The sequence below is a fragment of the Mastigoproctus giganteus genome, chromosome 10 (genome assembly GCF_048544385.1).
Source record: "Mastigoproctus giganteus isolate SK-2022 chromosome 10, ASM4854438v1, whole genome shotgun sequence".
Classification (NCBI taxonomy): domain Eukaryota; kingdom Metazoa; phylum Arthropoda; class Arachnida; order Uropygi; family Thelyphonidae; genus Mastigoproctus; species Mastigoproctus giganteus.
Window position 1 is genome coordinate 76091065 of NC_143584.1, and position 61381 is coordinate 76152445.

General features: G+C 37.3%; 1 protein-coding gene across 1 annotated transcript; it reads right to left on the reverse strand.

Moving 5' to 3' along the window:
• Positions 1-8846: 8846 nt before the first annotated feature.
• On the reverse strand, positions 8847-45280 carry LOC150079096 (gamma-soluble NSF attachment protein-like). Its single transcript, XM_090382949.1, has 3 exons — positions 45188-45280; positions 16788-16855; positions 8847-8962 (listed from the first exon to the last, which is right to left on the reverse strand). The coding sequence occupies exons 1-3, from the start codon at positions 45244-45246 to the stop codon at positions 8847-8849; spliced, it is 243 nt and encodes an 80-aa protein (XP_090239075.1). The 5' UTR covers positions 45247-45280.
• Between the last annotated feature and the right edge of the window lie 16101 nt (positions 45281-61381).

The following is a 61381-nucleotide window of genomic DNA, read 5'->3' on the forward strand; positions in this document are numbered from 1 at the left end:
AAAATTGGAGTGAGGCAGGGTTGCACATTCTTAAAATATTCCTTGGCCAAATGCATGAATGCAAATTACTGAAAAAGTTTAGTGTAGGAGATGCAAAGTAAAAAGTAAATCATGATATTGTGCTGTTAAATAGTTGCCTGCAAGATATTTTAAATTATCTGAATAAAACTGAAAATGTTTATAGAGAAACTGGCATCAAAATTAGTTAGTTAAAAAAAAAAAATTATGGATGTTGGGAGAGACAAGGAAAATTTAGATGGCAGAAATAACCAAAAACTGGAAGTTAGTAAATTTGAATATTTAGGCACAGTTTTTAAAAAACAGAATCTTTTGCTCATATTTTAAAATTCATTTGTTGCCTCTATCGTTCTCCCAACTCTCTGTAACTTAATTTTTTTTTGTCTTTCTTTGATACTCTACTTTCTTCCAACTAACAGTGCAATAATTTTCCTTAGTGATTTTCATATTCACAACTCTAATTTGCAAATTTCATTTACTGTTAATGATTGCTCTTTCCTTCTATTACATTATACCTCTTTATTTCTATCCCCATTCTTTCATATCCCATTCCTATTAAAATACTATGTGAACCAGTAAACAAAAATTAGAAAAAGGTTTATGAAAAAAGGAAACATTAAGCCACATTACAAATACAGGAAATTCCTGCTGCTGGCTAAACTTGGTGAGGTGCAATCCTGCACCTCTGTACGAAGACAAACCAAAAATAAAATGAAACAAACTGGAATGAAATAAATAAGACAAAACAAAGCAACACTTGCCTCCAGTGGCATGTACTACAAATCCCAGCTGAAGAGACATACATCCACACCCACCAAAGAATGAGCACCATTTTTGTAAATAAATAAATAATAATAAAAAAAATTTTAAAAATCAAAAATAACTGGGAACAAACAAGAAAATGCCCCTTTGAAGAGGCATTGCTTGAAGAGGAGTATCAATATCTGTGAACCTCCAAAAAGAATCATATTTCAGTTACTATCCAGCAATATACTACTTTATGTCCCTAGTATTTCATGGCCATTGCCCTCTATAGGTTAAATAAGCAAACATAACAAACCAAAATGCAAATATGCAAATGAATATTTGGTTTTTTATTTATCATCAGTACAGTCTAGGGTGAAGTAAAGGTGTGAAATTTTCTTTGTTGTTGTTGTTATTTGGTTTTTAGGAGCATTAGCATCTACGGCCATATTGCTCTGGGGATATGCAGTGGTCATTCCCTGACCTTTCCACATCCTCTGTATTTGGTGGTCATGGGCCCAATCTAATCAAGAAGTGTGTGCTACGCACTGCTGCTCACTAGATCAGGGGTCACCAAACTTTTTTCACGACGGGCCAGATAACCGAGAGATTGACGAGCCATATAATCATTTTGGGCCATATAATCATTTTGTTCAATATGTACAATTCAGTAAATACAACAAAAATGAAGACAACGAATATATTTATTTACCAATACACGAAATATGCAAAAATAAAGAATATATAGAAAAATAAAGATAACAAATATATTTATTTATCAAAAACTTATCAAGGAAGGCAACATTAGGAATAAGATAAGCAGAAAAGATTAATGTGATTTATGGAACTGGCATTTAGCTTTTAAAATATCATCAATGTTTGCTTTTGAATTGCTACACCCAACCAAGAGAATTGCCTTTAAATTTTCATCACTCAGCCTTGTTCGATATGTGGACTTTACATATTTCAGTTTTGAAAATGCTTGCTCACAGACATAAGTTGTACTGAACACTAATGCCATACTAGAGGCAAATTTCTTTAATTATGAAAACTCATTATCAGATAAGCGGCGATAAAATTCTACAAGATTTTCTTCTCTGTTTCTCTTTCAAAAGGTGATTTGCTTGTAAATCAATGATCTCTAACTGTAGGTCGACTGGCACGTCATCAACGTTACAATGAAACGGATTTTGAAACAAAAGAATATCACTCTCAATTCTGTCGAGATCTGAAAACCTTTGTCTGAAAAACCTTGGCAACGGCGCTGCTCACCATTGCCAGGTATAAGCCCCACTCACAAGCTGTCATTAAAACAGTAGTATTTTGTTGATTCACTATTTATTATATTTCCACATAAATAATTACAATATATTTTAGAAATTTTGATCATTTGTAGCACGGGGTGGGGCAGATGAACAGACTACGTGGGCTGGATCTGGCCCGTGGGCCATAGTTTAGTGACCCCTGAACTAGATCATAAAAAATAGATTTTAACAAATAATTACATTAAAATCAAATGATTAATGTAAACCAAATGACAGAATACATTAAAACAATGAAGAAACAAGTTGTCTTCATGGAATTCAAATAAAATAGAATAGCAGTTGGGACAAGTGTGTTAGTTGTCTGATGGCACCGGGGGTTTCCCCCATCTCCGCACTGTATTCTTTGTAAGTGACACAGAACTCTGTGGAGGCCAGAGATTTAAAGAGGGTATGGAGAATGGTCTGTTGTGTAGTGTTATGTTCTGTTGTTTCTCTGACCATTTAGCCATTGGGCCCCTATTGGGACCCACCGTTGCCCACACTTTGCCACGAGGAGGCAGGTCAGGCACACAGTAGATTATTTAAGTACTCTGGCAGGTCCCGCCACCTATTTTCAGAGGATTTCAGTGGCAAGACCTTAAAAAAAAAAAAAAAAAAAAAAAAAAAAAAAAAAAGATTGGGAGAAACAGGTAGAAGAATAGGGACGACAGAGTAGGCATCCCCAAAGAGGTCAGTGGGGACAAGCCCCAACACGCAAAGTATGGGGGAGGCGACAGAGACCTGTCTCCTCTCCTCCCTACATGGAAATGGGGTTTTAAAGGGAACCGGGTTAGAGTACCCAGTTCAGTTCGCTAAATGGTGTGTTGGCAGCAAAGCTGCAGTATGTCTTCATCGGTGATGGTTGTCAGGTCTATGTCTTGTTGAATCTGGTAGGAAGGTCAAACTGCCCATCCAACTCTAGGGGCAGGACATGTTAACTGACAGTGGGGAACCCACAAGGCGGAGGAGGGGGCACATTTATTTCATTCATAATCATCCGCATTCTCATTGTACTTGCATTCTATTTTTATACTTTTTTTTTATATATATAATTTATATATATATATATTTTTTTTTTTTTTTTTTTTTTCTGTTAGATTGTATATATATATATATTTTTTTTTACTCACTCATTCATCTTTCTCACACACTGGGGGGGGGGGATGCAATGGTGTGTAATGTAATTTAAATACTGATGCTTAATAATTAAGCTAAATAAGAAAGAATATAACAGATTAAAACTAGGGTTAGTGTGAACTTAACTTTAACATTTATGTTCTTTTTCTCACACATTTACACTCTCATTTGTTCGACTCTTGCTTTCTGCACTGCACTCTCTAGGCACCTAACCTTACTATTATTCTTCAGTTGTGGTGCACGCCTAGCTGCAAGTTTTTTGCAGGCCAGGGGAGAATGCAGTCATAGTGTTGTTAGTATATATAAAGTAGTGTAATTTATTATTAACTTTGTATTCTTTCAGCCAATTACAATTGCTCTTCCACTTATTCCCATTCACCATAACACCCATTCACTTTCTTTCTCTCATGCTGGGTCTGTCTTTTTTCACCAAAACTGACATTTAGCATTAGCAAAGGCACATGATGCAAGGAAGCAAGCTTATATAGCATCAGCCAAAAAAAAAAACGCTTATTTCACCCATCCACTCGCCCCAAATGTTTCTCAACTTCTGCCTTGAATCTATTTAAGCCATTCTACAACAACAGATGGAAGTTTGTTCCAGCAATCAACCATCCGCTGGCTAAAGGCAAACTTCCGCACATCTGTCCTACAACCGTCTTTCCTCAATTTGAATTTAAGCCCTCTCAGGCGATTATTCTGAGCAAGAATACCATCAGCATTGAGCATGCTCAAACCATTCAAGGCTTTATACACCTCAATCAGATCACCTCACAGGTGCCTAGTCTCCAGACACTGTAATTTGCAAAACTTAAGCCTTTCTATGTAAGAGAAACTCTTTGTTCCATTCATTAATCTTGTTGCCCTTCTCTGTACTCGTTCCAACAGCTCTACATCCTTCTTAAAATTAGGCCTCCAGACCTGTATACAGTACTCAAGGTGTGGCCTGAACATTGTCTTATATAAGGGGATAATCACCTCCTTATCCCTGCTAGAAAAATTCCTGTAAATCATTGACAAGACACCATGAGCTACTCTTGCAGCCCGTCTGCACTTCTCAGAGAACTTCATATCTGCCTGCACAATTACCCCCGGGTCCTTTTCATTCTCTACTACTGTCAGTGTAGTACCACAGAGTTGATACGTTATTCTGGGATTACTACTTCCGATATGTGGTACTTTACATTTGTCAATGTAAACTTCATTTGCCACCTCTCAGCCCATCGGCTTAACTTTTCTAGATCCTGTTGCTGCAGTGTACTGTCAGTGTCATTAACAACCCTGCCAACCTTCGTATCATCTGCAAACTTGGACATTAAGCCTGATATACCATCATCAATATCATTTATAAATACAGAAAACAACAATGGACCCAACACTGAACCCTGAGGGACTCCACTAATAACATTAGTCCATGAAGAGCAGTGTCCATTGATTACCACTCTGTCTTCTCCCACTCAACCATCCCTTTATCCATAGCAGCAATTTGGCTCCGATGCCACACTGCTCCAATTTGTGCAGCAGTCTTCTATGTGCAACAGTATCAAAGGCTTTTCTAAGATCCAAAAATATGATATCAAAGTTATTCTTTGCATCCAGTTCCTTTGTGACTACATCATAGTATTCAACCAAATTAGTCAGACAAGATCCCCCTTAACAAACCCATGCTGTGTCACAGCTATAACTGAAGTCTTGTCTAGATGATCCTGCAATGCTTCTTTAACCAGTGCCTCCATTAATTTCCCTGGACAGAAGTTAAACTAACAGGTCTGTAATTACCTGTGTCTCTCTTTGATCCTCCTTTGTGGATTCGGATCACATTTGCACATCTCCAGTCCATGGGTACCTCCCCTCTGTCCAGGGAAGCTCTCATAATTACGGCTAAGAGTTTGCTTAATTCCTTTGCCGTCTCCTTTAAATATAACTGGATAGATTTCATCCACCCCAGGTGCCTTTCTTGTGTTTATCTTCAATTTCTCCTCCACTTTACTCTCATTTATTACAAGATTATCTAGCTTACTGCCAGAGTTGAATACACCTCTGGCGTTCCCCTCCCTGAATAACTCTTCATGTGTGAATGTCGGTGAAAAATATTCATTTAGTTTGTTAGCTACCTAAGCAGGATCATCAACAGTTGAACCACTGATATCAAGCAGACCAATCTGATTCATCCTCTTCCTTCTAGAGTTTACATAAGTAAAGAACTCTTTGCTGTTTTTCTTTGCATCCTTTGCCAAAGATTTCTCGTAATCTGCCTTCGCCTGCCTAACCTCCTTTGTAACCTGGTTACAGACCAGCTTATATCTATCATAGGCTTCTGGTTACAAAGGAACTGGATGCAAAAAATAATTTTGATATCATATATTTGGATTTCAGGAAAGCTTGTGACACTGTTGCACATGGAAGACTATTGTACAAATTGGAGCAGAATGGTATTAAGGGTAAGTTGCTACAATGGATAAAAGGATGGTTAAGTGGGAGAAGACAGAGGGTGGTAATTAATGGGTGCTGCTCTTCATGGACTAATGTTATTAGTGGAGTCCCACAGGGTTCGGTGTTGGGTCCTCTGTTGTTTTGTATATTTATCAATGATATTGATGAAGGTATATCAGGCTTAGTGTCGAAGTTTGCAGATGATACGAAGTTTGCAGATGATACAAAGGTTGGCAGGGTTGTTAATGACAGTAATGGCAGTGTGCTACTGCAACGGGATCTAGATAATTTGGGCAGATGGGCTAAGGAGTGGCAACTGAAGTTTAACCTTGACAAATGCAAAGTACTGCATATGGGTAGAAGTAACCCAAGAGAAATGTACCAACTGTGTGGTACTACACTTAAGGTGGTAGAAAATGAAAAAGACCTGGGAGTAATTGTGCAGTCAGATATGAAGTTTTCTGAACAATGCAGACAGGCTGCCAGGGCAGGTCACGGGGTTTTGTCAATGATATATAGGAATTTTGCTAGCAGGGAAAAGGTGATTGTCCCTCTGTATAAGGCAATGGTCAGGAAATGCCTTGAGTACTGCGTACAGGTCTGGAGCCTCATTTTAGGAAGGATGTAGATTTGCTTGAGCGTGTACAGAGAAGGGCAACAAGATTGGTGAGGGGAATGAAGGGATCCTCTTACAAAGAGAGGCTTAAGTTCTGCAAATTGCAGTGGCTGGAGACTAGGCACCTGCGTAGGTTGAGCACGCTGAATTCTGATGGGATCCTTCCATTTGTTCAGATTACGAACCTAAGGGAGCATAAATTGAAATTAAGAAAAGACAGATGTAGAATAGATGTGTGGAAATTTGCCTTTAGCCAGCAGGCGGTTAATTGCTGGAACAAACTTGCATCTGTCGTTGTGGAAGTTGATAGGTTAAATAAATTTAATTAAGAACTGGATAGGCATTAGGAGGGAATGGTGTGATTTTTTTTTTGGCTGATGCTGCATAAGCTCATACACTTGCTTTCTTGCATCACATGCCACTACTACTACTACATGTTAATTTATATGTATCCCATGCATTTTTTCTTCTCTGTCACATGTCTAATTAGTTCATCTGACAACCATTTAGGCCTAAATCTTGAATAATATTTCTTTGTTTGCATGAAAAGCCTAGTAGCTTCCAAGATTAATTCTTTGAATGCTTCCCATTTTGAATTTGCTGTTGGTAACATCATCAGTTGGTTCCACCGTATAGAATTTAAATACCATCTGACCTCCACAGTCACCTTTACAAAAGCAAAAACCCTTCCCTTTACCTCTGATGGTAGTTACCTCTTTGAGTAAATCCCACTTCAGCACATTGTGATCACTGCCACCTAGTGGTTCCTTTATCTGCAGATTCTTAATGCATGAAGAATCACTACTGATAACCAGATCAAGAGTATTACTCTCTCTAGTTGACTCCGAAACATGCTGATGTAGAAAACAATCATCCAATAAATCCACAAGAGCCTTGCTAGTGTGTGAGTGACCAACCCACAAATTCCAGTCAATATCTGGGAAATTAAAATCCCCCCATTATATGACTCTCTGATTTACTGGCCCACTATTTCCCTGTACAGTTTCTTATTATACTCATCAGAGTCAGTAGGCCTATAACACACTCCTACTCTCAATTTTGATTTCCCAGTGCTTATGTCACATCAAACTGGCTTGACACTGCACTGTACAGCGATGTCGACTGGCTGCACTTCCTTGAATTTTATGTGTTTCTTAACTAATAGCATAACCCCTCCTCCCTTCCTATACACATTGTACTCTCCAAATTCCAGTTCTGCATTCCTTATATATGTGTGACACCATGTCTCTGATATCCCAACAATATCTGCCTTTGATGTTTTGACTTATAGTTGGCTTATACAAAAGAAAAAAAGAATAATAAAAGTGACAAACTTAAATTTATACAAACAAATATTTTCCTTTGCAATTAATTGTAAATTTCCTTTACAGTTAACAATAAATTATATATCATGTTTTGGAAAGCAAAAGTGAATTTAGTATAATTAAGTTCCGGTTAAATTTGCGTTTTCCTTGTATACATATAGCAGTTTTTGTTTTGTACAGAGTTTTGTTGAAAACTAAGAATTAAAGTAATTTCTTTCCTAAAATCTGCATCTATAAAGATGTAGGTTTTATCACTGATAGCATAAGCACATCAGTAAATATCGAAGATATCATATAAGCTGGGAACCTTAAATGTTCTTTAATCTGTATATTGATAGGAAATCAATATCAGCCAATGAACAGTGTCTTTTATAAAGTTTTTAAAATACTGTTGTCTACAGTTTTAGATAAAAGAGGATCTTGTGAACCAAAGATTTTAATAACTAAACAGGTCACTGCACATCTATTTTTGCACCTCTAAATATCCAAAGAATGGAATCGCCAGCGAAACAGTCTAACCTAATCCCCATCACACTTGTATGAGCTTAACTAAAAATAAAAATTACCAGCCATCAGAACCCACAAAGGCTCTGCAGAAGTTGAAATTAGTTGCGGAGAAAGCAGGGTGCTCTTTGGTGGATAGCCTCATACTGAGAATTTGATGACAGTATGAATCTCATAGCCATTAGAGGCAATCAGATTCCATAATCAATTCTGCTAAAAGTAACTAGCATAACTGTTATTACAAGTCTAAAGATTGCCCTTTTTTTATGTTTATCAGTAAAGATGAAAATTAAAAGAAGACAAAATGCCACCCATATGAAAAAAGACTGAAAATGTGCGCAATAGAAATTGATGACTAGGTACCTATGAGGCGATCGGAATTAAGAGAGGAGAGGTATAGATTGAACTGTAGGAAATTTTGTTTTAGCTTTGTTTTAAAAAGCAATTAATTATCAGAATAAGCTACCTCTGTGAATAGTTGAGGCTGACAGTTTGGGAAAATATAAAGGTCAGTGGATTGGGACTTACATGATGGAGCACAGTTCTATATTATTTTTTGGCTGTGCAGCAAAAAGCCTGAGATTCTTTACACTAGATGGCCAACAGTAAATTGCATGTTTGTATAAATTTTTGTAACTCCAAGCATGAAAGAAAAAAAAAAAAAAGTTCATCTTTGTCTCTGAAAATGTTATCTTAATTTTTACCACCATCATATCTTATTAATAACAGCAAATTAAAAAATATGTTACTCTTGAAAACCAATTTTTAGATATAAACAAATAATAAAATAGGATACGAATGATTCTTGCCATAACAATCAGCAGCCTTGAGAAAACAGTCTTTGCACTGGTCTAGTATCTTTGCTGTTCGAAAACATGTGGCTACAAAAGGAATACAGTTTAACTGTTTATATTAAAAAAAAAATTACAAAAACTCTAAAAATGTTTGATTTTCGCTTCATTTTTATTTAACTTAATATAATGATTCCATAATATAATCATCAATGAAATAAACATCACATGGTTATTTATGCAACATAATTGTACATATTCATAATAACTAAGGCAATTATTTTGCATGAAGCAATGGGAATGCGCTTAAGATTCACTATTGAACGGTCAGTGCTTTTGCACCATGTTTTGTTCGTAGTGACCTGTTCAAGTCGATAATTGGCATCGTTTTAATTCTATCTCATATTGTGAATCAACCTTCACAACTATTTGGCAATGTATCGCACTGCTTTGAATAAGTAACACTTCACCAGTGGAGAAGACCAATTCTTGGCGGATACCACCACCCAGACAGCTGACACCGTTTCGAAGCTTGTCGGCTTACTCATCGGTGGGCGAGCAAGTACGCTTCGACCAAGCTTCGAAACGGTACCGTCTGTCTGGGCAGTGGTATCCGCCAAGAATGCATAACATTGGTCTTCTCCACTGGTGAAGCGTTACTTATTCAAAGCAGTGCAATACCTCGGCAACTCGTTGTGAAGGTTGATTCGCAATATGAGATAGAATTAAAACAATGCCAAATATTGACTTGAATGGTTCACCACGAACAAAACATGGTGTAAAAGCACCGACCATTCAATAATGTTTACAATAACAAACTTTTATGAATTTGTAAGCATGTGGTGATCTATACTAAAAAATCGTTAAATTTGACTTTCACAATGATGAAGATTAAGCAATTATAAGTAGGAAGAAAAAAGATTTTCCAGAAAAAGAAAAAAAAAGATTTTTTTATTTTAAGTCCAACACCACACTAGAAATTAAATTTCATTAGCAAAATACATATTTTAATATAAAATACAGCCAAAGGACTGTTTAACAGTATAGTATGCTTTCAAACATTAACTTACCTAGGATTTCTCTTTGGACTGTCTGTTACATATCAAATGATTGTGATTACTTCATGAGAGATACCGTTACAGACTTTGAACCTCTTCAGAAATGTCATGTCAAAGTCCAAAACAACAGCACTGCTGTTCAGATTGATTTCGGTTGTCCAGAGCATGTCCAAGGTTAAATATTCTCTGAAACTTGGCATTGCAAGGGGAAATTATTAAAATGTCAAGGATAGATAGCTTGGGATAATTTTTTTATATTTCATATATCCCTGTGGACTAGTCAGTTCCCTAACCAAAGGCCACTGTACATTAATTCCTTTTTCATTCAAAATAGCATCTAGTAGATTCTGACAGTGAAACTGACAGAACTGATGATGCAAAACATCTATTTCTTTAACTTTAATTATCCCAAGATGTACTGGAAACTTGTACATAAAAAATATTTCAAATTTAAAAATGATTCACTGCCAATTAAGTGCTACTTTGGCATTTAAAGCATTTTTCAACAGGAACTTGTGCACCATTAACCCCAGGAGCTCACATCTGGTGAGTATGGGCTTGCAAAACACAGGGTCCTGAGCTGGATATCATCATTCTTCTCTTTCCTGGTGTCCTCTCTCTCTCTCTCTCTCTCTCTCTCTCTCTCAGGGTAACTCAGAAAAATTTTTTTTTTGGCTGGTGCAGTATAAGCCTCAGACTTCCTTGCACCATATGGTTAATAATAATAATAACAGTCACATGTAGCATTAGCATTAGTAGAGGCATATGATGCAAGAAAGCAAGCTTATTCAGCATCAGCCAAAAAAAAAAAAAACCCTCTCCCATTTCACCCCTCCGTTCGTTCGAAATACCTGTCCAGTTGAGCTTTAAATTTGTTTAGGCTATCAACTTCAACAAGTGATGGAAGTCGGTTCCACCAACCAACCACCCGCTGGCCAAAGGCAAATTTCCGCACATCTATCCGACATCCGTCCTTCCTCAATTTGAATTTATGCCCTCTGAGGTGATTATTCTGAGAAAGATGAAGAATCCCATTGGCATTGAGCATGCTCAAACCATTCAAAGCCTTATACACCTCTATCAGATCACCTCGCCGGTGCCTAGTCTCCAGACTCTGTAATTTGCAAAACTTAAGCCTTTCTTCGTAAGAGCAACCCTTTGTTCCATTTACTAATCTTGTTGCCCTTCTCTGTACCCGTTCCAGCAGCTCTACATCCTTCTTGAAATGAGGCCTCCAGACCTGTATACAGTACTCAAGATGTGGCCTAACCATTGCCTTATACAAGCGAATAATCACCTCCTTATCCCTGCTAGAAAAATTCCTGTATATCATTGACAAGACACCATGAGCTACTCTTGCAGCTCGTCTGCACTGCTCAGAGAACTTCATATCTGCCTGCACAATTACCCCCAGGTCCTTTTCATTCTCCACCACTGTCAGTGTAGTACCGCAGAGTTGATACATTGCTCTGGGGTTACTGTTACCCATATGTAGTACTTTACATTTGTCAATGTTAAACTTCATTTGCCACCTCTCAGCCCATCTGTTCAACCTTTCCAGATCCTGTTGCAGCAGCATAGCGTCAGTAGTGTCCTTAACGACCCTGCCAACCTTTGTATCATCTGCAAACTTAGACATTAAACTTGATATCCCATCATCAATATCATTCATAAACACCGAAAACAACAATGGACCCAACACTGAACCTTGAGGAACTCCACTAGCAAGGAACTCCACTATGTAGCAACAAGTACTTCCTAAAGGAAAATATGAATAAGTGAAAATATCCTTCTGGTTTAGTGTGCTAAGGTAATCAACTTCCAAAATGGAAGTGGAAAATTTAAAAACTGTTGGTATATAAATTTGCCCATAACATTCTTCAAATATCTAGGAGTAATTACCTCAGTACATGGATGTGAGCTACAGTGGATTGAAGAGCTATGTCTGGATTATTTTCACACATCTAAAAGAAACAAGAAACCACAATTGACAATCTTTACTCTTTGCTTTTGGTGCCATCCTGCACAATGCTGAAACTTCCACTGAAGCATATGGATATTACTCTGAAAACAAATTTAAAGCCAAACCAGGCTAGGCAGAAAATGCTCCAGTAGCACCCACTGTACAAATTTCCATTACAAAATCACGTGACTTGCATAACACTCAAAAACTGCCAAAACAGTTCATTCTAAACAAGTAGAACTGCTGTAATTGTAAATATATTCAACTGAATCCCATAACATATACTGATGAACTTATATGTTTATCAGTATATGTTATCAAAACTTCTTTTAGATCTGTATCAAACCATTCAATAACAAACATATCTGCAAGGTCTTCAAAAGAAGTTTTTTAATTTCATAGTCTGTAATGCTGTCAATATAATTCTGCAATGTTTCTGCTCTATATTTTTTTTTCTATTTTTTTTGCCAGATGGGGAGGTGTTATTCCACACTATTCTTTGTGACAGCAGTATAATTCATAAATAGTAATCAGCAGAACATTTTAACTGAGCTACTAGAAAGCAACAAAATGTTTAGAAAGCTGAAATAAAATAAAAAGATGTTTATTTTATTAAGACAGGAGAACAAGGTTGAGAGATGCTGAATCTAATGCTTAAAAATTTTATTCTCTTTCTACTTAAAAACAGAGAGAGAGAAAAAAACTGTGGAAATAGGGCAAATAAACAAATGAAGACAGAAGTAGAAATGTAGTAATACTAGTAGTAGTAATGGCAAATGATGCAAGAGAGCAAGCTGATGCTGTATAAGCTTGCTTTATAAAAAAAAAAAGGGGTGGGGGAACAGTTCACCCATTTGTACCCTCCAAGAATTTGTCTAGTTCTCCCTTTAGTTTATTCAACCTATCCACTTCCACAACAACAGATGGAAGCCTGTTCCAACAATCAACTGGCTGAAGGCAAACTTCCGCATATCTATCCAGCAACCATCCTTCCTCAATTTGAATTTATGTGCGTAGTCTCAGCAAGTGGAAGAATGCCATTAATATTCAGCTTAGTCAATCCATTCAAGGCTTTAAACACCTCAAGCAGACATCCTTCAGCTGCCTAGTCTTGAGAAGCTGCAATCTGCAGAACTGAAGCCTTTCTAGGTAAGAGCACCATTTTATTTCCTTCACCAGTCTGGTTGCCCATCTCTGCACCCATTCCAGCAGATTTACATCCTTTTATACAAAAGGGATAATTACTTCCTTATCCCTGCTAACAAAGTTTCTGTATATCATTGACAAAACCCTGTGGGATGCTGCGCCCATACCGCCATCTATAGTACTTTATGTATTTGTCTATATAAGCTGGTTAAACTTACATTGTGTCAGTGGTGTGGCTCTGCTTTGGAGTGCTAGTCTGTTCTATATTTTTATTTTTCGTTACATAAGGACCACCGTTATTCAAATCCTCTGCATTGGCGATTCGATCAGGGGATAGGATGGTGGATTGATCCTTCCATCGGTTTGCTGTTGCACCGATTTGTCTAACGATTGAAATGCAGCGATTCCCTGACCATTATTGGCCTTGTGGTCCTCTGTCGATATGGGGCATAATGATCAGTCTATTCTTGTTGATTTGGTTTTATTTTATTGTACAGGAAGGCCTCGCATAACGCGAGTTCGATTAACGCAAATTTCAGTTAACGCTATTTGAAAAATTATACCACTTTTCACTTTACACAATGCAAATTTCCAGTTAACGCGATTTTTTTTTTTTTATGCGATAGTTGAAAAAGATTTGAATCGCGCGTTAAGCTTACCGCGAGTAGTACGGTCAATAAACAAACGTTTGCCTGCTGCCCGACTCGGTGTGTTCCATCGGAAGAAGACGTGTTACTTGTTTGTCTCCTGCTAATAAAGTCAATGCACACTTGCATAAAAATTCAAATTTTTAAATGAGCCAGATGAAAATGTTACTGCGAAGGAGATAACGGTAAAAGAATTAGATGAAATATTTCGTATCGCATAGAACCGCAAACAAAAGGTTTGATGTTCTCTGCGATATTTATTTCGCCAGGCCCAGAGAAGATTGTTGTCGACTATCGGAAATTGACTGATGAAAAGAGAAAGTCAACAATGTTCAAATATTTCCGCAACAGTCATTTCTTCATTGTGTATTTTATGTTAGAGGTTCCCAAACTTTCTCGGTTTACGGCGCTCTTGGTGTCTCAGTAATTTTTTCAAGATGCACTCAGACCAAAAGAAATACCTAACAGTTCCGCTTAGTAGTTAGGTCCAAACAACTTAATAAGAAATGTTGAAACTGTGAACTACCTCGAGCTAGTAGTTCGCACGGTGTCCGACAGATGTCGAGTATTGCTGTGTTTCCCTCGAAAATTTAAAATATTTCGCAGCGTGCAGTTTTGGGAACCGCTGTTTTATGCAATAAACATTTAATTCCATAATTATTTTCATTATCTTTTACATTGTATACAGTTAAAAAGTTATTTAAAAGGTATTTTTAAAATTCTTTATGGCCATTCCAGAAGGTCAAGGATCAATTATAATTTTTCCTATTGGTTATTATATTTGATTAACGCATTTCCGTTTTGCGCGATGCGCTCGCGGGACAAGTTGATCGAGGCCCTCCTGTAGTTAATATAGTCTCTATTTGTGATATTTCACGCAATTTGGAACTGGCACCTTACAAGGGGGGGGCTCCGTTAAAGTAAATTTTTATGTAATTGGCACTAAAATTAAATGGATTTTTATGATTCTTAATTGGATTTTCTAAATTGTTTGGAAAGTTTCTGTTACCTTTTCTTCTCCCTGTTGATTTAATTATTATGTTTAATTTATTATTTTTGCTCAACAGTTTTGCCGTGCTACTGGCATCAGTTTTGATTTTATATTTAATATTAGTTATATATATATATACAGTGCTTTTTTTTTTGGACGGCACGCAATGGTACGGCGTAACGGCACCTTTATTAACAGTGATGTGTGACATTTGGATGCAATGCACTTCGAAATTTGTAATATTTTGTAAATTTTTTTCACACATTTACCTACTATTCAAATAAGCTTAAAATTATTTAACTAAATTTGCATCTTTTACTGTCCATTGTTAAGATATTTACTATATATAAAACTGTATAACCATTTTTATAATTCTAAATTACGCAGTCGGACCTCTGTTTGACGAAGTCCTTTTATAGTGAATTATTTTGAATTCCCCTTGGAAGTTACATTTAAAATAGTTTCCGCTGAGTGAAGAAAATTTTCATATAGCGAATGGACTAGGAGAGAATTAACTCGGTACGCACTGTTTGCATTTCTGGCCTTCAGGCAATTAGTGCTGCTGTGCCAATTAAGAGAGCTAATGGGATTACCATTCTACAATTTAGTGGTACCTGGTAAAACCTATCTGACCCATATACGGAGAAGTCGCGCTGGTCAAGAGTGAGCTTTTTGTTTGTTTGGATTTTTTTTTTTGGCGCATTAGCAACTAAGGCTATAATGCGCCAAGACTAGGTAGTATTTAAAAATTTAACCTCTCGGTGACCTAATTAGTTAGGCCACCGAAGAGTGAGCAGATCAAGGTGTGTTCCCAATGGGCTCTGGCCCACCTTCTACTGCAGTGGTGTCCAACATTTTCCCGTACAAGAGCCATATTCAAAAAATTTCAAAGTTAGATTTCTTTAGTGTGTTACATTTTCCATACTTGTTGCATGTAAAAGTAAAATTGAAAATATTCGAAACTTTTATTAAGTACAATACACAATTACATTTACTCAACAAAACATTTAATGAGAAAATTTTTTTGTTAATTAACAAAATTGAAAATGCTGTTTTAGTTCAATTTCTTCGTGGACCGTAGGTTGGACACCTCTGTGAATCAACTGTAAGCGCCCCGTTCGAGAATTAGAAAAGTGATTTTCTTTTACCCCGACAAATAATCATCTGTTATTTCGCAGAAGTGTTATTTTCCCTATCTCTGTTTACACGGTCACAGTACCTGAATAACACCGTCATTTTGGACAGTTTCAAAAAAAAAATAAAAGAAAAAAATTCAAATTTAAGAACTAGTCACAATACCGATGACGAAAGAAGGAAAACTAGGACAACAAAGGTGTTAATCCTTCTAAAAATTAATTGTTGGCATTTGGTGAAAATGAAGTTAGAAAATTGTCAATTAGATTACAGTTAAATGCAATTCGGGATACCTAATTGATAAGGTTTCGGAAGAATTGAAGCATTTGATGAATGCTCTGAGTAAGATACCAATTTCATCGAGTGAATGTGAACGAGGATTTTCACAAATGAATCTGATCGCCAGCCCAACCAGTGCTTCGTTGATGACAAAAACAGTTTCTTCACTACTGTTTCTTAAAACTGTGGACCCACTGCTGACCCGCTTTGATCCAGCAAAACATGACAATTCATGGCTGCTTTGGAATCATTCAGCAACCGACACACAAAGAGGAAGAAAAGAAGTCGGCATAGGGTGCCCGATGAGAACTTAATGAAAATTTGGAATATTCTACAAAAACTTTATTTTGAAATTATTTTTACTTATGTTATTATTTTTTACTTATTTTACTCACATTTTACTTATTTTTTTATATACTTGAATAATAAATTTATGCTTAATAAACTGGGTTAATATACTTAATTTGCTGTTCTTATTCTAAAAAGATTACTACTAAAGTAACAACATCGGGAAAAAATATTTTTAGAGTACTTTTCATGTGTGTGTGTGTGTGTGTGTGTGTGTGTGTGTGTGTGTGTGTGTGTGTGTGTGTGTCCCTAATGAAACAACCAGGGTGGAAAAAACTGTCATCAGAAGTTCCTTATAAAAAATACTTATGGTTTATAATAGAACAAACATTTTAAATTGGATAAGTACCTGCTTTTGAATACTCTGTAGCAGCTCCATCATAATCTGGCCTCCATTTAAGAAATGATGTCTTTAAACTAAAAAAAAAAAAAAAAAAAATGAAAAAAGGTATTATAGTATATCTAAAACTTACACATTGTATAATTTAAATAAACAAAAATTCTTGATAATAACACACGGTTTTATAATATTCATTAAAAAAATTGAAAGTTGAACATGACATAAGAATAGACAACAAAAAATCTCCTTAAAAAATATATGGCCAAATCAGAAAAAAGGAAAGCATAGTTACAGCAAAAATAAAACCAAAAAAATCTGAATATTAGTATTAGTGGCAAATGATACAAGAAAGCAAGCTTATAAAGCATCGGCAAAAACCAAAAAACAAAAAAAAAACACACACATGCACACTTCACTCATCCATACCCTCTAAGAATTTGAATAGTTGTTCCTTGAATTTATTCAAATCACCATCTTCCATGACAGGTAGAAATTTGTTCCAACACTCAACCACCTGCTAATTGAAGGCAAGCTTCCACTCATCTATCCTGTAACCATCCTTCCTCAACTTGAATTCATGCCCCATCATGTGTGCAGTCTCAGAAAGAGAAGAAAACCAACATTTAGCTTACTCAATCCATTCAAGGCCTCAATCAGATCATCCCACAGGTGCCTAGTCTGCAAGTGCTGAAATTTGCAAAACCGAAGCATTTGTTGGTAAGAGCATCCTTTTGTTCTTTTCATCAATCCGTTTGCCCTTTTCTTCACCTGTTCCAGCAGATCTAGATCTTTCCTAAAGTGAGGCCTTCAAAACTGTATATATACAGTACTCAAGGTGCAGCCTAACCATGGTCTTGTACAATGGGATAATCACCTCCTTATCCCTGCTAGCAAAGTTTCTGTATATCATTAACAAAACTCCATGAGATGTCCTGACAACTCATCTACACTAATCAGAAAATTTCATATCTGGCTGCATGATTACCCCCAGGTCATTTTCCACTTCCCTGAGTATAGTACCATACAGTCGGTATGTTAATCTGGGATCACTTCTATCAATATACAGTACCTTGCATTTGTCAATGTTAAACTTCAACTGCCATTCTCAGCACACTGGCCTACTTTTTTTAGATCTTGTTGCAGTAGCTCAACCTGATTACTGTCATTAATCATACTGCCAAATATTGCATCATCTGCAAACTTAGACATTAAGCCTGATATACCTCCATTAATAAATATTGAAAACAACAATGGGCCAAGCACCGACCATGGGGGGGGGGAATCCACTAATAACATTAGTCCAAGAAGAGAAGTGTCCATTGATAATAACTGTCTTCTTCCACTCAACAGTCCCTTTATCCACAGCAGTAATTTGCCCTTTAATGTCAACTTCCACTTACAGTCTGCCAAGCTTCACTTACTTTTTCTGACAGAATCACAATTATAGTCTGATTCAACCATTGCTCATCTTGGTCTTAATTATTTGCTGTATGATTCCATTCACTTCAAAGTTGGTACTTCTATAAATGTCTGCTCTGATATTCCGTGTCAAAGACAGTAATTTGGAATCTCCTCTTTTCAATCTTCTCTGGCTTAAAATCTTGCTACCACATTCTTGTCAAATCCATCTGTTGCCACTATCGCTCTTCCAACTACATTAATCACTCGGAACACTTTTGTTTCCTTTCTTTGAAACTTTATTTTCTCCAGTCCAACTTGGCTCCGTAGCCAGGTGGGAAGGAGCAGCAGTGCGTAGCACACGCTTCTTGATTAGACCGGGGTTCGAGCCCGTCACCACCAAATACGGAGGATGCGGAAAGGTCAGGGAATGACCACCGCATATCCCCGGAGCAATATGGCCTTAGTTGCTAATGCTCCTAGAAAAAAAAAAAAAAAAAACCAGTCCAACTTTCCTAACAGTGAGGTAATTATTTTTGGTGATTTTAATGTTAATACCTCTATCTGGCTTCGTTTTCTAATCACACAGACCCAACTGGGGTCTGTGTGAATTTTGCAATTAATAATGACCTCGCACAAATTGTTCATTTACTTTCCAGAATAACAAACAATCCTAACCACACAGCTAACACTACTTATCTTTTTCTCATGAAGAACCTTTCCAAGTACATGGTCGGGTGAGTGATCGTCTAAGCACCTCAGATCACAACTTGGTGATGGTCTCTTCTCCAATGGAGGCTTTCTCTCATGACCATTCCCAACCCCATGCTGTTTGACATTACAAGAAAGAAAAATGGGATGATCTGTGTGATTTCTATTTTTTGTTTCCTTGGTTGGATTATTGTTTGTTTCACTGGCACTATCAATGTTCGCTCAGATCATGTCAGAAATTATTCTTGGAGGGATGAAATCCTTTATTCCTTACTCCACCTTAAAATCTGATCCTTAATCTAAACCTTGGTTTTCCAATAAATGTGCTAAGGCTGTTCAAGATAAGAATGTTGCATATCAAAATTGGCTTGTATCCAAATCTCCAAGTTTATTTTCTGCCTGCCCACATCAAAACTTGTAGCAATTATTAAACAGTCCAAACTAGATTTCAAACAGGCTAAGAGCAGAAAACTTGCTTCTTATCCAAATGGTAGTCAAGCATTCTGGTCTCTAGCCAAACCTTTTTTTATTCACAACTTTTGCCCATCCCTGTTCCCACCTCTGTCAAGACTAGATGGTTCTACTGCCACTTCAGCCAAAGATAAAGCTGACCTGCTAGAATCCTACTTTTCTTCTAACTATTGTTTAGTTGGAGTGTACTGGGAATGGTAGGAGGTGGTAAACCACCTCCTACCATTCCCAGTACACTCCATTCAATGCCTCCTATGGTCTTCCGTCAAAAGGATGTCAGAAGAATTTGGAATAGTCTTGATGACAAGGAAGTGCCAGGTCCTGATGGAATTTCTTCACTTGTTTTCAAAACCTGTGTTCCTGATCTTACCTATTGTGTTGCCTTTGTATGTCCTGCTTGTATATTTGCTCATATCCAGCCAGTTCCTAAAAAAGGTGAGAAATCCCTTCTATCCAAATTTTTGTCCCACTGCACTTACACTCTTTCTAAAGTAACGGAGAACTCTAATTAACCACAAATTCCTAAACTATCTCGAAACCTTTCATCCGGCCAATGATCGCCAATATGGATTTCATCGTGTCGATCCACTGGTGATATACTAGCTTATGTTTTCCATCTATGTGAAAATTCAAAGGAAATGTCTGGTGAAACTCAAGCAGTTGCTCTTCACATCTCAAAGGCTTTTGATCATAGTTGGCATAAAGGTCTTCTAAACAAGCTTCCATCTTATGGTTTGCCAACTATTTTTTGTAATTGGGTATCCAGTTTTCTCTTTGACCACTCACTGCAGCAATGGTAGCTAGATCTCTGTATTCTAACTTCTCCACTAATGCTGGTGTTTCCCAAGGTTCAGTTCTTTCTTCCACTCTTTTCCTCTTGTATATGAATAACCTGCTACCACTGACTGGAAATTGTATCTAGTTTTTCTGATGATAGCACATTGCATTCCACCTTCCAGTTTGAGAAACTCCTTGCACAAACAGCAATTTTTTTTTTCTTTTTCTTTTGCCTGATGCTGTATAAGCTTGCTTTTTTGCAACATTTGCCACTACTAATGCTAACTTCTTGAATATCCCCTACCAATTCCTTAAATTGTTGACCTTCAGGTAATCCTCCAATGGGGCAAGGATACTTAGTTAATTTCAATCCTTCTAAAAACTCAGTCCTGCTTTTATCTTGCCAAAATGATTCTTCTGCTCCTACGTTTATATTCAATGACATCAATGACACTCAAGATTTCTAGGCAAGGTCACATATCTCTATTATGGATTACCCTGATTTCTAATCTCTCTCTCTCTCTCTCTCTCTCTCTTGGCAGACCATATCACAAATATTGCTTCTTCTGCATCGCAAAAACTGGGTTGTCTTTTTTTTCTGTGTTACTTTTCTTCTAAACAGCTACTCACTCTGTACAAATTTCAAATTCGCCAAGCATGGAATATTGTTCCCACAACTGGGGCAGTGTCCCCATAACCTCTCTCAGGCTTCTAGATGCTGTTCAAAAGAGGGCAGTCAGGTTAATTAATAACCTATCTCTTACAAGATATGTCCACTCTGCCTCACAGATGCTCTGTTTCTGTTGCCTGCCTTTTCTTTATATGCTTCCATTGGAAATCTTCTTGTGAATTGGCTTCTGTAATTCCCCCTCTTCCTTCTAAAGCAGTCCGAACATGTGCTGCAACCAGTGAACATCCTTCTACTGTCCAACTTTTATTCTCGACATCCTGCCCTTCAAATTACCTTCAACCTAAACACAGTACCAATACTTTTAATACATGGGTTTTCAGTCAAAAAAAAAAAAAAAAAAAAAAACCCCTCTGGCCCAAGGAAAATTTCCACACATTCATCCTTCGTCAATTTGAATTTATGCCCCTTCATGTGCATAGTCTGAGCAAGAAGAATTCCATCAGCACCTCCTATTGGCCTCCATAGCCGAGTGTTCAGGAGTACAGTAGCACATGCTTTTTGTGTAGACAGGGATTCAAGCCCCTGACTGCTAAATATGGTCAATCTGCCAACCAGCAGTGGACCAGCAAGGGAGATTATCGTCCATTTCCCTCAACATGAATTGTTGAGGAGGCTTCCATCCCGCAATGGATTAATAATGGCTGCAGTTCACCTTTTTTTTTTTTTTTTTTTTCATCACTGTTAGCAAAATTCTTGTATATCATACGCAAAATCCTAGGAGCTGTCCTGGCAGCCTGTCTGCACTGGTCTGAGAACTTCATATGTGACTGCACAATAACCCCCCCCCCCCAAGATTTTTTTCACTTTCCACTACCCCGAGTGTAGTACCATACATTTGATATGTAAATCTGTGATTACTGCTACCCATAAGCAGTATCTTGCATTTGTCAATATTAAACTTTAACTGTCATTTCTTGCCCATCTGGCTAATTTTTTTTTTATCTTGTTGCAGTGGCTCACCTTCATTACTTTCATACCACTCTTTGCAAACATATATATTAAGCCTAATATACTTTCATCAATATCATTAATAAACATGGAAAACAACAATAGGCCCAGCACCAAACACTGGGGTAATCCACTAATAACAGCAGTCCACAAAGAGCAGTTTCCATTAATAACCACTCTGCCTTCTTCCAATCAACAACCCTTTCATCCAGAGGAGTAACTTGCGCTTAATGCCACCCCTCCAATTCCTACACTAAGCTTTTATGTGCAGCAATATCAAAAGCTTACCCGAAACACAAGTATAGGGTATCAAAACTATTTTCTGCATCCAGTTCGTTTGTTACTGCATCACAGTATCTAATCAGACTGATCTGACAAGATCACTGCTTAACAAATCCATTCTGTGACCACAGTATAATTGCATTCCTGTCTAGATACTACTGCATTACTTCTTTAACCAGAGACCCCATTATTTTCCCTGGAATAGAAGTTAACCTAACAGGTTTTTAATTACTCATGTCACCTTTTGTGAATCGAGGATACATTTACACATCTCCAATCCATAGGGACCTCCTCTGAATCCAAAGATGCTCTTATAATTATGGCTAAGGGTTTCCTTACCTCCCTTAATATAGTTGGATAGAACCCACTCATCCCAGGCACATTTTTTATGTGTTAAACTTCAACAATTTCTCTTCCACTTTCCTCTCAGTTATCACAATTATTTCACTCCCTGTAAGATTCTGATGAACTTTTCCCACCCTAAAAATTCCTCATTCATGAATGTAGATGCAAAATACCTAATCGGTTTGTCAGCAACCTGAGCAGGACCATCAACATTAAAAATATTAACATCGAGTGAACCAATGTGAATCAACCACTTCCTTCAACTGTTTATATAAACAAGTCTTTGCTGCATTTCTTAGTATTCTTTGCCAGAGATGTCTTGTAATCTGCCTTAGCTTGCTTATCCTCCTTTGTGACTTGATTACAGGTTTCAACCTGTAATCAAATCACAAAGTTACAATTTAGCTTATTTAAAGTACATTTAGTTACAATATGGCACATTGACACTGGATGTGGTAAACAACTTTTTTGCTAGTGATGCTCCTGGCAGTTGTTATTATAATGTTATTTGTAATATGTTAATTCATTGATGTGTTCTCCATATTTAGCATTAAATCATAAATTTAATGTTAAAAATGGATTTAATGCCAAATACCGATTACAGATGCATGTTTACAGATGCCGTGCAGGTGCACACACATTCAGGTGTGTGTACGTGCATGGCAGTTAGTTGTTGTGTAATTGTCATGTAACTTAAATGAGTTAGGTTATGCAGCCAGTTGGGAGGGATTCTGGATAACTGCCTTTTCCGAGGGTGCTGAAGATTTACCTCGTCGGAAAAGAAAGCTAGTCATGAGAAGTGGTCCAATTGATAAACCCTTTATCCTGAATTTTTAGCCCTGATAAGGGCTGGTGAATAAGTAGAGAAATTAAAAAGGATAATGATCTGACTTCCTTTAAAAAATCTCAAAGGAGAATTCCCATGAAGGAGTCTGCACCATTCTTCACCCATATAACCTGACCATAAGCGCAGTCAAGGGCTGTGCTGCATTTTCAGCAATTTTAATTTTGTGGTTCCCCACTTTCGTTCCATGGCTGGCCTATGGAAATCTATGAGGAGATCAATGGAATTCAAACTGTGATTCACAGTTTTGTGACTGTACTGTCCCCAGGAAGGAATAGTCGTGTAAGGCTGCCATTCATCTGGCCAGATTTCTGTTCTTGGGGCTATATGTTGTTGCATCAAGTCTGCTGACGAGGCTAGTGAGAGTCAGAAGTGTTCAAAGCCGCTAAGTGGATTTTCTTATTTATTGATTTGAAATTATTGTTTTTCTAAAACTTTTGATTTAAATTTAGTTGTATAGCATTATTTTATGAATTTCTGATTAATCTGGTGTATTTATTCTTTACTTGGCCTTGTAATTGCATAAAAGTATCAGTAAGGGTATCAAATCCACGTGTTACAAGTTGCAGCTCCACTGAACGAGTTTTTTAGCCATATTTAGCCGCTTTATTGACCAATTGTTACATCAAATTATTTTCTATAAGTAGCTTATAGACCTAATTAGGATCCCTAGTTTATTATGAATTGAGACAGCGAGATTTGGAAGTTAATTATTACTTAAGTGTCCGTACATTTACTGTTCGTAACTTGTCGCCATTGTTATATGACACAACGTTATATCCCGAACTAGATAGCGTAAGCTTAGTATAGTACAGTATATAATATAATATTGTCAATTAATCAGTAAAATCTATTAATTTTGTTAAACTTTGTTGTCAATTAAACTGTACTTTTTAAACTAAATACATATAACGACTTAGATTACAAACGTAACATAATTAATTAATACATAACTTGATACGGAAGTTATATAAACGGAACTAGTAGATAATACTCGATACTGAAAAATATATACTGTATAGCGTTATAACTGTGTTGGAATACAAGTTTAGGGGTTTTAATTTTGTACTGAAATTGAAATTAAATCAAAATCATGACTCAGACCAGAGCAGCAAAGCAAAAGGCTCAAGCTAATGGGAGTGCTGTGGCTCAGTGGAGAACTGAGGGGGGCAGTTGCCCTCTGAATCACAGCCTTTTAAAATGCACTGCTTGCATGATGTTTGTGGAGCAATCAGGTACGGGACATGATATTGCCATTGGGGATGTCTTTGTGTGTGCACGATGCAAGAAGTGTAACGAAATCAGGCAACAACTCAGCATTGTTATGGGCCTATATGAGAGCTTGAAGGACAGGGTGGATGCCCTCGAAGGATCAAAACTGAGGGGCCCATCAAGCTCTCAGCTGGCCACATCAACACCAGAGCTTGCACTTTGTCATCACGCAACACAGCGGCAACCCCCAAGGCAGAATGTGCTGGTCCCAAACGAACTAGTAGTTGTTGGTGAACTAGTAGTTGACAGGGAAACGGGAAACATGCTTTGTAAAAAGGATAGGTGGAACAGGACCAGGGTATGTCTGCCAGGGGCAAAGGTTGATGACATTGTAGAGCGGATATCATCTTTTAAGGGCACAAAAGGTGATATAGTTGTACACATTGGCACTAATCATATTAAGAGTAGGAGACCGGCAGAATTACTTAACAAGTACAGGTTACTGTTGAAAAAAAGCTGTGAGTTAGGGTTGAATTTTAAAGTGTCTGCAATTCTGTCCAGACATGATAGGAGGGAGTATATGATGAGAGCCTTGTCGATTAATTCGGCCCTGGAAAGATTGTGAAAGGCTCAAGGGGTAGAATTTTTTTCAGCCTGGTCTGTACTTGTTAACAGGAGAGATTGCTTCTACAGGGATGGGATACACTTAAATAGAAAAGATGCAAGAATATTTGCTGATGCTACCGAGGCAGTGTTAGGTGGGTCGGAAAACTGCTAGCTTGGGGGGGGGGATACAAGGAATAATAGATTAACAGTAGCCACTGGTAGAGGTGAAAGTGATTCTTGCACTGCTTCTATTGGAATGAGCAGCAGCCTGGAAAACAGAATGCAGGATATTTCAGAGACTGGTGGGAGTCATTGTGGTACAAGTAAACACATGGGTTGTGTTAGGGTAGTTAAGAATAGGAACAGGTGCATGTATACTTGCACTTACACCAATGCTGGAAGATTGGTAAATAAATTTGATGAATTTGAGGTACAGTAAACCCCCGCTATTCGCGGGGGTTACGTTCCTGAGAAATGTCGCGAATACTGAGTTATGGCTCCCATAGTAATAAAGGGATTCCGTTCCAAATTATGAAATATATAAGAAAAACTAGTCTAAAATTTTGTCTATGTACGTACCTTCGTAATATGACTATGTATATAGACAGTACTAGTGAAATACAAGCATATGGCATCGAAATGAAAATAAGAAACAATTTAACATTAAATGTAATATTTATTAGAAATTTCAAACAAATCTTTCAAACCAGTGCCTTTGCTAGCAAAAAAAACTTATCCCGCCAGTGCTATCACCAGTTTCGCTAAACTGTTTTGCCTTTTCACGAATGATGAGTGAATTTAACGGAATTTTATTTTGAGTTCGGTCTTCTATCCACAGATTTAAAGCTTTTTCCATCTTTTCTAATTTAACATCACGAGTTACAGAGCAAATTTTTGAATCAATTAGCGCGTTTTCACGGACACTACGGCGCATTTTTTCTTCCGATTTTTTGATTGACTGTACCGTTGACTCATTGATTTTATAATGTTTTGCCACTGAGGAGACACTTTCACCATTAGAAATTTTATCTAATAACTCAATTTTATTCGCTAATGTCATCACCTTCTTTGATATTTTCACATTTCTCTTGTTATTTTATTCGTAGCCATGTTTTTGTAGGGGTTAGAAAGAACTTGTCCACAATAAAGTTACTTTCTTCCGTTAACACACTCGAAAAAGTCTGTTTTACACTGCAAAGCGGTAGATTTATCATTTTTGTAAGCATATCAATTTATAAATTGATAAAATTTATTCAATTTATAAGCATATAAATTAAAAGCAAACGACGAAACCTTCCATGACAAGCGCATAACACATACTGAACAAGGATTAGCGAGAAACATCCACGCTCGCGATTTTGTCACCCCTCTCCCCCCACCCACTGAGCGCTGTTTTGACCGGGAAAGATGATTTTAGCCACGCCCATGTTTTTTTTTATGGCGGAAAATATTCACGGCGCTTTAAAATTCACATTTTTTTAAGTTTCATTTTATATTAAATTGGCGATCGCGAAACCGCGAATACAGATACCGCGAATAGCGGGGGCTTACTGTATTGCTCAAAACATCAAAGGCAGATATTGTTGGGATATCAGAGACGTGGTGTCACACAGATATAAGAAATGCAGAACTGGAATTTGGGGAGTACAATGTGTACAGGCAGGATTTGGAAGGGAGGAGGGGTTATGCTATTAGTTAAGAAACAAAATCCAAGCAAGTGAAGCCAGTTGACATCGCTGGACAGTGAGTGTCGAGTCAGTTTGGTGTGACATAAGCATTGGGAGATCAAAATTGAGAGTTGGAGTGTGCTATAGGCCTAATGACTCTGATGAGTATAATAAGAAACTGTACAGGGAAATAGAGTGGACCAGTAAATCAGAGAGATAATGGGGGATTTTAATTTCCCAGATATTGACTGGAATTTGTGGGTTGGTCACTCACACACTAGCAAGGCTTTTGTGGATTTATTGGATGACTGTTTTCTACATCAGCATGTTCGGGAGGCAAATAGAGGGAGTAATACTCTTGATCTGATTATCAGTAGTGATTCTTCATGCATTAAGAAACTGCAGATAAAGGAACCATTAGGTGACAGTGATCACAGTGTGCTGAAGTGGAATTTACTCAAAGAGGTAACTACCATCAGGGAAAAAGGGAAGGATTTTTGCTTTCATAAAGGCGACTACACTCAGTCCTCGTATAGCACGATAGTTGTGTTCCTAGAAACCCTCGTGCAATATAAACAACAGGCCCTATCGGAAAAATAGGGTTAGGTGCCGACCACCCAAGATTGAACACACATTTGTAACGAAAACATTACCAAACACAATAAATAATCATAATAAAATACTTTTGTATTTTATTACAACTATTACGTAATAAAATATTGCTAATGCTTTTGCTTCTATTTAAGCAAACTTGTTTTTTGTTTGATTTTCTACCGAAACAGATGACAGCTATTCCATCTCTTCCAATTCTTTGTGTCTAATGGATTTTAATTACACTTTGAGTTGTTCCTGCTATTAAAGTTGTTTTTGTTTTCTCTGCATTTTGTGTAATTCTCGCTGTTGGCTCATTTAGGTCTGTAGCACGTGCAATATCACATGGTCCTTCATATTGCTCAAAGCATTTCACAATTTCATATTTTTTCTCTATCAACAGAGGCGGACTGGCCATAAGCCTTACCGGGGAAACCCCGGTGGGCCGGAGGCTGGTGTGATTTTGGCCATAAATTTTCCCGGGTAAGAATTTTTGACCCAGTCCGCCTCTGTTTATCGATATCGCTTTTCCTTTTCTCTTTGAATCTGCAGTGTCTTCACCAGGACGCTTCCTTTTCACAGCTTTTAAGTATTTTACTCATTTTTAGGGGATAAAGCACAATTACAAAATGAGGAGGCACGCTTGATGCATATAAACAAAGCTGCGCGTGCGTGTAGCAACTGAATAAACAACACCATAAAGGCAGAGATACACTATTAACACCTCACATTTTACTAAAGCACATTTCTAGGAGTTACTACCATAAAACAATAAAAACAATTTCTAGTTGCATTTCTGCTAGTGGAATCTGTTATAAACTGGTAGTAAAAAAATTACAGAGTCTGGAGACTAGGCACCGGCGAGGTGATCTGATAGAGGTGTATAAGGCTTTGAATGGTTTGAGCATGCTCAATGCCAATGGGATTCTTCCTCTGGCACAGAATAATCACCTGAGAGGGCATAAATTCAGATTGAGGAAAGACAGATGTAGGATAGATGTGCGGAAATTTGCCTTTAGCCAGTGGGTAGTTGGTTGATGGAACAGACTTCCACCCCTTGTTGTGGAAGTTGATAGCCTAAATAAATTTTTTAAGGCACAGCTGGACAGGTATTTCGAACGGAGGGGTGAAATGGAAGTGTGTGGGTTTTTTTTTTTTTTTTTTTTTTGGCTGATGCTGCATAAGCTTGCTTTCTTGAATCATATGCCTCTACTAATGCTAATGCATCAGTGGGTGAAGGGAGCCATGATGCTCTGGATGGAGACTGTAGCCAGTCCTTGGGTATTTGGAATAATTTGGTACTGCAATAGAATGCCAAATGTTCTAAGTTGCTGTGGAGAACTGAGAACATTTGGCATTCTATTGCAGTACTAAATTATTCCAAATATCCAAGGACCGATTACAGTCTTTCCATAGTTTCGGTGAGTAGGTCCCACCTTTTTGCCACCCATCATATGACCGCGGTTATATTTGCGGCATCCTCGTATATAACATTCGTCAATTTGAACAATTTCACCATGTCCTACCATCATGCCAGGCTATTTTAAGCTGCAAAGCAAAACGTCACATAGTTATACCAATCGACCAATGTGATGTTATTGGATCCTAGAAGGTCATGTAACACATCCTTAGTCATAGTAAGAATCATCTTTTTGGACTAACCAAATTATATTCTATATGGTAGTCTTCATTGTGGCCAGTCTAGCCTATCAAAATTACACATCTAACTTTAGGATTAGCATTAGTAGAGGCATACGATGCAAGAAAGCAAGCTTATGCAGCATCAGCCAAAAAAATCCCCCCCCCCATTCAATCTAAATGCCTGTCCAGCTCAGCCTTAAATTTATTTAGGCTATTAGATTCCACAACAAAAGATGGAAGCCTGTTCCACCAATCAACTACCCACTGGCTAAAGGCAAATTTCCGCACATCTATTCTACAACTTTCTTTCCTCAATTTGAAACTGTGCCCCCTCAGGTCCTTAGTTTGAGCAAGAGGAAGAATTTCATCAGCATTCAGCTTGCTCAACCCATTCAAGGCCTTATACACCTCAATCAGAATACCTCGGAGGTGCCTACTCTCCAGGCACTGCAATTTGCAGAACTTAAGCCTTTCTTGGTAAGAGCACCCCTTTGTTACCCTCACCAATCTTGTTGCCCTTCTTTGTACTTGTTCTAGCAACTCTACATCCTTCGTAAAATGAGACCTCCAGACTTGTACACAGTACTCTAGGTGTGGCCTGACTAATGCCGTGTATAACGGGATAATCACCCCACTGTTCCTGCTAGCAAAATTCCTATATATTAACAAGACTCCATGACCTGCCCTGGCAGCCCGTTTGCACTGCTCAGCGAACTTCATATTTGACTGCACAATTATCCCCAGGTCTTTTTCACTTTCCATTTCCCTGAGTGTAGTACCACACAGTTGGTAAGTTTCTCTTCAGTTATTGCAACTCATATACAGTACTTTGAATTTGTCAATGTTAAACTTTTCCCAACTTATCTAGATCCAGTTGGAGTAGCATACTGTCTTTACTGTCGTTAACAACCCTCCCAACCTTTGTATCATCTGCAAACTTGGACATTAAACCTGATATACCATCATCAATATCATTGATAAATACTAAAAACAACAATGGGCCCAACACCGAACCCCTGGGGAACTCCACTAATAACATTTGTGCACAAAGAGCAGTGTCCATTGATTACCACTCTCTGTAGTCTCCCACTCAACCATCGCTTTATTCATTGTAGCAACTTACCCTTAATGCCAAACCTCTCCCATTTGTACAGCAGTTGTCCATGTGCAACACTATCAAAAGCTTTCCTGAAATCCAAGTATAAGATATCAAAATTATTTTTGGCATTCAGTTCCTTTGTGACCACATCGTAGTATCCAATCAAATTGGTCAGACAAGACCCCTCCCCTTTAACAAACCCATGCTGTGTCTTAACTATTACTGCAGTCTTGTCTAGATGATCCTGCAATGCTTCTTTAACCAGTGATTACATTATTTTCCCCGGAACACAAGTTAAACTAACAGGTCTGTAATTACTTGTGTCATCTTTTGTATGCAAAGTTACAATTTGGCTTATTTAAAGTACATTTAGTTACAGTATAGCATGTTGACACTGGATGTGGTAGACAACTTTTTTGCTAGTGATGCTCCTGGCAGTTGATGTGTTATTATAATGTTATTTGTAATATGTTAATTCATTGATGTGTTCTCGTTTGTGAATTGGTGATACATTTGCACACCTCCAGTCCATGGGGACCTCCCCTGAGTCCAAGGAAGCTCTCATAATTAACAACCCTAAGGCTAAGGGTTTGCTTACTTCCTTTGCTGCCTGCTTTAACTTAAATGAGATCCTGTTCCCTTTTTAATGCTGTAATTCTTTTTTTACAGCATTAAAAAGGGTTGATGCAATGGAGCAATGAATAACTGAGCATTTCCTTCCTATGTCCGATACATTCATTGTCCTCAAGTGTCCATTTAAATTTAAAGAAAAATCATAAGCCATACTGATATTAGAAAAAATGGCGACCAACCCTCCCTGCTGGTAAAAGTGGAAGTCACAATACTTTGAAGAACAAATCTTACTGATTCCCAGCATATTCATATCTCTACTAAAAGACATGCAGAACAAGAAATCTAAATCAAAGATGAAATAATCAACGAGCACAAATATAAATAAGACCATAATAGACAATCATTGATTAAGTTATTACAACTCTATTAATTAACATAATTAAAAAGAACATCTAGTTCTTTTTAATTATGTTAATATTATAATAAAGTACGAGTTTAACACAACAGAAATCTTGTTGATTACATTAGTACCAACTCTAATTATGTTTACTTACGATTATCAATTCTCAAGTAAAAAAACACAAACAGCAAATCTCGTTGATTACATTACTAAAACAACTCTCGTTCTTGTTGATTATATTAGCATTAGTTGAGGCATAGGATGCAAAAAAGCAAGCTTATACAGCATCAGCCAAAAAATAAATAAAATAAAATAACCTTCCCATTTTGCCATCTGGTTACTCCAAATGTTTGTCTTGTTCAGTCTTAAATTTATTTAAGCTATCAACTTCCACAACAACAGATGGAAGTCTGTTCCAGCAATCAACTACCCGCTGGCTAAAGGCAAATTTTCGCACATCTATTCTACAACCGTCTTCCTCAATTTGAACTATGCCCCCCCCCCAGGTTCTTACTCTGAGCAAGCGGAGGTATCCTGTCAGCATTTAGCCTGCTCAAACCATTCAAGGCCTTATACACCTCAATCAGATCACCTCGCAAGTGCCTAGGCTCCAGATGCTGCAACTTGCAGAACTTAAGCCTTTCTTTGTAAGTGCACACCCCTTTGTTCCTCTCGCCAATCTTGTTTCCCTTCTCTGTACTCGTTCTAGCAACTCTACATCCTTCCTAAAATGAGTCCTCCAGATCTATACACAGTATTCAAGGTGTGGCCTGACCATTACCTTATACAAAGGGATAATCACCTCCTTGTCTCTGCTAGCAAAATTCCTATACATCATTGACAAAACTCCATGACTTGCTCTGGCAGCCCGTCTGCACTGCTCAGAGAACTTCATAACTAATTGCACAATTACCTCCCTGAGTGTAGTACCACACAGTTGGTATGTTTCCCTTGGGTTACTGCTACCCATATGTAGTGCTTTGCATTTGTCAATGTTAAACTTCAGTTGCCACTTCTCAGCCCATCTGCCTAACTTTTCTAGATCCTGCTGCAGTAGCATACTGTCTTTAGTGTCATTAACAACCCAGCCAACCTTTTTATCATCTGCAAACTTGGACTTTAAGCCTGATATACCTTCATCGATATCACTGATAAATACACAAAACAACAGTGAGCCTAGCACCGAAGCCTGGGATACTCCACTAGTAACATTAATCCACGCAGAGCAGTGTCCATTTATTATCACTCTCTGCCATCTCCCACTCAACCATCTCTTTATCCATTGCAGCGACTTGCCCTTAATGCCATACCACTCCAATTTGTACAGCAGTCTTCTATGTGCAACAGTATCAAAAGCTTTCCTGAAATCCAAGTATATGTTATCAAAATTATTTTTTGCATCCAGTTCCTTTGCGATCATATCGTAGTATCGAATCACATTGGTCAGACAAGACTTCTCCTTTACAAACCCATGCTGTGTCTGAACTATTACTGCAGTCTTGTCTAGGTAATCCTGTATCACTTCTTTAGCCAGTGACTCCATTATTTTCCCTCGAACAGAAGTTGAACTAACAGGCATATAATTATTTGTGTCACCCTTTGAACCCTCTTTGTGAACTAGGAATACATTTGCACATCTCCAGTCCATGGGGACTGGAGATGTGCAATATAATAAAGTAATAAAATATAATAAAGTATGAGTCTAACACAACACACATCTTGTTAATTACATTAGTACAACTCTCATTAATTATGTTTATTTACGATTATCAATTCTCAAGTAAAAAAAAACACAAACAGCAAATCTCATTGATTGCATTACTAAAACTACTCTTGTTCTTGTTAATTACATTAACCTATGATTCTCCAATGAAAAACATGGAATGAAACAACAACCACCACATCAACCACCAGGGAGCCATGTGTCAGAGGAGTTGTCTGCTACATCTAGCATCGATATGCTATACTGTAACTATATTTTTGATGAAATGTACTAACGAAAGTTCAAATTACCAAGAGTATCTCCTTTCGGAAAAAAGCAAGTTCTCTTTAGAATATTTTAATTTATTGTCTGAATAAAGTCTTTTCTTTTCTTTCTGAAACCATTTCATGTTTTGGGTGAGTAAACAAGCAGTTTTTTCATAATTTTATTGCAGTTGTATACAATGCAAAGTTTCCATTAAGTTAATCCATTGATTTCCAAACATTTTTGACACGCTGTGCACTGAAAATAAGTTGACACTCAAAATTCTTTTATTAATTAATTTACAGTTTACATTATCTTTAAGTTAGCTGTAAATGCAATGGTATACAAATTCATTTGCTTTGTGCCAAAAACAAAAAATTTAAGAGAAAGGGAAAATGTGATACAAGCACAAGGCTAACCAAGCCATCTGAAATCAACTATGTAATTAGCTTTCACAGGAAGAGAATATGTGCAGAGCATGCCAGCCATTTAATATGAAGCATGCTAAAAAATAAATGTCAAATTATTTATAAATTACTCAATATACAGTGAAACAAAATCAGAATGGAAAGAATACTGATATGATGCAACATTTGGGGAAGATCTGGGTTGGTTAGCAGAGTGAGTTTTTCTAAGCAATTTATAGTAGGGGGCTGGGGTTGACTAATTCTAAGCATGAGTTAGAAAGTGTTACTTCTATGAGTACTTATTTCTATTTAAATTAAACAGTAAAAAAACATTCTCTATACACAGTTTCAAAGCCATTGTACTAAGCAATAATATTCTTTAATTGTTAAAACATTTTACATAAATCTTATGGTTACCTCAGTTTTCATATACTATTTGTATTAAATTATTTTACATATTATTTTAATTTTTTTTAAGAATAAACAAGGAGTTACCTTTTATTCCGTCGGAAGGAATTCTTCTTGATCAACTCTCCTTTTTGTGAACTATAAAATAATAAAACAAATTGTTGTTAATTTAATCTAAAAATAATTTAAAACTCATAATGTGTTCCATACCATCAGTCCACGAGTAATCCAACAATCCCAGGATCGGTGTGGCACACCCCAACCCGACCCCAGGAATATCAAACCCCCGTGTAACCTCTAATTACTGGAAAACATTTTGTCAAAATTGCGAATCTAAATAGAAGTAAAATATTCTTAAGAGAGATAAAATTTGCGATTAAAATCCACTGCAATTTCCTCCCCTTAAGTGGACTAAAACTTTTATAAATTCCTGTACATACTAATCCCGTCAAGTTTTAATTCCACCCTGTGATCACAACGCTTGTCAAAAAGGGGAGGAAATGGAAGTGGATTTTAATCATAAATTCTATCACTCTTAAGAATATTTTACTTCTATTTAGATTCATGATTTTGACAAAATGTTTTCCAGTACTAGAGGTTACATGGGGGTTTGATATTCTGGGGTCGGGTTGGGGTGTGCCACGCCAATCCTGGGGGTGTTGGATTACTTGTAAACTGATAGTATGGAACACATTATTAGTTTTAAATTATTTTTAGATTAATTTAATGACAATCTGTTTATTTTATAATTCACAAAGAGATTGATCAAGAAGAATTCCTTCTGACGGAATAAAAGGTACCTCCTTGTTTATTCTTAAATACTGATATAACAGAAAAATATTGAGCACATGTATGCTCTCACTTATTTAATATTATTTTAAGGAACACATCCTCTTATTACACCATCACACAAAAGGAAAATTTGTTCATAATTTATGAACTTTTGCTTTAAAACTACTTTTTAACTTAGCATTTGTAAATCAGAAATTTATTTAATTTTGTGAGCAGGTCAATAAAGTTAATTTTATTTAATAGATTTATTTTTGATATATATGTAAATTAAATACATTTAATTTAGATTTATATCAAATTATAAAATGACTTTTCTTTCCTATTCTGGTACAATTCTGGTACATACTAGAAATACTTAAAACCCAGTTTCAGAAATAAATATTCAGTGGTAAGATCTGAAAGTAAAACTAATTCTAATACAATAGCTGAAATTTAACAAAAACTTGATGTGTATATACTTTTATAAAAATGGCCAACCTATGGTAGGAAGAAATTCAATAAAAATTTACAAAATCATCTACTCAATAAAATATAAATGAGTAAACCCTTTGGATCTAAGTTATTTTATTGTAATGCTGCTTAATTATTCCTAGAATATATTAGTGAAATTATTTTATGATATACCACACCATACTCTCTCTTTTATATATTTTTTTTATTAACTTTTAAGAAACATTACGTAAATATAGCAAACTTTTTATTATCCAGCTTTGCTTTTTTTTTTTTTTTTTTTTCTCAACTTAAAACTCATTTTTGTCCCAAATGTGGCGATGGCCACCATAAATAAAAGCATATCAAGAGGTCATGAAGACATGTATACTTTCATGAACACCAATGCTAGGAGTATAGTAAATACATTTGTTGAATTTGAAGTGCTGGTCAAGACATCAAATGCGGATATTGTTGGGATATCAGAAACATGGTGTCACACAGATATAAGGAATGCAGAATTGGAATTTGGGGAGTACAATGTGTACAGAAAGGATAGAAAGGATTACTATCCTTTCTTAGTTAAGAAACAAAATCTAAGGAAGCACATCCAGTTGATATGGGTGGACAGTGCAATGTTGAGTCAGTTTGGTGTGACAAGCACTGGGAAAGCAAAATTGAGAGTAGGTGTGTGTTATAAGCCTAATGACTCTGATGAGTATAATGAACAACTGTACAGAGAAATACAGTGGGCCAGTAAATCAGATTATCTTATAATGAGGAATTTTAACTTCCCAGATATAGACAGTAACTTGTGGGGTGGTCACTCACACACTAGCAAGGCTTTTCTGGATTTACTGGATGATTGTTTTCTACAGCATGTTTGAGAGGCAACCAGAGGGAGTAATACTCTTGATCTGATTATCAGTAGTGATTTTTCATGCATTAAGAATCTGCAGACAAAGGACCCACTATGTGGCAGTGATCACAGTGTGCTGATGTGGGATTTACTCAAAGATATAATTACCATTAGGGGTAAAGGGAAGGGGTTTTGCTATCATAAAGGTGACTATGGGGGGAAGGGGTCTGAGACAGTTTAAATTCTATACAGTGGGACCAACTGATAATGTTACCAACAGCAATTTCTAAATGGGAAGCATTCAAAAAATTAATCTTGGAAGCTGCTAGGCTTCTCATGCCAACCAAAAAATAATTTTCTACATTTAGGCCCAAATGGATGTCAGATGAACTAATGAGACTCATGACAGAGAAGAAAAATGCATGGGATGCACATAAATTATCAGATGACATGGAAGCCTATGAAAGATATAAGCTAGTCTAATCAAGTTGCATAGGAGGTTAGGCAAGAGAAGGCATATTGTGAGAAATCTTTGGCAAAGAATGCCAAGAAAAACAGTAAAGACTTTACTTATATAAACTCTAAAAGGAAGGAGATGAATCAGCTTGGTCCATTTGATATCAATGGTTTGAGTGTAGATGATCATTCTCAGATAGATGCCAAACTAAATGAGTATTTGGAATCTACATTCACACATGAGGAGTTATTCTTCAGGGAAGGGAATGCCAGAGGTGTATTCAACTCTGGCAATAAGATAGATAATCTTGTAATAAATTGTAATAAGATAATCTTGTAATAAAAGGAGGAGAAGGCCAGATGTTTATCAAACTCTAACAGGGAGTTAAATGATTTTGTAATAACTGAGAGCAAAGTGCAAGAGAAACTGTTCAAGTTAAACATAAGAAAGGCACCTGGGGTGGACGGGATCTATTCAGTTATATTAGGTGAGGCGGCAAAGAAGTAAGCAACCCTTAGTCATAATTATGAGGCATCCTTGGACTCAGGGGAAGTCCCCACAGACTGAAGATGTGCAAATGTATCTCCAATTCACAGAGGGGAGGATCTAAGGGTGACACAAGTAATAATCGACCTGTTAGTTTGACTATTGTTCCAGAGAAACTAACAGTGTTACTGGTTAAAGAAGCATTGCAGAATCATCTAGACAAGACGGCAGTAATAATTCAGACACAGCATGGGTTTGTAATGGGGAAGTCGTGTCTGACCAATTTAATTGGATACTATGACATGATCACAAAGGAACTGAATGCAAAAAATAATTTTTATATTGTATACTTCGATTTCAGGAAAGTTTTTGATACAGTTGGCATGGAAGATTACTGTACAAATTGGAGTAATATGGCATTAAGGGTAAGTTGCTACAATGGATAAAGGGATAGTTGAGTGGGAGAAGACAGAGTGGTAATCAATGGACACTGCTCTTCGGGGACTAATGTTATTAGTTGTGTCTCCAAGGGTTCAGCATTGGGCCCATTGTTTTTAACAACCCTGCCAAAGGTTGGCAGGATTGTTAATAACAGTAAGCTACTGCAACAGGATCTGAAAAATTTGGGAAGATGGGCTGAGAAGTGGCAACTGAAGTTAAACATTGACAAATGCAAAGTACTGCATATGGGTAGCTGTAACCTCAGAGAAATGTACCAACTGGGTGGTATTACACTCAGAGAAGTGGAGAATGAAAGAGACCTGTGGTAATTGTGCAGTCAGATATGAAGTTTTCTAAGCAGTGCAGACACGCTGCCAGAGTAGGTCATGAGGTCTTGTCAATGATATACAGGAATTTTGCTAGCAGGGATAAGGAGGTGATTATTCCCTTGTATAAGGCAATGGTCAGGCCACACCTTGAGTACTGTGTACAGGTCTGGAGACCTCATTTTAGGAAGGATGGAGAGTTGCTAGAACGGGTACAGAGAATGGCAACAAAACTGGTGTAGGGAACAAAGTGGTATTCTTATGAAGGCAGGCTTAAGTTCTGCAAATTGCAGTGTCTGGAGACTAGGCACCTATGAGGTGATCTAATTGAGGTGTATAAGGCCTTGAATGGATTGAGCAGACTCTACGCTGATTGCTCAGATTACAAACCTGAGGGGGCATAAACTGAAATTGTGGAAAAAGAGTTGTTGAATAGATGCGCGGAAATTTGCCTTTAGCCAGCGGGTAGTTGATTGCATCCAAACTTCCATCTGTCGTTGTGGAAGTTGATAGCTTAAATAAATTCTAGGAAGCAGTGTACAAACTTTTAGAGAGCACAGATAGGTGAAATGGGAAGTTTTTTTTTTTTGGCTGATGCTGTATAAGTGTGCTTTCTGCACCGTATGTCTCTACTAATGTTAATGGCAGTTATGAGGAAAAAGATATTAAAAATTTATGAAAAAAATTTTGTGCTAACATAACACACACAAAAAAAAGTGGGGTGAATAAGTTACCAGCCCTTATCTCATCAGGGAATATACAAGGTGCGATAACCTATTCGGGACAAAGCAATTCAAATCAAAATCTTTGGTGTCAAGTACCTGAAAGATTACAGTACAGTGGAACCTCTCTATAGTGGGCACCATCCCATTAAGCCAGAAGGTGTCCACTATAGTAAAGTGACCAGACATCCAGGTTATTCGGGACAGTCCCAGATGAGAAACAATGCAAATGATTTGCATTATGTTTGACGGGAACCAATGGTACAACAGAAAGAGTTTTTTCAGTAGTAAATAAGTTGTGGACATCTACAAAAACACAACTGACTGTAGAAATGCTGAAAGCAATACTACAAGTGCAATTTTGCTGATTCTTGTGAAAAATTTTATGAACAATTATTAAGAAACATTCACTCTGCAAAAAAATGTTTAATTATATTATTTAATTTCTTGCTTTTATTGTTAAAAGATGTATTTTTATTATTATTTCAGAGAAAAAGCCGAATCTTTTTTTACTAAACAAAAATGAAAATTGGTTAAAAACATGACCCCTCAAATAAGCGTTTTTCTTCCCTTCTAATTACAACTATTTTTCTCAGTTCATGTCATTCACGCAACCTTCTGTTCATTATGTAGCGTACATGCAAGGGATATCGTATACCGAATTTCATCCTTTCTGTGGAAAAAAAAAACAAAAACAAATATAGGCTATATTTATTTTTTGTTTTTTTTTAAGAAGTGTGATATTTTATAAGTTTAGTTCAAAGAAGTATATATATTTAATTTATATTTTGTATGTGAATATTTTTTTTATGTATAAAAATTTTTAAAAAATATGTGTATATTGTTTCTATGGGGGGGGGGGAAATCCCCTTCCCCTAGATGTTCCACACTGGAATACTAAGGATCTGGTCACTTTACACTATAGGGAAGTGTCTGCTTTGGAAGGTCTGTGTAATCGGTTTCAATAATTCAAAAAATTAAATTCACTGTAACTAATTGCTTACTCCAAGTTTTTTTTTTTTCTCTCTATCGATTTTACCTATGTGGTTCAGTTAATTAACTTTTAATAAATAACACAACTTGTAGTAAAAATGCAGCAGCAATTGAAGTTTAATATTATTAAATTATTAGCTACAGAGAGAGAGAGAGAGAGAGAGAGGAGAGAGAGAGAGAGAGAGAGAGAGAGAGAGAGAGAGAGAGAGAGAGAGAGAGAGAGAGAGAGAGAGAGAGAGAGAGAGAGAGAGAGAGAGAGAGAGAGAGAGAGAGAGAGAGAGAGAGAGAGAGGAGAGAGAGAGAGAGAGAGAGAGAGAGAGAGAGAGAGAGAAGAATAAGAGTCAGAAGTAGAAGGGAATCACCAAGAAAGAGAAGAATGATGATATCCAGCTCAGGACCCTGGCCGTGCCAAGTTCATACTCACCATATGTGAGCCCCTAATGTGGGAAGCATTAATCCTAGATTAACGGAATATCTGTGTGGTACCACATTCAGGGTAGCGGAGAATGAAAAAGATTTGTAAAATATAAAAGATATGTCAGATATTAAGTTCTCTAAGCAGTGTATACAGGCTGTGCTGTCAAGGCAACTAATGAGGTATTCTCAATGACATACAGGAATTTTGCCAGCAGGGATAAGGAGGAGATACCCCATTGTATAAAGCAATGGTAAGGCTACATCTCGAGTACTGCATACAGGTCTAGAAGCCACATTTTAGAAAGGATGTGGAATGGGAGCAGAAAAGAGCAACAAGATTGGTGAGGATAGCAAAAGGGTGCTCTTATACGGAAAGACTTCAGTTTATGGCCTTGAATGGATTGAGTAAACTCAATACTGATGGAATCCTTCCTCTTACTCAGACTAGGTACATGAGAAAGCATAATTTGAAACACAGGAAGGATGGTTGCATGGTAGATGTGCAGAAATTTGCCTTCAACCAGTGGGTGATTGATTGTTGGAACAAACTGCCATCTGGTGGTGTTGTAGAGGTGGGTAGTTTGAATAAATTCAGGAAAGAACTAGATAACAGGGGATGGACAGATGACATGGGAGATGTTGGCTTTTTTTTTTGGCTGATCCTGCTTTCTTGCATCATTTTGTCACTACTATTACTAATAATAATAATAAATTATGACTAATATTCAAAGAGAAATCTGCATATACAAGCAAACTTTGTGCAGTTATTTAAATGACCATCATTTGTCACTGCTTCCCTTCCATCATATACCACTTTCACAGCTGAGTGAAAGTGGTATGTTTTTTTTTTTTTTTATGAAAACCCCAAACACGAACTTATCAAAACCTATAGTACTTAGTACCGTGCATGGGTTGAAGGAGAAGTATGGGGGGAAGGGGATGCCGGAAACTTTGCTCTAGAGACTAAACATGGGTTTCACCACTTCAAGCCTCCAATAAGCAAAGTGATGGTATTTCACCGGTTGATGAAAGTCATTTACCACTGCCAAACAGATAAAAAACACATATTATAGTGTTTATTTTTAAAGTTTCAAACTACACATTACTGTATTTTTGATTCTTAATACCTGCATTCAGCTATTCATTCATCATCATCATCAGCCATTTTCAATCCACTGCAGGATGAAGGCCTCTCCAGCAACTTTCCAGTTCTTTCTGTTTTGGGCAATGACCATCCATTTACTACCCACAAACTCACGAATTTCATCTATCCATCTCTGCCGTTGTCTTCCAGGTTTTCTTCTAGCTCCTCTTGGATACCATTCTGTTATTTTCTTAGTTCATCTGTCATCATGTCTTCGAGATATGTGTCCTGTCCAAGACCATTTTAGTTCTTTAGTTGTGATAAGAATGTTCTTTACTTGAGTTTGCTGCCTAATCCATGTGTTTCTCTTCTTTTCTAACAGTCTGATTCCCAATATAATTTGTTCCATTCTTCGCTGTGTAGTTCTCAACTTCTCTACCATTCTTTTGGTGAGTGGCCAAGTTTCACTTCCATAAGTCATGGTGGGGAGTATACATTGGTTCATTTTTTTACGTTTCAGACAACCTGGGATATTGCTCCTCAGTATGTGACTATTTCCTGAATGCTATCCATCCAAAATTTATTCTTCTCTTGACTTCCAGCCATTTATCATTATTACAGCTAATGACTTGTCCCAGATAAGTATATGACTCCACCTTTTCAATTACTGCTCCTTCGATCATTATGTCTCTTTCTGTGGCATACTTGTTCATCATTACTTTTGTTTTAGTCATATTCATCTTTATACCTCAAATAAGTAATGCTTCACTAATAGAGAAGACTATTGTTACTTATTCTCGGTGGGCACCACCCTGATGGCACCGTTTCAAGGCTAGTTGGCTTTTTTTGTAATGTTTTGTAAAGCGTTACTTATTCGAGGTAGTGCAATACATGGGCAGCTCGTTGTGAAGGACAAGTGGATACGGTGTATCTACACCGATATTATATAATATCGGTGTAGATACACCATAGTTAACCTATAAATTTGAACTACGTTGTAGTGTAAAAGACATCGTTTTAATAGTATCTCATATTGTGGGTGCCTTCACAAGATAGCTGGTATTGCTATCTACTGTTAGATACTACTGTTAGAGAAGACTACTGTTATTTATTTTCAGAGCACCACCCAGACGATCGTTTCGAAGCTAGTGGGCTTCATCATCAGTGGGCGGGCAGGTACTCTGGTAGTGCAACATGCCATCACAATTGAAGTTATATCCACAATATGAGAGATGCCAAAGGGTGTTGGTAATAATGCATTTGAAAACAAAATGCACAAGGCATAATCGTTATGGGTTTTGGTAATTAACTATATAATATCGGTGTAGATACACCATAGTTAACCCATAAATTTGAACTACGTATGTAGTGTAAAAGGCATCGTTTTAATAGTATCTCATTTAATAGTATCTAAATGTATCAATCGTCTAGTGGATACCACACAGACGATCGTTTATTTTCAGAGGATACCACCACCCAGACGATCGATAGTAGAGAAATGACCATCTCTCTACTAGAGAAGCGTTATTAGAAGCGTTATTTATTTGAAGTAGTGCAATACCAGCTATCTTGTTGTGAAGGCACCACAATATGAGATACTATTAAAACAATGCCTTATACAATACATAAGTAGTTCAAATTTATGGGTTAACTATGGTGTATCTACACCGATATTATATAGTTAATTATCAAAACCCATAAGGATTATACCTTGTGCATTTCGTTTTCAACTACACCGATATTATGTAGTAATGGTTATTATGTACTTGTACATAGTAAAAAATGGATGAAGCAACTGAAAAATGGGAAAATTATTTTATTAGACATTTTTTATTATAAAAGAAGATCGTTCTCACAAAAAAATATTCAAGCGCTTGGTCAATTTTCTCATGGGAAAAAGCTTTGCTTTAATTTTCAAATCCCCGTAACTGCGGGAATCAGATACCCCCTATATATATCACCTGTCCTTCCATCTCTAATAATTTGTCCAATTCATTCCTTGAATTGATTCAAATTTTTCACTTCAACATCAGATGTTGGTTTGTTGCAACAATCAACTACCCTCTGTATGAAAGCAAATTTCCATATATCTGTTGCTATTTGTGCTAAAACAGCTGTGGCTGCAATGTGTACTGTGTCCACAAACTGCATGTATTCTATAGCTAATTTGCCTGTTTTGTCAAATAAAAATTAAAAAAAAAAAAAAAAAAAATGTTCCTGGGGTGAAAACCATGCATCCATACCAAAATTCATCCAAATGGCTTTAGATTTCTTTCACCTTGAACGAGTTCTGAACCTAAGCCTATCCTGACATAATGGCTGGCCAGAAATTGTAGTCTACTATCCAGAAGCTCGAATACATAGCTCGAAGACATGATGACAGATGGACTAAGAAAATAACAGAATGGTACCCAAGAGGAGCTAGAAGAAAACCTGGAAGACAAAGGCGGAGATGGATAGATGAAATTCATGAGTTTTTGAGTAGTAAATGGATGGCCAGTGCTCAAAACAGAAGGAACTGGAAAGTTGCTGGAGAGGCCTTCATCCTGCAGTGGATTGAAAATGGCTGATGATGATGATCCAGAAGTGGCCTCCGTAGCCGAGTGGTCAGGAGCGGGAGTGCAGTAGCACACCCTCTTTGAGTAGACCGGGGTTCATGCCCCTGACTGCTGAATACGGTCGATCTGCCAATCCGCACTGGACCAGCGTGGCAGATTATGGTGCATTTCCCTCAGTATGAATTGTTGAGGAGGCTTCCATCCTGTAGTGGGTTGATAATAGTAGTAGTGGCATGTGATGCAAGAAAGCAAGTATATGAGCTTATGCAGCATCAGCCAAAAAAAAAAAAAACACACCATTCCCTCCAAATGCCTGTCCAGTTCATCCTTAAATTTATTCAACCTATCAAACTTCCACAACAACAGATGGAAGTTTGTTCCAGCAATTAACCACCCGCTGACTAAAGGCAAACTTCCGCACATCTATTCTACATCTGTCTTTTCTTAATTTGAATTTATACCCCCTTAGATTCATAATCTGAACACATGGAAGGATCCCATCAGAATTTAGCGTGCTCAACACATTCAAGGCCTTATACACCTCAATCAGATCACCGCGCAGGTGCCTAGTCTCCAGCCACTGCAATTTGCAGAACTTAAGCCTCTCTTGGTAAGAGGATCCCTTCATTCCCCTCACCAATCTTGTTGCCCTTCTCTGTACACGCTCAAGTAAATCTAAATCCTTCCTAAAATGAGGCCTCCAGACCTGTACGCAGTACTCAAGGCGTGGCCTGACCATTGCCTTATACAGAGGGGCAATCACCACCTTCTCCCTGCTAGCAAAATTCCTATATATCATTGACAAAACCCCATGACCTGCCCTGGCAGCCTGTCTGCATTGCTCAGAAAACTTCATATCTGACTGCACAATTACTCCCAGGTATTTTTCATTTTCTACCACCTTAAGTGTAGTACCACACAGTTGGTACGTTTCTCTGGGGTTACTTCAACCCATATGCAGTACTTTGCATTTGTCAAGGTTAAACTTCAGTTGCCACTTCTTAGCCCATTTGCCCAAATTATCTAGATCCTGTTGCAATAGCACACTGCCATTAATTCCTCATGTGTGAACGTAGATGCAAATACTCATTCAGTTTGTATGCTATCTGAGCAGGATCATCAACACTCGAACCATCGATGTCAAGTGGACCAATCAGATTCATCCCTTCCTTTTAGAGTTTATATAAGTAAAGAAATCCTTGCTGTTTTTCTTAGCATCTTTTGCCAAGGATTTCTCGTAATGGCTGCACTTTACTTTTTTTTTTATCCAGAAGTGTGGAGATATATCCAGTGGGCATCTTGACCATTGCTACAGACCATACAATAACAGACCCATCATTCGAAATCTTCTTAAAAGATATCGCAGAGCGATAAACAGGATCAGAAATTTTATGTGAAATACATTTTTGGGGGGAAATATAAATTCCACCTCACAACATCACTGGCATGTTAACATACACGGTTAAATATATTAATTTACAAAATACGCAATAAACAAACTTTCCATTTGTAACACGCACTTTGATTGAATATAATACCGTGGACTCTGAAATCAAGCAAATACTGCTGCATTACCGTCTGCAATCAATAAAACAAAACAAAAATAATAAATAAGACTAAAAAACAGCAATTATCATCAATTTATTGCACGATGTCAATACAGAATGCTACAGCCAGTAAAAAATAGCGAAAATTAAATCGGTAAACCAAACATAAGACGTACCTAATTGGCAACCTAAAATTTAGAAGTACAGAACTTCTCTGAATGCGGCATTTTGTAAAATACAGAAACAAAAATAATGATTTACCATTTTTCAGCCTGACGAATGCACTCATTACCCTCAGTTATCTTCCTCTCAGACGCCATAATATTGATGTACCACCCAACGGTAAAATCAAGCAATGGCAATTCTGCCGGCGCTGTCACCGCCAGCCAAAGTAAACATAAATGTTGTGAGCCGCTCAAATATAATTTACTGTTCCCAAAAACGAAGAAGGTGATAGCACAGATTAGTTATTTCTTCTGTGGTTGGTAGAACCCATGACAATTTTTTTTTTTCCGATGGAATTTGTGACCACTTTCTGTGCTTAATTTTAAGTTATTAGATTTGGATACTGCAGTTATTTTCGTTTCTTTCAATTAAACTCTGAGTCAAAGAGCAAATGATACCCTCACTATTTCTGTGAAGACCTCCTCTCTCTTCATACGTTCATACGAGGATGGTTAAATTATCAACAGCAAGAGTGCCACTATAATACCAAGTCACTGTCCGAATTAAAAGAAAATAACAATACGGTATACATCCAGTGACAAATTTTAATGACTAAAAATGGAGCTTTCAGGGTAAACGGACCCTTTCTTCAGCATTATAATATATACAGATTCTAACAGAAAATGGAGGTTAGAGATAAAAATTTAACAGATACAAGATTTGTGCGTGCTCTGGTACGTACATGGCAGCGTGATTGAGCATTTATATACAGTACTAGATTGGTGTTCATTGTTGGTACACTGACGTGAGTGGGTTTGCTGCTAGCGTTTGTCCAGCTTCGTGACAATATGCCTATCGCCTATGTTCCCTACTATCCGGACACGTCGGACCGGATTTCGAAAATCCTCCGGGAATACCGCATAAAATGCGTTCAACTACCTGGTAGCAGCTTACTTTCTCTGATTTCTAATGTGAAAACTCCAATCGCCCCTCTTTTGCGTAGCGGATTAGTATACCGCATACCTTGCAAAGAGTGTGGCAGTTGCTATATATGGGAGAGCTCGACACGCCTTCAAGACCGCCTTGCAGAGCATGACAGATCGATTCGCCTTGGTGACACTGACCACTCCGCAATCGCGGAAAATTTCTAATCGATCCACCATGACCTTAACCCTAAACGCGATTACGAAGTGATCGACAAATCCCGGCACTTCCCCCACCGCCTTTGGCTAGAATCGTTAAACACATCATGCAATTCAAGAATCTTGAATAGCTGCAAGGGCACGAGACTACGCCCTATCTTAGAATAAACTGTCTTGGAGCTCGACAAACGCTGGCAGCAAATCCACACAGATCCGTGTACCAACAGTGAACGCCAATCTAGTATGTAAATGCTCAGTCACGCGCCCATGTACGCACCACAGCACTCACAACTCTTGTATCTCCCAAGGCTCACATCTGGTGAGTATGAGTTTGGCACACCCAGGGTCCTGGACTGGATATCATCATTCTTCTCTTCTTCGAGATTCCCTTCTACTTTTGACTCTCTCTCTCTCTCTCAGGATAACTCGGGAATTTTTTTTTTTTTTTTTTTGGTTGGTGCAGCAGAAGCCTCTGGCTTCCTTTTACCATGTAGCTAATAATAATAATAATAATAATAATACAATACAATACAATTTATTTTTTGTCAAGAAAATTTGTTTACAATAAATGAACTTGTTAAGAAAAGTAAATTTCTTGACAAAAAAGTTGTAATTCTTCATTTACAACAGTTTTTGCATACAAATTTGTTATCTAACAAAAAAGATAATGAAATCACAAGACATAGTACATTCCGCACTGCAAGCAGAGATAGCAACGTATCTGCATAGCAATTCTAATCTACTGTATCATTGAGTATCAAAAATTTTCTTATTAAGAATTTTAATTTGGAGCTAGAATAACTTCTCCTGAGCCTCAAATCTACACTAGCCAAGAAGTTGTTTATTATATTCATTGTATGCCTATCTCCAAATCTATTTAGTACCCTAGGGTGAGGCAAAACAATTGCTTTTGGGTTCCTTAAATTATGTGAGACATTTCTTTGCAGATTCAACTCTTCAAAAATAGTGTTAAGATTTTTCAAGATTAAATTTAACTTCAGTTTTTGAACTGGATAAATTATTTTATATAATAATAATAATAATGCAATACAATACAATACAATAATAATAATAATAATAAAACAATTTTTATCAATTCATTTATTTTATCAATAATAATAATAATAATACAATACAATTTTATTTTATCAAGAGAATTTGTTTACAATAAAAGAACTTGTTAAGAAAAGTGAATTTCTTAACAAGTTGCAATTCATCATTTACAACAGTTTTTCCATACAGATATTTGTTAACTAACAGAAAAGACAATGAAGTCATTACACAAAGTACATACCACACTGCAAACAGAGAAAGTAATTGATCTGCATATCAGGTATAATCTACTGTATCATTGAGTATCAAAAATCTTCTTATTAGGAATTTTAATTTGGAGATGAATAACTTCTCCTGAGCCTGAAATCAACACTAGCCAACAAGTTATTTATTATGTTCATTGTGTGCCTACCTCCAAATCTATTTAGTACCCTAGGGTGAAGCAAAACAATTGCTTTTGGATTCCTAAAGTTATATGATACATTCCTTTGAAGATTCGCCTCTTCATAAATAGTGTTAAGATTCTTCAAGAATAAATTTAATTTCAGTTTTTGAATTGGATAAAATATTTTATATTTCAACAAAAATTGCCTTCTCTTATTAAGATCATTCCAAAAGTTTGTTCCCATTAAAAGTTTCAGAATCCTGTTAAGTAAGTTGTTTGCTCGTGCCCACACATTTACTAAATAATTGAGTTGGGAATCCACTAATGCATAATATAAGGTAACTTTTGTTCTTAGATTTAACTTATTTTTAATGTAATAAAAAAAGTAAACGTAAAATCTCATTTTTTTAAGTTTGTTATATGCATTGCCCAACTTAAACTATAGTCAATCCATAACCCAAGGTAACAGTGATTTGAAACTTCTTCCACTGTTAGACATTTGCAATTCTGGAAATCCTGAACATGTAGGCATTTATGTTCATGTAATTTAATAGAGGGATGAATTTCCAGGGTTTGATGAGGAGGTCTAATTACCAAAAATTTTGTTTTTTCCAAGCTGAGTGCTAATTTATTGTCATGCAACCAATTTTGTAAATTTATTACATCCTACTGTAATCTTTTGCCATTTTTGTCAGGTTCTTTCCAAATAATAATAATAATAATAAAAAAGGGGCGAGATGGCCCAGTGGTTACGACCTATTTGTATAATAATAATAATAATTTATATACAATACAATTTTATTTGTATTGTATTGTATTTATATTTATACAATAATAATAATAATTGATATATAATAATAATAATAATAATACAATTTTTATCAATTCATTTATTTTATCAATACAATATAATACAATACAATTTTATTTATCAAGAGAATAATAATAATAATAATAATAAAAAAACGGCCCCATGGCCCAGTGATTACTACACTGGACTACGCCTGATAGACCCGGGTTCGAGTACCGCCTTGGCGGAAGCGAAAGCGGCTCCATCACGCTGGGATAATAATAATAGTAATAAATTAGAATAATAATAATAAAAATTAATAAAATAAATAAACATCGTGAAAGTCACTCCAATGGACCTAACTACCCCAAGGTCGGGGTGGCGGTTAAGGCAGATTGTTGCGCCATCTGGCGTCACTCGCAAGAACTACCACTGGACATAAGCCAAAGCTAAACAAGTCTACCTCCAATAATGGATGATGTTGCAGAGAAATATTAATCATACTGAATCGAGTGTGGAACAGCATGAAGCCATCGCGTTCAGGCCTTACACATAGGGGTCGATTCGAAAAATCGGAGACGGTCTCCTGAGGAAGACAGTGGAGCGAGTGGCGCTGTCCCCCGTATGGTCACCACAAGAAAAGGGCAAGACCAAACAGCCCCACCAACTGGAAGTGCTTCCTGCGCTAGTGACCACCTAAGAAGGGAGAAAATGTTAACGCATGAAGTGGAGCATCGAAATGAATACATACATCATGGAAGCATACTACGAAATAACGAAGCTGGAGACCGATATGACAACCTACAGGGCGAGATTACATACCAAGTGGCTGGAACGATTCCCGGATATTCAGGTCACGAAAGAGCGAATAGCGGACCAGAGAAGGACCATCGTCAGGAAGAACCTAATAGCCCCTGCAATCTTGGAAAAAATCAAGCAAGACGTGAGCGATCAACTACAAAGGATAAAGAATATGGAACCAGATGAGGAAGAACATACCACGGGCGAACCAAAGGAAGAAGAGCAAGAGGAAATACAACCTGCAGCAGCTGAAGTGTAAACAGACGAGGTCATGATATACAGAATAGAGGACAAGTGGAAGAAGGCACTAACAGAATTCGAAGGAATGGACCACCACAAAGATTTACGTGATACCGAATCGGCACATAATACCGCATTACCTCGACAGCAATGGTGCAACACTGGAGTCCATCCACACAGCCGTGTATTGTGCTACAGGAGCAGCCACGAGGATTAATGGAAGAGAAGCGAGAGACCAGCAGTAGAAGAACCGAAAACAGAAGGAACCCCCCAGCTTGGGAAAGAAGACTTCAGCAGAAGGTAGAAGAATTAAGAGTCAAGATAGGCCAATTGACCCAGTACCAACGTGGCAATAGGAGTAAGAAATTAATTGGAAAATTGAAGAGCATCCTCAAGAGAGACAGCGTCAACAGCAAACATGACAAAAAATCAGAGAATAGGAGAGTACCTGGACACATTGAAGCAGAACCTCCTTGCACTCAGCAAGAGACTACGCCGATTCAAAGACAGCTCCCAGAGGAAAATAAACAACCGAATCTTCGATGAGGACCAAAGAGGCTTCTATAGGAATCTCGGAGAAGACGGGAAACAAGGGAACGGACCACCCGAGAAGAAGCCGATTGAGGATTTTTGGGAAAACATATGGAGCAGGGAAATAAAACATAACAGCCGAGCCACCTGGATAGAACTAGAACGCAAGAAAACCAAGAACGTACAAGAAATGAGAGGGTGGGAGATTTGGGAAGTAGAGAAGTAAAACAGATGATCAAGAACTCTCACAACTGGCGAACTCCAGGAAGAGATAACGTCCACAACTACAAGAAGCTCATTTGCACACACAAGCACGCAAGGGGCTGAGCAAAGGATGCAAGGAGCAATTAACAAGAGATGCTGCGGTTATGGAGCAAGCATACAAGAAGCGCTGCAACATGTTCACAGCACAGCGTACATCGATTACCGCAAGGCCTTCAACTCCGTGCCTCATAGCTGGCTAATAGAGGCGGTGAAAATCTACAAAGTCAATCCGATAGTGACAAATTTCCTAGGAGAAACGATGGCGAAATGGAGTACCACCATTAAGGTCGAAAATATCACAACCACACCAATCCCCATCAGGAGAGGAATTTTTCAGGGAGATGCCCTGAGCCCATTGTGGTTCTGTCTAGCACTTAATCCGCTGTATACCATACTCAACAGTAGCAAGTACGGATATAACCTCAAAGAAGGAAGGAAGAACCTGTACACCCACCTGATATGTATGGATGACATCAAGCTCTACGCGGGAATCGAGAAGCACCTTCAGCAACTACTCCAGATCACCGAAGAATTCAGCAAGGATATTAGGATGGAATTTGGTCTAGACAAATTCAAGACCCACGGATTGCGTCAGAGAAAATTAGTCAACCGAAACTACCAGCTGCAGAGTGGTAAAGAGATCAAAGCCATGGCAGAGGGAGAGGCCTACAACTACTTGGGCTCAGCAGTTACAGCACAAGGAAATTAAGGCCTGCCTGACCGAAAAATAACATCAGAGACTCAGAAGCCTGCTGAAAGCAAAGCTGAATGGAGGTAATACAGTTAAAGCCATAAACACCTATGTAGTCCCAGTGCTAACATACTCCTTCGGGGTCATAGATTGGACTAACACCGAGCTGGAGGATGTCATGAGAAAGACAAGGACAATGATGACCAAGAGCCGCCAACACTACCCGAGATCTACGGTGGAGAGACTGACAATTGCCCGGGAAGAAGGAGGAAGGGGCCTGATAGACCTCATTGAGCAACAGAAGACAGCGATAGTTAACTTGAAGGAATTACTTCCAAAAACACACAGCAGCACTCCACCAGGCCATAAGGAAGATAGACGAGCGGTATACCCCACTCAACCTAACGAGGAGTCCCCCTGCCAACCTGGAGGTGCAAATGAAGCTAGAAAGATGGGCAGGGAAGACAATCCATGGCAGACATTACAATGATCTCCATCAAGATCACAAAAAAAAAAAAAAAAAAGAAATACTTCTGGAGTGTCAGGTGACACATGTGGACGATGCCACCTGGCCTCAGAAACGATCCAACACATCACTGCGGGATGCAAGGTGATCTCCCAGACTGAGTACACTCATAGACACGACCAGGTAGCCAGGATAATACATCAGAAATTAGCAAGGAAATACCAGTTGATCGAAGAAAGTGTACTGTACTACAAGTACGAGCCCCAGGCAGCACAACCCACAAGCTGTACTGGGACCGCACCATAATAGTGGATAGGGCAGTCCCGCACAACAAGCCGGACATAACCCTTGTGGACAAGGCTACCTATCTGATTGACATAGCGGTACCTAACACTGGCAACCTGCAGAAAACCCATGGGGGAAAAATCAGGAAGTACACGAACCTAAGACAGGAGATCAAAGAGATGTGGCATATGCAACAAGTAACGACCATCCCTATCATCGCGCCAACCACAGGTATGGTGCCAAAGACCCTACATAACAGCATAGCAGCAATAGGTCTCCCATCAAACACGTACAAGGAACTCCAGAAAGTCGCAATCCTGAACACCTGTAGGATAGTCAGAGAGTTCCTCGACCAACAGTAACACCAGACATAAAAAAAAACCACTCTGTGTACTTGGTAGCAATATCCGTCACGAGGTGGAACCCCCACTCAGGGAGAAATAAGATAAGAGCAACAATAATAATAATAATAATAATAATAATAATTTTTATCTCTAACATCCATATTCTGTTAGAATCTGTATACGTACGTTATAATCCTGAAGAAAGGGTCCGTTTACCCTGAAAGATCCATTTTTTGTCATTAAAATTTGTTACTGGGTGTATACAATATTGTTATTTTCTTTTAGTCATGGAATCCAGTACCACAGGACCTTTTTCATTTAATAAAACACCTTTACAGAGAAGAATCCTTATGCTAATGCTGATGACATCAAATGTATTACTCAATCCGCCCTACAGATGATTATCAACTTGTTTCCAAAAGAATAAACAGAACCTATTTGATTATCTGGCACAATACTCGTTGACCAGCACCGTTGTTAAATTTGTGATCAAAATTTCCTCCCCCAAAAATTATTCAAATTACACAACTCTCTCTCTCTCTCTCTCTCTCTCTCTGTCAGGGTTACTCAGAAAGTATTTTTGTCTGGCACGGCATAAGCCTCAGGCTTCCTTGTACCATGTGGCTAATAATAATAAATAATATTATTAATAATAAAGCTTTTAATAATAATAAAGCTCTTTGAGTTTAAGTCAGGCGATTGGCGTAGCCACACCTTAATTTGCATTGTCCTCTCACCATGGGCGCCGGCAGGATATTTCGCAAGGTGGTGGATGTGGGAATAAATTTTCTGTCCCCAAATTTTCAAATGCGGGCAATATCTTAATTAAGTCAAATTTGACTGATTTACATGTACAGCCGAGCCATCGTTTCCTGATCGGTGGGAGAAAGTACTGAGCATTCGGCCAGGGTGAGAAAGAAGAAGGCGCGAAATTTCGTCATTGGCAATGTATATCAAAATTGGCAGGGAAGCCGAGAATATTGCAATTTTTATTTAAAGATAATGACGAAAATTAACTAGGTCTAATTCTGTTTTGCAAGAGTTATTTTAATTTTGTACTTGTTTTGACAAGTTATTAGAATTAACATTTTTTTTGTAGAATTTGCATTGTTTTAATGTTTCAATAAATTAATGAAAATATTAAAAATTGTGTATTACTTCGAAATCTAAAGCTGGTGCACTCGCACTACCTTGCACCATGCTGCCGATGCCCATGCCTCTCACCTTGTTTAGTTGTTAGAAATCACTGCACACTTGGAGCTGAGCTTAGAGTCATTGTCTTGTAACATGAAATTTTTTCCAAAACGTCGAAGTACAGAAGATATTGCATGATGTTGAGGAATGTATCCTCCCCACACCGGGTGGAAAAGGCCCTTGTTCGAATCCTGTCGATGGCACGAGGAACTTTTATGGGGCTTTTTCAGCTTTGGCTGAGTTAGTCGGTCTCAGGCGTAGATAGCAAGGTTTTTCTCCCCCAGAAGCTGGTGTTTTTTATCCAGAAAACAGGCAAATCGACCAGAGAACACGCGCACTTTACAGACACAATACATATACGTGTATATGAAATAACTTTCAGAGTAACCATAATGTAATAGTTTTTTTACATTGAAGAATGTTTTTATAGTCTTCTTTTCTTAAAACTCTTTCAATTCTGAAGATTTCACCCACTCCAGAAAAACAGCAACCCCAGATCATGATGGGACCACCACTGCGCTTGACGACAGGCACTAAACGATGTGGCATCATTTTTTTTTTTTTTTTTTTTTTCTCAGTTGATCTCCTCACATAAACTATGGTGCTGCAAATTTTAGCATGTGGAGATTAGACACCCGCGATAAGTTCTGATCGCGTGTTTAATGTCTTGAATGTGCTGAATGCTGATGCCATCGTTCCTTTTGCATATCTAATCCATATAATGAGGTATAAATTTAAATAGAGGAAGGATAGATGTGTGGAAATTTGCTCTTAGTCAACGATTAGTGGTTGTTGGAACCAACTTCCATTTGGTGTGTGAAAGTTGATAGTTTGAATAAATTGACTAGACAAATTATTAGAGCAGTTGGTCCGGTAAAGCAGTAATTTTTTATTTTTATTTTTCATTTTGATTCTGTATAAACTAGCTTTCTTGCATTATTGTCCCTTCAAATGGCGTCTGAGTTAGGGACATTCATTGCAGGTGTTCGGACTCATCTAATACATTTTTGTTACATTGGAACTGTGCTTCCATCTAGTGTCGGGACAATATGTCATTTGACAGTTATTGATATTGCGGATGCTGTGGATGAGAAGTTTCCATTGCGGCCTGCAGTAGTGATAGGAGGTGAGAACTTCAATGTAACGTCACAGTACGTACAGTATCTATGAATAGTTGTGGTATCGTCGGCTTTGCCGGCAAGGTAATTAATTGGAATTTATTTACATTACTCTATACATAATGTAATTTTTTTTTTTTCGGAATGAAATTTTTAATTTATGAAATCACATTGGAAGAACTTCGTGAATATGTATGGGAATTCTCACTGACAATTTTTAAACTTGAAATTAAAAAACACATGATTATTTCTGCTGTATCTTAAGCGTGGAAAATAAAAAAAATATATGTATTTATATATTTAAAAAAAATGAGTCTACAGAGCGTATAAGATATCCAGAATTTTTGAATTTAAAAGTGGAATTCATTTTGTAATTATGAGTCCTCATTAAGCCTCATCTAACCAAGCCAGTTTTCATGTTGATTAAGTGGATAATATACTGTATACACATCAAATCATTGAAGATGTGGTAAAATATGCAATGATACATTACGAATTGTGCAAGCTACTGATTTTGGGGAATACACCTTCACCACCTGGAATAAATGGAGAAAATTTATTAGAATATCCTTTTACAACTGAATTAGAGTTTAGCTCTTCATATTGTACTAGGAATATCTAGTGGCCTGCTGATCACCTCCATATCTCACATCTGGTGAGTATGGGCTTGGCACACCCAGGGTCCTGAGATGGATATCATCATTCTTCTCTTTCTTGGTGATTCCCTTCTCTCTCTCTTTCTCTCCCCCCCTCTCTCAGGGTAACTTGGGAATTTTTTTTTGGCTGGTGCAGCATAAGCCTCAGGCTTCCTTGCACCATATAGCTAATAATAATATATGCCTCTATTTACTGACTGTGTAAGGATTGGAGATTGTAACCTAAACGGAATAATGACTATTGTAGGAGATGAGAACCCCTGTTTAGGGGGCTCACATCTGGTGAGTATGGGCTTGGCACACCCAGGGTCCTGAGCTGGATATCATCATTCTTCTCTTTCTTGGTGATTCCCTTCTACTTTTGACTCTCTCTCTCACTCTCTCTCTCAGGGTTACTTGGGAACTTTTTTTTTTTCCCCTGGTGCAGCATAAGCCTCAGGCTTCCTTGCATCATATGGATATTAATAATAATAATATTAATACTAACTTTGAAATGATTATTATAGAAGAATTAATGTAATTCCTGCCATTGGTTAACCCTGCTCCTGGAAGCTCTGATTAGTGATAAGGCATAATTCATTCTGTGAAGCAATCCTCACTTTGCATTCTGATTATCAACTGCCCAACATATGTAACAGAAGAAAGAAACACCAATTTTGATTGAATCTAAGCTTTAAAAAAAACAGCATTGAATTCAGTATAACTCTTCGGCTTGCAACATTACCCAATAATTTGTTATGTATTACTATAATGAGTCCTCTGCACCACTGAACTAGCATCATCTGGAATACTACACGAAGAAAGGGGGAGAAAACTACAGATGAAGCAAGAAAAGATAATGGCACTCAGAAGAAGCAGTAACTCATTATGCGTTGCATGTGTCATATGGAATATATATATTATACAACCCTAACCTCTTTCTTAAATCCTAGTTGTTCTGTACTGATTTATTCTTTTAAAATGTATTTAATTGATAAGTGGCCAGTTAGATACATGACTGCAATTGGAATAACCTTTATAGTAGATAATGGTCATAAGTATACATCACCAGCAGTAGTAGGCATATAAGCAAAGGCTGAATGTTAAATGTTGTACCAGTGAAATATGTAATGTTTGACTAAGTAAATTGTATTGAGTGGCATTTAAATTATTGTCAATGAATGTAGTATATATTGTCATGTGATTGCATGCACTCAAGTATTATACCCCCAATGCTGTCAGTATAATACTAGTAACAACTGTATTAGGTAATATTAGTAGGTAGACAGTAGTAATGTCACATTATTAGTATGAAAGTAGTGTCAGTGTAACAACTAATGAGTTATAATTTTTTATGTATTTCCATTATTGTTTGTTTTCTCTTATAGAATGACTTATGGCTCTAAGAATAGTTTTTATTGTCTTTTTTTCTTTATATAGTTTTTTTTATTTTTATTGCTTATGTTACATTGCCTATTTAACTCATAGTATTTGAGTTTGAAAATATAAGCCATAACACTATTGAAGGTAATATAGTATTGCTGGTAACCTATGTATGCTGCAGTTTGAATGTTATATAACTCATTCTGTGCAATTACACAGTGAATTGGGGGATTAACACAGACTTAATGTTAGTCTTAAGCTCCCTTACTAGTTAGAATTAAATTGATGCTCTGTTATTTGTATTCATCCATATGGATATTCTGATTTAAGTTTTACCATTACGGTTCTCCTTTTGACAGGAGATAATGATATTTCCAACAAAATGTGAATGTATATATATATAAAAAAACTTGGCATGAACTGCTATAACTGATCCCTCTTTGTATTTTTCTCAATTCCATATGCATTTCATTTCTATCTCTTAGGGCAGGCAGAGGTTCCCAAACTTCCTTGGTTCATGGCTCCCTTAGTGTCTCAGTAATTTTTTTCACGGTGCCTCTAGGCCAAAAGAAATACCTCAACAGTTACGTTTATTAAGTAGTTAGGTTCAAACAACTTAATAAGTAATGTTAAAACTGTGAACTACCTAGAGCTAGTAGTTTGCACAGTGTCCGTCCAATATGGAGTATCCCTGTGTGTCCCTTGAAAATTTAAAATATTGTGCACTGCTCCTGTGAGGTCGCTGCGATGTCCTGGGGTGCCACGGTGCACAGTTTGGGAACTGCTGCCTTAGGGTGTTTGCTATCTGCAATGGCTAAATAAAGGTGTGATACTTCTAGAGAAGGTAAAAATCATATCTCAGACCAGTCAACTAATTAATCACGGGTTTGATTCCCGCCTCGGGCTTGGATCAAAGTACTGCAAAAACCTTGGGAGGTGCAATATGGCCACAGAAGCCGATGCGCCAACAACTACCAAATCAAAAAAAAAAAAAAAAAAAAAAAAAATCAACTAATTAAATCTTGCACTGTTGCAAGATTTAATTAATTTAATTTTTACACATGCTTTAGTGAATAAATAAATTTGAATAGGCAATAACATTTGCAGCACATATAAATTTGACTCTTTGTGCATAGTTTCTTGTTTAACAGTATTAAAAAAAAAAAAATTAAGATAGCTGTCTTGAATAACTAGTATTAAACTTTATATTAATATATTGTTGACTTAAAAGTCAACAGTACAGAGTGGGGCTTAGAGGGGAACAGGTATTCTGTGTGTTATCAGATGTTGTTGTTTGGTTTTTAGGAGCATTAGCAACTAAGGCCTTATTGCTCCTGGGATATGCGGTGGTCATTTTCTGACCTTTCCATGTCCTCCGTATTTGGTGGTCACGGGCTTGAACCCCGGTCTGATCAAGAAGTGTGTGTTACGCACTGCTGCTCCTGCCCATCTGGCTACGGAGGTGCCATGTTATCAGACACTCAGTCCAAAACACTGATGGATCCAATATCTTTCTATTACAGAAGATTTAGAAGTCTCTTGTTGGCCTGCCTTCCTAAAATCCACTCATGCACACCTTCTCGATGGTAAGCCCTGTTACGTCACTTAGGTGGCAATGAACGTGTAGAGTGGTTCTCTTCAAGACATCTGGTCAGCCTGAAGAGGAAAAGACCAAACCCTCCAGCACATGACAGCACAACGAAACAAATGGCCCTAAGTCCCCAGCGGCTTTCATTCCCCCTCTTACGGCAGTGAGAAGATCAGAGTGGAAGCAGAGGGTGCTAAGAATCTCTGGGTATGACCAGGCTGCCATGCACGGAAACTGAACTTGGCCTGTTACAATGTAAGATTGCTCATCGGTGAAGACAGGATATTAGACTGGAAAAGGAATTAGAAAATGTGAATTGGAATATCATCAGTTTGGCTGAAATAAGAAGAAGAAATGAATCACTTATAAGTTTATCAAGTGGAAATCTGCTGTACACAAATGGAGACAGTGAAAGGAGCGAAGGTGGAGTTGGCTTTCTGGTCCATAAAGATATAAAAAACATTTTGGATTTCAAAAGTACATCACCAAGGGTGTCAAGACTACTACTCAGGATTCCTAAGAGGTACAAGCTAAAGATTATAATGATTTATGCACCAACATCGAGCCACGATGATGAAGAGGTTGCAGAAATGTACACAGAAATTGAGTCTTCTATATGAGCAGAAAACCCACTACTCTATCATTATGGGGGACTTCAATGCTAAGGTTGGAAAGAGACAAAACAGTGCAGAAAGGGGAACTATAGGAAATTTTGGAATTGGTGAAAGAAATGAAAGATGTGAAAGACTTGTGGAATTCGCAGAATCTCGAAGATTGTCAGTAATGAACACTTTTTTTCAAGAAAAGGGTTAATAGAAAGTGAACATGGAAGAGCCCAAATGGATTAACAACTAATGAAATAGACTTCATCCTCACCGACAGAAGATATATTGTGAATGATGTTACCATCCTGAACAAGGTAAATGTTGGAAGTGATCACAGAATGGTAAGATGCACACTTGATATAGATGTAAGAAAAGAAAGGAAAAAACTGAGTCGAGTAAATAATACGAAGGTCTTTGAGATAACAGAAGAGGAGAAAAAGCAGTGTGTGCTGGAACTTAAAAACAAGTTTGAGCTTCTGCAGACTGGTCAGGACTAAGATATCGACAAGGAATATTACAACTTTCTGAAAGTGATAAAGCCCAAGAAACCTATAGGTAAAAAGAAATCCAAAGAAGAAAAAATTAGTCAAGAAACACTTGTCATGACGAACCAAAGGCGACAAATGAAGAGCAAGATAAACACTGACAAGGAGAAAATTGAGTATACTGAGTTATGCAAAGCCATTAGAAAGAGGCTCAGAGAGGACATAAGATTTAACACAAGAAAAGTAGAACAAGCATTAAGGGAAAACAAAGGACTTAAATCAGCAGCCATGAGCAGTAATACACAAAGACAAATGATACTGAAACTGAAGAACAGCGATGGTGTACTTATAAATAGCAGAGAAGGCATAATTCAAATAGCAGAAGACTACTATAGAGAATTATACAAGGAGCAAGGGAATGATGCCAGCAGTGGGGAAGATGGATCGCAAATTAGTAATCTTTCTGATGAGGTAGAACATGCATTGAAGAAAATGAAGAATCAGAAAGCCTGGGGGGAAGATGAAGTTACTGTAGAGTTGTTAAAATTGGGAGGAAGAGACATAACACAAAAACTGGCAAGGCTCTTTACAAAGTGCATTAGAAACGGTGTGACGCCTAAGCAGTGGAATAATGCAATCATAGTTTTGCTGCATAAGAAAGGAGATAAATCAGAAATTGGAAATTATAGACCAATTAGCTTGTTATCCCACATCTACAAGTTATTCACAAGGGTCATTACTAACAGATTAGAAAGAATACTTGCAGATGACATTGTGGTCATAAGCCACGATTCCAAAGAATTAGAGGAAAATCTTAATTAGTTATGCACAGTTAATAAGGATTTTGTACTAAAGATGAATATGGCTAAAACAAAAGTAGTGATGAACAAGTATGCCACAGAAAGGGACATAATGATTGAAGGAGCATTAATTTAAAAGGTGGAGTCATATACATATCTGGGACAAGTCATTAGCTGTAATAATGATAAATGACTGGAAGTCAAGAGAAGAATAAATTTTGGATGGATAGCATTCAGGAAATAGTCACTTACTGAGGAGCAATATCCCAGTTTGTCTGAAACGTCAAATAAAGAACCAATGTATACTCCCACCATGATCTATGGAAGTGAAACTTGGGCACCCACCAAAAGAATGGAAGTGAAACTTGGGCACTCACCAAAAGAATGGAAGAGAAGCTGAGAACTACACAGCGAAGAATGGAACGAATTATATTGGGAATCTGACTGTTAGAAAAGAAGTGAAACACATGGATTAGGCAACAAACTCAAGGAAAGGACATTCTTATGAAAACTAATGAAAAAAAACAAACTAATTCTTATGAAAACTAAAATGAAGACATACCTGATATCTTCATTTTAGTTCTGATGTCTAAAGAACTAAAATGAAGACATGATGACAGATGGACTAAGAAAATAACAGAATGGTACCCAAGAGGGTCTAGAAGAAAACCTGGAAGACAACGGCGGAGATGGATAGATGAAATTCATTAGTTTGTGGGTAGTAAATGGATGGCCATTGCACAAAACAGAAGGAACTGGAAAGTTGCTGGAGAGGCCTTCATCCTACAGTTGATTGAAAATGGCTGATGATGATGATGACTTAAAAGTACAATGAAACATTGACACATTTTGTGTGTGGGGTGGAAGTTAATATCACATTCTGGAAAGTATCATTTAGAAATGACACAATAAATATTAAATTGCAGATTTATATAATCACAGAACAAGTATATGTACTAGGACTATGGATGATTTATTGATTAAAAAGGGGCATGACAATAACATCAAATTAATCTTAAATGTAAGTGGCAGTCAGTTTTTTTTTCCAATTGCCTAAAGGTTTTGATTAGTGCTAATTATTGTATTAGGCTAGTTAGCAATTGTTTATTTTAATTAATTAATATGATTTTCTCATGTATCAAGACTTTAGGACATCATTAAGATGTCCCTGTACTTACCTATGGCTGAGGAGCCACAGCCTGATATGTTTTCATTTCATCCTCTGTGCAAGGAAAAAAGAAAGAGGATTGCTAGGAGTTCAGTAAAACTGGATTGGTCCATCAGTGGTTTGAAGGGGATTCTATTCTCACAATGATACTGTACATTTCCTAATATCAGTTAGGGTTTGCCAAAGCTGGTTGTTAGGCTGGCAGGTACGAACCAGAATGACAAGCAGTGGTATGCCTAAACCAAAAGACTACCAGTCAACAAAAATAGCTGGCCTCATATTATCACGTAAAAGAGGACATGACTTGTAAGTGCAATACTGA

Coding starts and splice junctions, on each gene's coding strand:
- LOC150079096 (XM_090382949.1), bottom strand. CDS start 45,246: ATGGCGTCTGAGAGGAAGATAACTGAGGGTAATGAGTGCATTCGTCAG. Junction 16,856..45,187: donor ATTCGTCAGGCTGAAAAATG/GTAAATCATTAT, acceptor TTTTTTTTTTAG/TTTAAAGACATCATTTCTTA. Junction 8,963..16,787: donor TACAGAGTATTCAAAAGCAG/GTACTTATCCAA, acceptor TTCCTTTTGTAG/CCACATGTTTTCGAACAGCA.